Source organism: Manduca sexta, chromosome 10 (assembly GCF_014839805.1).
Source record: "Manduca sexta isolate Smith_Timp_Sample1 chromosome 10, JHU_Msex_v1.0, whole genome shotgun sequence".
NCBI lineage: Eukaryota > Metazoa > Arthropoda > Insecta > Lepidoptera > Sphingidae > Manduca > Manduca sexta.
In genome coordinates, this window is record NC_051124.1 from 820,997 (window position 1) to 893,085 (window position 72,089).

The window sequence follows — 72,089 nt, forward strand, 5'->3', positions numbered from 1 at the left end:
ACTGGCACGCTCGGCCCCACTCAACTTAATAAAAAGCTACCCACAATTTACAATAGATGGCACTATTTGCAAATTCAATTGTGCCCGTATTCAGACCACTGTGAAATATAATCAGAGAAGATTTATATTTAGTACTGAAATTAGAAAGGACGTTGTTACTCGAGTTTTAAAATTTTTATACTATTAATCATGTAGTCAATAGTTAAATAAGTTATTAATAATGAAGTTACTATAATATTACTTCGCACTTGAGTATGGAAGAATGTTATTTCGTAATAAAGATCTTACTGTATTTTCCCAAAATATAAATTTAGATAACTTTTAATCCAGAATTGACTGGATGATTTGCAGAGGCTTATAATTCAAAGTTTCGGATGAAATTTAATTTTAATATACCTACAACATATAATATATTAAAAATATCAAGACTTCTGCATGCATTGTAACAATTAATTGCATCATTACTGTTTAGATTGTCATCAGGCGACTTAGTCGTCTCGTTATACGATTGTAAAAAAAACAATAAACACCAACGAAGCTCGTTGGATAGTTGACTGAATTGGCAAAGGAATTGCAAATAGAAAAATTCTTGATCATTTCAAAACGGAGCAATATTGTACTCATTTTTTACAATTTGTTGTCGCAATCAAAATTTACAGAAGAATAGATCGGCAGTTGATATTTAACCTTTCTTCTGTATCACAATGAATTGTTCCATATTTTAATACAAACATTTTAAGAATCTACTGTATAACGAAAAACTTACGTCCAAATAATTAGCTGATGGTAGGATATATTTTATATCCTTGGGATAGCGATTCTCGTACACAAGGTGCTAAAACCCGCCATAGTGGCACACGTTAATGTGTCGCGTTCCGGGATCACCCTGTGTATACTCGGATCCAACAGGCCGGTATAATTGTGTCGACTGCCGAGGGTTATCTCTCGTTAGTCGACATTCTATTGGATCCCACTTACTTACCATCAGGTACAGTGGGGTAACTTTGTGCACATATAAAAAAAAATAAGTCGCACGCTTAGTCGTACAATCATTAAGATAGACTTGCATCATTATCCCAGCGCTTTTTACGATCCAACCTTTGACATAACATTAAGATGAAAGTGTATTCATTATTAGGGTTATTAGTTTTTTGGCGTGGTAAAAAAGATAACTTCAACAAATTTATAAAATTTTAATGATAAACTTCCTACAATAACCATACTGTAACAATGAATCGGTCCCTTACTGAACTTCAATATTAACTACAAATATACCGCTAATGAAAAACGGTCCCGGTAGAAACTTAAACAGACCAATTCTCATAACACTATTCGGTAATGACTACAAAATTTTGTTAAATCGCTCCCTCTCAACCAATAAGCAAATGCCTTACGTAAAGGTTAGTTCACATGTATTTTTAAAACGATAAATATATCGGATACTATGTGGCTGGTCTCGTGTGAGAGTTGTTCGGGTAAGTGCTACAGGTTTATCTGTTTCTATCAACAAACGGCAGCGTAAAAGCTCTTTATTCCACATTGTTAAGGATATAGCAGGCTTTGTAATGATTGCCTCGGCGGCGTAGTTGTTCTGCATGCGCGGTACGACAGCCCTCTTTAAGGTCCCGGGTTCGAATCCCGGGTCGGGGAAAACTTGATATTTAGGTTTTTTGCTTAGTATCACGGAGTCTGGATAAAAAGTACCTTATAACACTTAGGAGTAATGAAGCTTCTTATTATTGGCAAAAAATCAATACCGGTTTAATTGTTCCTGGGATTAGCGCGTTCAAACAAACAATCTCTTCAACTTGATAATGTTAGTATAAATGTCGGCATGATTGAGAAGCAATTTTTTTTTTAAGAAGGAGAAGTAAGTCGTGGCTGCGCAATATACGGGAGTGGACTGGAAAAAAACGGTTGAAGAACTGTTCCAGCTAGCCAAGGAAAGGTTCAAGGAACTGGCTACAAATCTTCAGTAATGGAGAGTCACCTGAAAAAGAATATCGAAAAAATACTGTTTCGCACTGTGAACAAGCCCTTACAGGAAGCGGTTAGAACACTCCCGAATTACGTACTTCGATAATGTTCCAAGTTCGGTCGTGACAGCTTATTTTACTTTTAATTTATGTTTTTTATCTTTCCTGCCTCCCGCAAGTCCCTTTAAGCGAGTTTAAAAATAACTGTAAAGTTTTATCTACGTTAACTGAGTGTTGGCTGTCTAAGGGTTTAAATGGGTTGTGAAGTTACTGGATGTATTTAGGACCAGAACTGGGTTTAGGTACCAGGCGTCTTTTTCATGTGGCGGTTTTAGTTATCAGGTAACTCTCTCAGGTAAATTCGGTGCCGTTTAAAATAAACTCTTTTGACAAGAGCTCAAGAACTAAAGTCCAATAATCTAAAGAGTAGACAATGTTTAGAACGATTACTCTAAAATAATATTTTAACATTCCTTATCAATAAATGATTTTAATCTGTTAATGAGTTCTTGGAATCCAAAAGTACCTACAATTCTTACAAGTATTAGAATTTCATTTACTCATTGACGTATATTTACATTATATATTTGTTTGTTTATTATAATTTATTGATTTATTATTTAATTCAAACAATGATTGTATACATTTCTTATAAGTAAAATGTAGCGAGGTAAATGTAATTATGTCATCAATCGTGAAATATCTACATTTACAAATTGATGATTTGATTTGAACATAATCCCTATTGAAATATAATTTTCCACACATAGGGATTACATTCCTATGTGGGCCAAATTTAAAATCTGTTCAGAAATATGTTGACTTCTTACTAATATATAATATACACAAACATGCGAATTAATTATATTAGTGGGATTATACACATTTTTGGTAAACATTATTTAATAATTTTCCGTACTAAATACAACACAAATTAATGACTCATTGCAAATTTGGCCGAGCGGGAAAATTGGCAGAACGTATGAGTTAGAGGCGAATTAAAGAGCTTTTAATTATAATTCGAGTAAAAAAGGAATTAAGCACTAGCAAGCTTTCACTGTACGCTTAGTGTACAGTAGGGTAATATCAACTAGACCATAAATCGCTTCGTTGGCATAGTGTCATGTATAGGGATTGACATACGTATGAAATTGGATTTGTAAGTCGGCAAAATTATCAACTATATAAAACTATTTAGATTTATACTGTAGTTTTTCCAATTCCAAAAGCGCGCGCCTAGTGTGTAAAAATTTGTGTTTTAAATAATGTGTAAAATTTATTACTTGATTATTTTTCGCAGTGCAAAACAAATACTTTTAAATGACTATTTTGTAATCGTGGAATATATACCAACGCACACACAATATGCACATGATTAAAATATAACCAAAGGCCACGTCCAATCATTAAATAGTGTATCTATACAAAGAATAGTCTCACTAATTTTGCCGTGGCAATCGAGAGGGCAGTAAGTCAAAGGTATCCAATTTTTTTATTACTGATTTAGAATGTACGTTAAACGAACTTTCTTCCTATCTAGGTTTCATACATCTATGTTTATTAGAAATACATTTTCGATTACCAGGGCAGAATTATGACAAAATAATTCACATGCACTCGACATACTGGTTGTTTAATAGTCTGTGTTGTGCATAGTAAGGACCTCAGATATAGGCGCTTGTTCTGACAAAGAGCGGTACGTTCCGAGTTGTTTAATTAGTCATGAAATTTCATTTGCTGCTAGATAAAATAGAATTCGTCGACGCGCCATGTTTCCTAAATTTAACTTGAACTTATAACGAAAGCCCCAGCACTGAAAATACGTATTGTGAGTTCATAAAGGATTTAAATTGGATTACTAAAAATGTTTAGGATTTTATAACAATATTTCTTTAGAGTCGATACTGATAAAGTATAGTAACTATTATTTCATACTACCAGTGCGTTTATCTGCCCCCAAACAGCAGCTTGCTAGGGTTTTAATTATGATTTCATATATAGACTAAAAGTCTCAAGACAAGAAGCGTAGTACAGAACTCTTTAATTCATACTTATGGGTAAATCATTAATTGCTTCTGTGACGAGAATGACGAGACGAGGTTGCCGTTCGCCTGATAGTGAGCGATACGACCGCCCATAAACAGTAGAAACACCATCCAACACCTTAAATGACAAAGTATCGTTCGGTGTTCCACTGCGCTCGCCATCCTGAGACATGAGATGTTAAGTCTTATTATGTCCAGTAGTTACACAGGCCACAATGTCCTTCAAACCGGATCACAACAGTGACTATATATTGCTGATTGGCGGCAGAAATAGAAATTGCGCTGGTATCTTCCCAGGCGGACCCACATATGAGAGACCTACCACCAATAATGCAAATGCATCACTAATGTACATGCAAAATAACGGCAAACATATCAAAATACTCCAAACAATTACCTTTAAAACATCACAACAAGCAATTAGTATCCAAAAAGGCATAAAACAATCACAATTGTCTAACACAACGCCCACTTTTGGCGCAATTGACGCGATAAATAAAAACGCTCTCGATTGGCGACCCTCGTCGTCTACGCCGGAAGTCGCGCCTGCCTGCCACGCAGTGAATCATGACGCAGTATTATCACTCGCAAGAACTTGGAAAATTTCATATATACCTTCTTATTTACTTTTAGTAATGATCTAAGAAATTGTACAGAACTAAGATGTTTTAATGTGGGCAAGTCATTGTATACCTCAAATATACCGTTTTAGTGTTACTATTATTAAGAAATAATTAACTGCCTGAGTGGCGTAGTTGTAATGCGTACGCGTTACTGGTATAATTAACGCACTGAGAGTTTGAATCCCGTGTCGACCCAAAAATAAATGTGACTGATTTTTTTCATCTTAAAAATTACTCATTTGGAATCAGGAAGTTGAGGGTATGATATTTCCGTGCCACGGATAACTTGTAAAGCCTTTGGTCCTACGTGTGAACTCCTTCCGGTCATGTCAGATTGCCGTCTCGGCGGACTATGGGAGTGAAGAAAAAGATAGTGCATCTGTGTATTTCGCACACACGTGTATGCTATATCTCCTGCGTACCTGGCTAATCTCCGTCGACATTTGGCGCCGTGACCATAATTCGGCTAGGAGGAATTCAATCATTATTAAGTATAGACAGTTATAGTTTAAAAAGCACTGGAATGAGGCGTATCTATTCATCTACAATACCGCGTTGCACAATATACCTATATAACATATCATCAAATAATTGAAACAACGATCTAACTTAAATAAGTGTGTCGACGTCACAAACTTCAATTTTTTTCTCTTATCCCAAGTCTTCCATTTGAACTACTATCTTACCCGGCCTGTGATACTCCCTCCCTGAGCGCTACACAGCTATGTAGAACCGCACTCTCGTATTCTGTCGAGTGCATTACCGTCTGAGCTATGCCGGGGAGTGCATTATGCACTAGTACCAATCCACACTGTCTTATCATCCTTATTGGTATTTCTATTGGCTTTATCATAACTGAATGTAGAACAACTCGGTTGATACAGATTTGAGTTTTGTATGACTCAGATGAGGGTCAGACGATCCTCTAACAGATCAATGTTATTTTAATTTGGATGGTAGAGGGTATCTTATTGCATAAGGAAGCAGATCAACATATCTGTCATTGAGATGTACAATCCATCGACGTTGTATTATTCAAATACATACATTGCAAAGAGATAGGCACTCTCCATATCACATCATGGGACGGAACATATTTGGCGAAAAGTTAGTTCCCTAGTGGAACCACTGGTTACCTCTTTGGGTTAAAAATGTGATATGTGCATATGCTACAAAGAGATAAAGAGTTGTTTAAAATTAATTTCTGAAACTTCTGAAACCATTCCTGTAATTTTTCACTTACTTATGATATACTTGATAACATTGTTTATGTTTTGTTCTAGCCAATTTTATTCCGGAAAAGATTTTCATTCAGGAGGTGCCGCGAGCAATAGCTAGTTCCTGGTAATTTTATATTGTGTCATCCGACGGTAAATATTTTGTTGAAAATCTCAGCTTGGAACAAGTCAGCGTTTTGTATTACGTCGTAAAAGTCGTAATTACGCGAGCCTGCGGAATTGCTTCTCGGAATATCAAGACGGAAGATTAAATATTAGGACCACGCTTTTACGATAATTTTATGTTTTAACCACTATCATTCTTAAAATTATTTTTTATACTAATTAGAAACTACGGAAGTCGTCGACGTAGCGGTTTAGTTAGCTGAAGTGACAGCGGGCGGGGCATATTCAATTAGCATTATCAATTAGAAATGCTTTCTAGAACCACGCGTGCTGGCTTGCGGAACCACAGATTGGTGATTGGATTCTCATGTCTTCCATCTCGGCGCGAACCTAAAGGTTCGGAAACTCATATCTGTGCCTCCATCAAGCTGTGGAATGGTTTGCCAGCATACGTGTCCCCCCTCCCCCCGCCCTTCCTATAACATGGCATGACTGAGCCGACCGTCCAGAGATGGTTGTATCTTTGGCTGGTCAGCACTTTCTATGAGCTTTACTTCGCTTAACATCAGGTGTGTGGAGGCCACTTTACCAAGCCCCATTAAAAGCCTCATTGGTCGATCAGACGTGTAAGTGCTATAAGAATTTGTCAGATATTGTGCTAGTCTTTCCTTTTATGTCCTTATGAGATGGAAATAACCGCGTCGAGTTGTGGTAGGTATTATACTGATCACTCTATAGGAACAAAGGCATGATCTTTTTTTTTAATATAAATTAATTTAATAGGACTAAAAAGAACATACCCTTATCTGGTAACCTATCTGCAAACTCTTACCTCGGTATTACAACTAGAATCTCGTTCGCTGCCAACATAAAGTAATTTTCTTTAGAAATTTATACTACAGTATACATAAAATTTAACATCCCCACACGAGAATTAAGTCTTGTTAGGAACTAAGTGCAGCTGTACAGTTTGTATCAATTTTACATACGTATGCTGGGACGGTAGACGGCAGAGACTGCGTCTTAAGTGTTAATATCCGGTATGGAATGGTCGAGGAGTGCGCTGGACTGGAAACGTGGAGTCGATGCGTCTGCGTTTGGCATTTCTTTAAGAAGTAGGTATAGATATTTTAATTTAAAAACTATTTTGAAGTCTGATAGAAATGTCTGGATTCTTTATGTCTGGCGGGAAGGAAATATTATACTTGGAGATTCTATTTTTATATACGAAATTTATTGGTGGCAGGTCTCACATATGTAAGAGTACGTCTGGGTTGGTGCATGGTAATGTCTATTTCTGCCGCTAAACAGTAGTGTGTAATCACTATTGTGTTCCGGTTTGAAGGAAATTGTAGCCAGTGTAACTACTGCACATGATAAGACTTAATATGTCTTGTCTCAGGATGGCGCAGTGGAATACCAAACAATACTTTCTAATTCAAGGTGTTGGATGGTGTTTCTTCTATTTATAGGCGGTCGTATCGCTTACCATCAGGCGAACGGTAAGCTCGTCTAGTCATTCAAAGCATGACTTATTTATTTTTATTTGTTGGCAATCTTACATACATACATACATACATACACAGTATCACGTCTCTATCCCATAGGGGTAGGCAGAGACTATGGATTGCCACTTTGCACGATTCTGGCATACTTCTCGCGCTTCCTCCACCTTCATTAATCTTTTCATGCATTCCCGCCAGTTCCAGGTACTTTTGACCTGGCCTTTACTGAAAATGTCAGATATCTGATATTTGAAGTTTCGGTGCGGTCGACCCCTACCGGCTTTTCCATCCACATTCGCCTTATAAACCCTCTTTGTCAGTTTCTTATCATCCAACCTCTCCAAATGCCCAAACCACTATAGCATACTCTTCGTTGGCGATCTTACGCCAAGATAATCCTAAATAATTTATTTTACTTCGCCAAATTTTCAGCGGCCTATCGAATCAGACTTGTTACTGATTTTCATATCTGCCTATATTAGTCAATGTTTTTAAAAGCATTCCCAACACAAGCACTAAATTCTATTCTGGAAAAAGGAAATAAAAAAACATTGAAACGATTCTATGTAAACAAACACACAATGCAGCAGTTTGTACGCTCTCAAACAATTTACAAAGCGTCCGATTCGAAACAAGCCAATTCGGGAATACCCATTTACCAGCATCAAAGGTTCTTTATAATGCCACTTATTTTTAAATTCGGCTTGCGCTCGGTTTTGGAGTACAAAGTGCAATGCTTACAGAATAGGACTGGACCATTTTACTAAAGGATTTTTTGAAAATACACCAAAGACGTGCATTCTCTGTGCAGAGATTTTAAAGCTAATATTTCTGTTTGGTGGATCGTGAAGTTGGTTACAAGTGGATGTATACGCGTCAGCATTACGACACTGTTAAGTTCCCTAGTTCGAATCCCGGGTGGGACAAATATATAGAGTTTTTCTACTCAGTAATCAGCCCCGAGTCTGGAATTTTTGTGCCCGACATGGTGATAGACTTGCACCTATCATCACGGGACGGAACACACACGACAAAGTGTAGGTACAGAGTTGCTCCTCTGCTTACCCCTTCAAGAATAAAAAGTGTGAGGTGTTTCTACTTATTATTTAAATTTTATTATAAAGCAAATAAGACCTAACGGTGAAGGAAAACATCGTGAGGAAACCTGCACACCTGAGAAGTTCTCTATAGGAATTTCGAAGGTGTGTGAAGTCTACCAATCCGCACTAGGCCAGCGTGGTGGACTAAGGCCTAATCCCTCTCAGTAGTAAAGGAGGCCCGTGCTCAGCAGTGGGCAAGTATATAATACAGGGCTGATATTATTATTATTATTATTAAATAAGACCTAATCTAGAAGATTTCACATTAAGTTTTTATTAAAATTATACTTTAAAATGTTTCTTGTAACATTTTTTTAAAGAACATAGTAACATACTTCGATTCAGATAACAGTAAGTACTACATGGCACACTAACTAGACATAATAACCACCAACATAAAACATCCGCCACGTAACATCATTACAGGCATCTTGATAAGGTTAACAAGAACAGGTCCAATTTAAAATTCGGCAACGCTCGTCTATCCAGAACATCTGATTTACATAAACGGAACGGAGCCCCCTCTTTATTAAACTTGAAATATTAAAATGAAAAGCAATAATCGGACGATGCGAGCGCTGTACGTGCTTCGCTTGTGAACTGTGTTATGTTTCTGTCCACCTCTTAATGTTATAGACGTGGCGATAAATTAAGATGGTGAACTAACTCTTACTAAACTCTGAGTACCGTGTATTTGTCTCTTCGTTAATTGCCTTGGTTTCTAGATTGCCTGAGAGAACCTGTGATTATTTAACATAGATATAAAACAAGAAGAAATTAATGGGTATAAGTAACATAATATCATTTGTGTCTTTATTGTTAAATTTGTGAAAACTCTCCAAAAGCGTCGACCTCTGTGGTCTTGCTGTACGATTGCTGAGGTTTCCGGTTCAAACCCCGGATCAGGCAAAATTATATTGTTTTTTAGTCAGTAAGAGCCCGGATTATGGATCACATCGAGGGACGAAATACAGATGACGAAATGGACACACCAGTTTAGCCCCTAACTACCCTTTCGGGGATCAAATGCGTGAATATGTGTCTCCAAAAGTTATAAAATGTACCTTAAAACTTTTAATACAAAGCCCTGGATGAATTAGATTGTTGCTTATCCTTACCCAAGACACTTTAATTAACAAAAGTGGATGCAGACGATAAACCTGTCACAGTAACTCGCTTCCTATTGTGGCTTTTCAGAACTGGTTGATGTAAATTCTGTTGGAGGTACCTCGTATCATGAATAAGGTACCTTACTCCTGTTATTGTACGAAAGCTTTGAAGATGTTTGTTAAAATTAAACGTAAACCCTGAACAATATTTACCACAAATACCATGGCTTGGATTACTATATTATTTTGTACAGAAAAGTATAGTGCGTCTTCATTTCGTTTAGTTTTTCACGCAGTTGGGGTTACGGGAAACACGTAGTTATAAATAAAGTTTAATAACTTTAGGTGGTGCCTTCCAATGGCTGTCAGTCAGGTCTAAACATTGTTAGCTCTACAAGAAATCTTGTCGAGTTACAGAGCTAAAGACTCGCGAACCCTTGTACAGTATCCGCTACTATTTGCACCCTTTGAATATCATACCTTATAAATATTTATATAGAATTTCGTTTATTTCGTCCATTACCGACAACTCCATTAGCTTGTTTTGTGAACGAAATTGCATTCACATCAATTATTTATTATGATGCGGAAGCTTGTTGCAATTTGGGTACCAGGCAATCATAGATTCTTAGAGCCTGTTGTTGATATATTACATTTCCAAGCTACAGTACAGCTCATTTTGCATTTCTCATTGCCAACAGGAGTGTAGTCTCAACTTGAAGGGTATTACTAGTTAATTTAATTATTTGTCTCAAGACTTAATGGTATATCCCGATAAACAAAGTGCAGTAAAATTAATTAAAATAATTTAGTCGAATCAATAAAATGTTCAACATTATTTTAGATCCAGAATTTTTTTACTCTACCAGTTCGGAAAGCAGTTTTCACCAAAGAAGAACGGGCAAGAAACTCTAGTGTTGCTCTTTTTAAAATCAATAAACTGGGTACAATATAAAATAAAAAAAATACATTCAGTTCTGTATTTAGTTTAAAGCAGTTCATATCGACGCTGGAAAGCAAACACGTAGTAACTGACATGTACGGTATTTTTTTTTTATTGCATCATTGGAATCAGAAAATTAAAACACGTCGAATGGTTTTTTTCAAGTAACTGTAAGATTAATAATAACAAAAATAGGATTTTTAAAATTTACCTATTTTTTCTTTTTTTTGTACCACAAAACGCTGTAAGTAACAAAAAAACTGTTAAATTTTTTTGTTATGTTACTTACGACAATTCATTTTCTATAAAAAAATTAAACCTATTATTTACATCATCAGTAATTCCATATCTTATGCTGGTTACTACATTTTTGCTGCTCGTAAATTTTGATTATTTGAGTTTACATCATTTAGTGGGCGATATGTTTTTAAATGGTAGTGTTTACTACGCTTTGTACGGTATTCAGTTTTTGGTCGAGACCTTTACAGTATTCACAAGGATCCTATTTAAAAAGTAAGTTAGGTTTACAGCACTACTAAAGATTGTAGGCTTAACACATTGCGGATTTACGTCTTATGATCGGCGCCACCGCAGACATTCCTTTGATTCTTACGCCACGTCTTATTGCGGGTTTTGAAGTGGAAGTGTACGGCGATTTGTAGTGAGAATTTTTATACTGAAAAATAGTAAGCGAGAAAACGAAATCGAGTATAGGCCAAGTAAGTACAATATTATTATCTTAGAACTTTTATTACTTGTGCAATTTTTGTTACGTAAGCATTATAATTTTTACCGAAATTATTTAGAATTAATTACACAATAATTATTCTTTCCAAAATCTTAGCTGATAATCTCGCTAAAATATACAAATTACTCTTTTAGATGGTGGCACAACGAATAAGGTGGTGAGAGACCTTACGAGATGGTTTTAATATGAAAAACCAACGAAAAATCTAAGATAAGTAAATAGTCTCGAAGGAAAGGGTATAATTATAGATCAAAATAGAAATTTAGTACATACAGCATGATGCTGTATTTTAACCACAAAAAGTCAGGTCTATTCAAAGTATCTCTCCTGACGGATTTGGTTCAATATAATCAAATGAAATTGAATATAATAGTCCTAATTGGACGACACTTGAATCATATGAAGTAGGAGTAACTAATTGAACGTAACTTTGGAGCTGAGGTTAGAAATGCTAACGAAAAAATAGTAGTAACCACTATTTTTTACTTAACGTACACTTATTTTTGGAATCTACGTTTAGAAATAACGCAGCAGGCAAATATTAAAAAGATATTTAAAGAATTAGAAAATATAGACGTTATGACAAAGAAAAGATTAAACGGAATCAAAGAAAAATTCCAATGTTTCTAGACACAAACGATGATATATTAAGACATGCCCCTGTCTCAGACTTTACTAAATCGGAAGATGAGAAGCTAAAAAGCTGTTAATCGACGATAAAAAAAATAAACTTTGAAGAATCTTAACTAGATTTTGTTGACGATAACTCTGAAAATATTCAAGTCTGTGATTGAATAGAAAATAATCAATCAACTTCTTCTTCAAGTGATCCTGAAGAAAACAGTTCAAATAAAGATAATTTAATGAATTTTATTGTGATAAGAATATAATTATTTGATTAATTAATAAAGTTCTGCAAAGTTTTTATGTGGAACATTAGCTTTTTCTTGTTTTAGATAAAAATAACAATAAGAGACTGAAAAAAAAAGAAAGGAGATTGACATATTAACAAAAAGGGTGAAACAGTCAAAAGTAGTGTGGTAACAACTGAGGTAACGCTTCAGAAGAACGACGTGTTAATATTTTTTTTCTTTTTTTGTGATTTGAACAGCTACCAAAGAAGAATAGATTGATTAGCTCAATGTGGTAATAGAAGGTCACTCAAATGACCAAGTAAAAATGCTACATCTAATAGAAGTCAAACAAATTTTAATAAATTTGAATTGAATTTTACATAAATGAAGGTGAAGATAGATGTAAAGCATGCCAAAAGTTTCCGATTGCCAAGTTAGAAATTACGCAAAGATTTATGCTTTATACTCTAGATACAATATGATCGACGGTATTGCAAGAGAAGATGGATGACTAAGGGCTGGAGGTTACAACAAACATCTGAGGATGTAATTCAAAAAGCAAAAATTTTGTACACGATCTACCCCTTTTGCCATTGAATTACTACCGCAGAAAATTTGCCAAAATAAATATATCAATTAAAAAAAAAGGTTGAAAAACTTATAATTCCAAAAAGATATGTACGCAAAAGAATATTTAGATTTCAAGACCAATGCAAAAGTTAAAGAGTGCTTTAATCTGATTCTAGGATAGAAAGTAATGAATATTTACCTGCATTAAATGGTTTTATGTGGTTTCTAAAGAGAAACTTAGTTTTTTTATATATACAAATGAGCAGTGTTAATTTTGTTAAGTAATATATTACAGTGTGTAGTTGTAAGTTTTTTTTTACCAATAAAAACTAACTGAGTTGTTTTGTCGATGGCAAGTGGTCGATCTGTGGCGCAATATTAAAAAAAAATCCAAAGCAGAACATTTTGCTAAAAAATACATTTTGGTTGTATTAAATAAACATTTCAAAAGTAGAAGTAACCTTTTTTTATTGTCTCTTACAGCAGTTTAATTAGCAAACCCACTTTAAAAGATTGACTTTTAAAACAATTGACTCTTTCAGGATACGGAAAATAATGCCATTTACTACATACTGATTGCAAAATATTTACAGATTTTATTTATTATAACGTTTTTCTAAGTTATGTTGCTTAAAGCAACGTTGGTTACTACATGTATGCTCTCCCTAAAAAGTGCGATTTGCATCGTTCCATACATTTACTCTCTTCATTTACTACGTTTCAATGGATTGAAAAAATATTTACAAATGTCGTAACCCGCAAAATATTTCTTTAAACAACCTTTCGGTTGATGGCGTTTAATACAACTTATTAAGCACAAAAATATAAATATAGTGTCCAAAAACGGCGACTCTAGGACTATAAAAACGCAAGTTATTAATTTTTTTTGAAAAAAATTTTAGTTTTTCTGCTCTGGTGAACAATTTTAGTTTTGCGGGTTACTACGTGTTTGCTTTCCAGCGTCGATATATTTACTTGCTAATTTTTATTTAAATCGCATACGAGTGGACAACTCCCCTAGGAATCATGAAATATTTTGGCAATCTAAAATATTTCTAATATACAGGGGTAATAGTAGCCTTTGTAATTGTAAATCCTATTCACAATTATTATACGTAACGTTTCAGGTAACAGCACTCAGAAATAAATAAAAAAAACGTGCACATTCGATCACAAATAAATACCTACACCGTCAAAGTTCACAAAATTGAACATCCCACCGATCCCGTAATGGGATTGCGGTGTCACCCACTCGTGACGTCACTGGACCGTCTCGGGAAGGCCGGGACAAACGGAATTAGAGCGGGGATACGATTGGGACAAAACGGGTTTAGCTGTTCAGGGACTCGCCGGTTTAGTTAATTGACCTGAACCGGGATACCGGCGCCGATGGGCTTTCTATATCTTAAATTAGTTGGGAAAAGGAAATGTTTTTTTTTTCCATTCACACAGCGAAATCTATACTAATACTTGCTTTTGCTCGCATGAAAGAGTTTTCCGGGATAAAAGTCCCGCTATATATATTCCCGGGATAGTAAGTAGTTATTACCTTCCCAGGGTTTTAAACTATCTGCATACGAAATTTCATAAAAATTAGTTTAGTAGATTTTGAGAAAACCGACACATACAGACAGACAAAGAAGGGGATTTTTTTATAATATGTATAAATTATGAAACGTTAGAATAAATTAAAATAAATGCGAATTTTTAAATTTCGAAATAAAATTATTTCTTTTATTTTCCGAAGTTTCGAAGACTACAGCTCTCAAGATCACGGGGCGGGCTAAGGTGTAGGTCGTCCGAAATCTCACCGTTATAATATCTACCTACCAGAGATAAAATAATCTCTGCTCAATCCAATTGTCATTTCTAACCATACTATTATATCATGAAACTAGCTTTTGCCTGCGGCTTCGCCCGCGTTACAAAGTTTTTCGGGCTAAAGTATTCCGTTATAAAAGTCACGCTATATATTTTACCGGGAGCCTATGTTCTCCCCATGGTCTCAAACTGTCTCCATACCAAATTTCATCTTAATATGTTGGGTAGTTTTTGAGTTTAACGCGTTCAGGCGGACAGATGCAGCGGGGGACTTTGTTTTATAATATATTTTTTAGAACTTTTTAAGAGGAACAATCCCATCATACATCATTGTTGCATAACTTTAACTGTTTACGCAGCGCACGCAACGGAAGCTCTCAAAACTAATAAATTTTCCCCGTTTTTGCAACATGTTTCATTACTGCTTCGCTCCTATTGGTCATAGCTTGATGATATATAGCCTATAGCATTTCAAAAACAAAGTGCTATCCAAAACAAAAAGAATTTTTCAGTTCGATCTGATAGTTCCTGAGATTAGCCATTACTACTCCGCTCCTATTGGTCATAGCGTGACGATATATAGCCCGTAGCACTCCACGAACAAAGAGTTATCCAACGCAAAAAGAATTTTTCAATTTGGACCGGTAGTTCCTGAGATTAGCCATTACTGCTCCGCTCCTATTGGGTATAGCGTGATGATATATAGCCTATAGCATTTCAAAAACAAAGTGCTATCCATAACAAAAAGAATTTTTCAGTTCGATCTGATAGTTCCTGAGATTAGCCATTACTGCTCCGCTCCTATTGGTCATAGCGTGACGATATATAGCCCGTAGCACTCCACGAACAAAGAGCTATCCAACGCAAAAAGAATTTTTCAATTTGGACCGGTAGTTCCTGAGATTAGCCATTACTGCTCCGCTCCTATTGGGTATAGCGTGATGATATATAGCCTATAGCACTCCACGAATAAAGGGCTATCCAACGCAAAAAGATTTTTTCAGTTTGGACTAGTTCCTGAAATTAGCGCGATCAAACAGACAAACAAACAAACCCTTCAGCTTTATATAATAGTATAGATTACTGTTAAATATTGTAATTGATGTCGGTATCGGCCTATATAACTGTGCCACTAACCAAGGTACTCACTACTGAGCTAGTGACAATGCACGCAACGCGTCGACGCTAACAAACCGAGCGATACAAACAGTCGCCGGTCAGCATTGCGACTGGTGCGGGCTAGTGGATAAGATGCGGCGATGAGCCGGTTTTTGTATTTGCGATTTTTACTTGTGTTGTGGTAAGTCTTGCGACTGTTCATTATTAATTACACTACTTAGACAATTTAATTATATTGTATGTAGTGTGAATACATAGATGCTAAATACACGTGGCCTCACCCGACTACTAACCCTTTCCTGTTAAAAAAATCGATAAAGCCCTGTAGCGCTTTATAGCGCCATCTGTACAATAACAACGCCATCTATAAATATGACTAAATTTTATTATTTTCATAGGGAAAAATTACTGAGATAAAAAGTAGACTATGTGTTAATCAAGGATATGGTCTATCCTCGTGCTAAATTTCATCCAAATCCGTTAAGTTGTTTATAAGTTTACTTCTAACAAACATCCAAACATTTTTACAAACTTACGCATTTATAATATTAGTAAGAAGTAAGATAAGATAACGATCCTCATTAATTATGCTATACCTAACTATAATACAATATGTGGTATGCTAAGCTATAATACCCTTCAAACCAATGAAAAAGTACTTGCATATTACAGCTTGGTTATAGAAATAGAAGGAAGGGTAACGTCTACCTAGATTGACACAAAAATATATTGTCCTTGTGTCGTATTCTCTTCTATATTAGCATATAGATTTTCAGTCCAACTTCATTCACACCTAAAATAACAATCACCACAGTCTTTACAACTTCTAAATTTACATTTTTGTTTTCAAACCGACAGTAACTACGCTTTTAATTTTTTATAGGGGCTTTACAAGGAAATATCTACCAGTATTCTTTTTCCTTCGACGGTTAACATAATTTCTTTGGACGTCCCAACATATTTCAGATATCGCGTAAAATACCCCAAATTCATTTACCGCTGCATCTCCCAACTAGCACCACGCGACCACAATCCGTCACCGCGTGCTCATTACTCGTCAGCGTTCTGTATACACAGATGGGTTTGTTAGGCCGACTCACGGCGACGCCTATCGAAACCGTCAATACACTCAGCAACGAACTATTGACGTCGCAAACATTTGGATTTTGGTAGAGGCTGATTGGAGGTAATGTGATCGTTTGATTCGGTTTTTTTGTGTAAAAGGTTAGTTTAGTTTGGATCTCGTGCTGAGATGATGTTAAGCGATAGATTTACAGTTATTTAGCAAGGTTAAGGAAGGTCCAAAGAATCCCCTCCGCTTTCCTTACTTCGATTCCACCTTATCAAAGGTCCAAAAATCACGCCCAATAGTCGGCTATAAAAAATAAATTAATAAAATGCTTTATTCATCACGTAGGTAAACATAGTTGCACTTATGATTAGTCAAGGTACATGGGAATATTTAATTATAATTTATAACTCAAATAAGATCGCTTATACAATATAGTCGGGCATAAACATTGCTAAAATTTTACTATCAGATAAATAGGTTACTTCTTTGAACAAAAATACTTCTAGAAATAAAAATTTCAGCTCTTAATTTTATACATCCATACAATAGTTTCAAAAAATATAAGGCCACATACTTGAAAATAACCAAACGAACACCAAACTGTAACAACACCCACTAAACAGCCATTTAGCATGCGTCCCGCCGACTTACATCGCGTATGTTTTCCAAAGCCGACGCGACTGGAATATTTGGATGCCGATTGATGGCCCGCTATGATTCTAGATGGATTTTTGGGTTACATCGACGTTGGCTCAGCAAAATTGCTATCGAGCCACGTACGGATTTTATGTTTATGTACCATTAAGGTCTTAATGTTGAAGCTTTTTATTTGATTGGCCAGGTGAGCGTCGAGGCATTATTTGAAGGGTAAATTGATACAATACCCCAATTTAAACTCGTATATAAAGCATTAAATAGAACTGGGCAATTGTTCTGGAACTAAAGTATGAATAAAATATGTAACATATTTGACAAAATAAGAAAACATTAGAGTATTTACCTTCAAAGGTAATGTATAGTTTGAACCTGTCACGTATAACAGTTTAAATAGTAAAGTAGTATTAAATAGTAAAATAGTAAAACGTTTCGGAGCAAAAAAATCTTTTTTCTTTGATGTTTTCTGTAAAGTTCTTTATTGTTGCAATTACAACACAATATTTTTATAGTACCAGTTCAGACACAGTTATAAAACATTAATAAATGCCTACATTAATGCTGATTCGAACATTATAGCAAAAAACATACTAGTACTATTTCCCACCTTAGAACTGACTTAGCACAAATCCAGAAAATGAGTCTCGACTTCAAAAATCACGAAACTAAACCAGTAAAGTATTTGTAAGTGAACCCTGAACGTTAATTACGCAACATTTGCTCATATTTCACCGACGGCGCTGGTTTATGTCGTAGTTAGGTAAATTGATGTAGTACCGGGAACTTGTAGCTTCACTCGCCCACACTCAGTAGATTCTTGTTAAACTTTTAGTAAACATTTTGTATAACGCTGCATCAGTTAAAAGGTTTGTTATAGTAGCGGAATGCTTGTGCTATAGTTTCTTGATTAAATGTAAGTTATATCATTATTTTATATAGCTGAGATAATGTGAAAATAAACTTGGTAATAAGTAATTCTGGGAAAGATAGCCAAGACACTGTTATGTATAAAAAAGGGTAATTAATATTTTTTATATTGGGATATAAACTATCCTTCGCTATTAAAATGTTATATACATAACTGCATAATCTACATTATGATATAATATCATAATGTAGATTATTGTATTATTATACAATCTATAATAGATTGGATAATAATATAATATATTAGTGGCGAAAAGTGAAATTTTCCGAAAGTGAACCCGACAAAACATGTAAGTACTTATGCGTAAGCGCGGTCTGCAAATCGTTCTAATGATAATTAGATTTTACACAAATTCTGCTTAAAAGAAAGCCGACAGGAATCTGATTATATGAACCCTTTTTTACTGTTATATATCCATAATATCGGAAGAATTTTCCATACAAAACCAAACATAAAGAAGAAATAAGTTACTCTACGTACATACGCAATGCGCATTTAAAAAACAATAGAACATGAAAAAGAGACAAATTTGACAATACCAAAAAAGCCCAGTATTTCTGATAACGTTTTCAAACCCATTCCCGTTAGTTACCCCAAACTAACAATCAGTCATCCAAAGCAATTGATAGAAACTCATAAAAAATCGTTTGTTGCGACGCGCGACTGATTGGAACGGCGCGTCAATTGTCGCGCGTCACACAATACTGCAGCTGTAATGTCGCTTTAAGCGCGCACGTCGCTCTGTTACCCCGTGTTATTGTTGACGTTTTAACAAACCGTTGTTCAGTGATTTTTTTTTTCGTTTGTAAAATGTCGGACTGAAAATTCAATCTAGGATGATATGGCCTATGGAAATGTTTAATTTAGTTTTGTTTTCCTGAATGGGGTAAATTTAAAATGAAATTCAGAATTTATTTTGTATTGCTGAATGGGGTAAATATGAAATAAAACTCAGAATTTGTTTTCCACATAATGGTACGTAGATAAAAGATATACATTAAAGATTGTAAATAATCTACGATTGCAATTTTTTATAATTTGTTTACGGTAAAAATAACTTCTGAATAAACTTGTGTACCTTATTAGTTTGCAAAGTTCCACCTCATCCAAAACTCTCCCCTATTAACAAAGCCAGTTGTTAAATAGACAGTAAGGAAATTTGACTAATAACAATTTACACTTACCCCAACAAAACTGTCTATGAAAGCTGAGAAAACAGTATTTCATTTAATCAATTCACGTCTGCCCCTTTTGCCCCAAGAATGTACTTAACAAGAAAGTTTACCAATAATCAAATAAGTACAAAACACTTCACCCACGGGGTGAGATGACGCGTCCCGATATTCCAAAACTCGGACTTTTGACAGGTGGTGAGGGAGAATTCGAAGCCCTTACCCCAACGGGTTCTTTAACATTGTGTTTTATGGCCTTTATGTTAAGGTGCACCATTATTGAAGGCAAAATGCTAAATTTGAAATTCAGTTTTGACAAGGATGGTTAAATGTTTGTGTTTGTTCATGGAATAATGTTTTTGAATTTACTTAGAAACACAAACGGATATTTAGTTTAGTTTAGGAGAAACGTATGAAACTGTTCATGTTTCTGAAATTATGATCTATAATTGAAACTGAGAAAGAGGTGCAGAAACATTATTTATAATAAAAAAAATCTTTCACCCTATAAAGTTATTCAATTCCATCTAAGTAGTTTCACAAAGTTATTAAAAAGTATTTCAAGACTGTTAGGTATTTCACCCTGACTTTTTGATGATAAATTTATATCTGTCGATGCCAGACTCCATCTCATTGTTTAATGCTTTCAGTTATCTTAATATTAAACTAATTATTCTCATTAATACCCGCATCTGGTCAACCCTTATCTCACTAATTACCTTAATTAATCTTCCACTGTCAATTTATAAATGGACCCAAAGTAATCAAGAAATATGGCAAAAACTAAGGGGAACGTCACCGACCTCTCCAAATGTCATCCGCTAATAACTGATGGGTCAGAAATGTCATTCAGCGTGTCTCATTACAGCGAAATGTCAAATGAAATTCGTCCATCCGCCAAGAATGTCGGCCATTTGTCGTTATGCCTAATTGCCGAGGCTACTGTTATTGTTTTTATAGGTTCCTTGTGGAAAATGCTTTGTAAACTAAGCCTTAGCTTAGAGTTCCGTACAAATGTGAAGTAGTAATGAGGTAAAATTGAATGTCACTTAAATTGTGAAAAATAATCATTTTTGTCACCCATTGTTGAACACCCTATAGATAATTGAAATTCTGCTGTAACCCAAAGCGTTTACGCTCGATCTGCCATCTAAGCGATTATTTTTAAAAAAACCATACAAATACCCATAGAATAACTTTATGTCACCATGATGAACAGTCTGTCCATTCGTTCGGAACAAATGCGATGGTTAATGCATGATGCTGTGGCTTCGACGTTTTACATCATAGAATTTCATATCGGACATTGTAATTTGTACTCTATGATGTATAAAATAGAGACTGAGGGTAAAGTAGAGCCTTTTTGGTATTTCAGACTGTGATAAACTCTTCTATGGTCTAGACTTGATGTCGCCTTGTGTTAAATTATTGTAAATATGCTGTCTCTTCTGTATATGCTTTCGATATTTTTGAACGCTCGGATGATATTTGCATATTAACAGTTATGGCGTATGACGTGAATATGAAGTAGTTATTTTATGATGATTTATGTGAAATGGATGTGACGTGATACAAGACAGACGTGAACCGTTTGTTTAAAATCTCCTTTGATATAGAAGTGTTTATCCAATAAATACCTCGACAGTGGCAGTATGGACAAATCAACCATGTAAAACAAGATAATTATTGCTCATCAGTCAGTCAATCATCTTATCATTCTAATGGCAACGTATACTTAATTTAACTAGGCACAATTGTATTACACAGCAACTGAGCTAAGTGTAACGCAGTCAAAATATTGTTGAGTTGTGATATGCATTGTTTCTTGTACTTCTTCTTATTATAGTGGCTCTCCAACTAGTGAAGATAGGCAGTCAGCTCAGCATATCTTCTATTGTCCTATATGAAATATTTCTACAGCGCTTGTAATCCCCGTCCATTCGCAGATGTTCCGTAACTACGATTTTTACCTTCGACCGTTTTTCTTTTTGCCCGTTACTTTTCCATCATTATGAGTTGAAGGAAATCGTACTTATATACTAGAGTACTGCCGTGCTAAGCGCAAAAGCGGTATGTCAGGGAAACCTTATTTCGAGATAATCGATGTTTTGTAAATATCGTTTTTTAAGTAAAACTGAGACAGAGAAAACTCTTTTTTTTTTAACGTTCTAAACAATATATCATTATTTAGGTAAGATCATTGGATGGGTATTTTTTTAAGCTATGCGATGCCATAAAAATTAAGATTTTGATTTTTTTTGAGATACCGCGTTTGAGCTTGGCACGGCAGAATAGATGAATTCAAAATTAGAATAAGACTAATACTCATAGTTTACTATACTCATAGAATATGTTTAGGTTGGGATTAGCATTCATGTCCGATGGGTGGAATGAACTCGCTCTATAACATTATAACACGGAAATAAGCTTGCCGAAAAGTGGGTGGTAGATTTACTCCCCTTTCTAGAAATCAGACGTGAGCTCATGCATAAAAACGAACGTTAATTTTGAAGCGTATTGTAATGTATTAAACAATTCTAACTAGTCGTGTTATGCTTTATTACGTTCCCGGAATACATCCTTCATTATGTACCTCTCTAGCATAAGAATAGTCTATAATGTTGTTATGTTAACTCTTGACATTGTTAATTGTCTATGCTATAAGTTAAATCAAAATCCAATAACTTTAGAACTTTCTTTTATCCTCCAATTCTCTAGATAACCAAATACAATCACAAATGTTATAATATTAAGAAGAAATAAGCTACTAGAATGTTACTGGGGTAAATGCTAATTTAATACCGATCAAAATACACAACTATTATTATCAAAGTAAAATTCATAAATCGTTCAAAGCAATTCCATTACAAACATTTAAAATTCAAAAACAAGAAGCGCCATAAAAGTTGATTAATACCAGTACACGAGTGGAGGCTCGCCGGCTCAAACTTGTCGATATTCCGCCAGTTTTCTTTCAACAAACGAAAGGGATGAAGGATTTAATTCAGTTAAGTGAGTGGCCCGACGGAGGCTTATAAATTACGTGAAACTTCGGTAATATCATCATTAGACAGAGAAGAAGTTACGGCGCCCTCTACGTTAATGCTTTTGAACGTAAGTTAAAAGGAAAAGAAAATTCATGTTTTTCTTTTGTGTAGCGGGCTAACATTTTGTTAGTAAGCTGTATGGCATTGTGAGTTATTTGGACGCTTAGTTTTCTTTAAATATGTTTCTACGTTCGTTTAGATATTACACTTAATGTTAGGTGTGCATAGGAGTCTGTTTGGATTAACTGTCAGTTTACATTTTTGATGCCAAATAGCGGCTATCATTTATATGTTCCAATTGATGTTATATATATTATACTTGTCAAAATAGCAAGTATTAGAGCCTATTATTTGTAAACACCTCTTATGGTAAAAAAATTAATGCAATATATAAAGTTGTCAATTATATTGATTTTTCTTCGGTTTATACATAGTCGTAGAGTAATATAAAACTTAATATCTTAGTGTTGGTCTTTAGTTACAATAAAGAAAATTATTAACATTTACACGAGATTATTGTTCCATCTTAATGTTTGCATAAAATAATCTAAATTATGTAAACCTATAGTTGACAATGGGATGTCTCAATTCTATGTTACCCCATCTAGGACTTTCATACCTACCCCAACACAAATTCCATCTCATCCCAAAATTATAAAATCACATATAAATAACAGATATAAACCATTTTATTTAGTTTTAATGCTCTTGGAATAAAACGTTGCTGTGTACAGAATCGGTGTCCCGGGGAGACGTGTCTCGTCTGAGTGGCGCCGCGCGATACAACTAGCTTCTAAGATATGGGCACTCTCTTCAAAGCATTTGTGTTAATATTTAAAGGTGGCTTTTGTTTCCTTTGCGAGCTGAGTATTATGCATCCCTATGGATATATAAGTTTGGGATGAATGGGGACGTATAAGTGATTTACTGGAGGAAGTAATAATTTTAGTTATGGCCTAGTGCTACCAAACTATGGTTTTTCGAAGTTTCTTAATTTTTTGTTATCGTTCACATTAACGATAAACAAAAACTTGTGACAACACCTTTTAATAAAAGTATTCTGGTTGATACTGACATTGAAATTTATTGTTGAAAAAATAGACTTACAGAGACTTCATTCTTCTTAAAATAAAATAATATAAAATTATAAGATCCATAATATTAGTATTTTTTTCCCAAACTCAGTATAGCCCATATATTAGACTATCATTGATAGAGCTAGCTTCATTATGAGTGTTAAGGAATAAAAATGGAAATCAGTGCTGCATGATACAGATTTGTGATTTTTTATAATTTGCGCCAATTTAGATGATTTTTATCGGCAAAAAATTGTAGCATCTCTTTTACAAACTAAATAGTATTACTGGGAAATAAACTAAAAATCTTTGTAACTATACCCAGAATTTAAAGTCACAAATACAGTAAAATACGTCTCGACAAAACAGCACTGCTTGAAATACTTAGCTAAATTCTCAAATCTTCAGCACGTTAATAAACTAAATGGAATTATAGGTTTAATAAGCCATGTGAATTATAAAACCTTAATATTTCAATAACTTCGATTAACTTAAAAAAACCAAAGACTCTTTTCTGAAGTCATGAAATATGGATTAGATAAAAGAATAAAGAATTTTCATAATTATTTTTATCAACCTACCCCTACCCACCCCTAGAGGATAACGAGCGTGAAGATTCGTATCTTCACAGCCGTAAGGGTGTGAGGGTCAATTGATTCGAATTCTCCAATGGACATGAAAAGAGGGCCCGCACTCATCTATTCAAATGGGGAGACTTTACAAATTAACGGGCAATCTAAAACAAACTTTAATATAATGTTATTAGATATCGCAATGGCACGCTTTGGATTTATTCGCATATATTTGCAATTTAATAAAAGGAATGTAAAGGAGATCACGACTGGAAAGTTTTAGGTTCAGTTTATTTGAATTAGAAACATGTAAATTTTGCAACTAAAAAATAAGTTTTTGATTACATGGGGTATTTTTGGTATAAAAAGACCTTTTTTACCCCAAGAATGGTAGAGATAGAATAACAATCAATTGTGAGAAACAAAATAAAACATGTTTATGTATTTATATCCGCAATTGTCCCTAAGTTATGGCCTTATGAAAAAAACTGTTTAGGAATCACAAGCAGACACTTTTTGATGAATTTGTATTTTACTAATATTAGGTATAAATGCGAAAGTTTGTGAAGAAATTTCCATTTTTATTAAAATTACGTGCCGACTGCCCAGATACCCTAGAACGAATATGGATGAATTTTGATACCCAGATAGATCATATTACAGATAGATTTAAAAGTTACATTTTATCCCGAAGACGTCTTAGGAAAAAGTAAACAGTGCGATTTACCCCCAGAAAGCCCTTTGGGCGAAGGCCCAGGCAATACCTAGTTAGTATATATTTGAAATCCTATTCTGCATGTATGACAGCGAATAAAAATAACCAAAACCGAGCGGATTAAACACAAATTGTTTCCACAATTGCAATTCCATCAAAAACGCGTCGCCGTTAACTTTTTCACACAAGGAATTTCCAATTAAAATGTACCAAAAACATCGACGTGCTACGCAAATTGATTTCATTAAGCGCTGAGACCACACCTCTGTTTAATGTACAGTGACGAATCATCAGCATAGGAAGGCCGTACTTTTGAATTGTTAAATATTTGTCAAAAATAAACTGACAGTATCATAATTGGGCTATGAATTATTAGGTTTCGGATTCAACTCGAATATAGGCCTACTAAAAACACATTTAGTATGGATGTTACATTGTCAAACTTAAAGGCATTCGCCATATTCCACCGGCCTTGCTTATTAGTTTTACGCTGGTTAATCACTGAATGCAAGTCAAATTTCCACAGAGTCGCGTTCAAATGACAATGGTAAATACAAATAAAATTTATTATCATCTCAAACTAAAACATATTGTCACATAACAAATCCAAAATATTTGTCAGGAAGGCCGCACCTGACGCCTTTAATTACCGAGCGTCAAACCATTCGCAGTAACGAGACCGCACATCGGTTTGACGGCAAAAAAGCAACAGCAATTCGTTCAGAACCACAGCTTCGGGTCAATCACATTCGTTTTATTATATAGAGACATTAATGAAACTCTACATTAACTGATAGATTACGTTCATGTAAAGTGGATTTTATCAGCGTTAAATGAAATTAAACATGAATAATAATTAGTTTATTGATAAGAGTTAAAGTTTCAATTTTTTATTCATGTTTTACAAGTTTGGTACTAAAAGTTTTCAGAAACACACAACTAAATGATAAGTTATAAATCACGTCACAAATGTCAAATATACGTCGCCCCCTGAGGTCGCGCCACAATCAAACATCGGTCAGTCGGCTCCAGCCCACCTAACCCCCGCTATATATAAACTCATTTTCTAAACCCCGGCCCTATTTAGTTTCAAAACCGCTTCCAACAAAATGTACAGCGCATTCTACGAACAGTGTTGAACATTGTTCCGGGCGACTGTAGTTTTATCGGTAGATAGTTTACAGGCAAGTTTTATTAGCGCTTCGATCGCGCGGGACCTCGGAACTGTTTAGTTGTAAATTAGAGATACGATCTGTACGTAGAATGTGCTAGATTATTTTTGATGGTATAAGTAAGTTTGGAAAAGGAATTTAGACACGAAATTGAAGAGATTTTTTTATCGTTGCACTACTTTTAGGCGGTCCCGCTGGGTTGATGGTTTTAAAAATACGCAAGAAGTGAAAGGAAGTGTGGTGCTATAAATTTACAGTGAACGGCTTGTGGTCTCAATTTATACCACTACCGGTTTCAAGACAGTTTGAAACCGTCAATCTTCGTAGAGTTAAGCTGACATCGGGATAATGTAGAGGCTAGTTAAAGCGACGTCGTGGTCAGTAATGTAGAGGTTAGTGTAGTATGGGAGTCAAAACTCTAGCGTACTAAATTAAATTCCAAGGATTGCACTTAGTATTATTTCCAAAGTTCTAGAGTACGTTAATATACAGCGGCGTACTTAGGTGGTAAAAGTAACAAATTAGTACACGTACTGAATTAACAAAGGCGCACGTAGCTTTTATATAGGAGGCATGGTGTGACAGCGTCCCTGCACAACTACGTACGTGCACTTACATAGCAGCGCAAGTATGTGTGACCCTACAATCTTACTAAATTTACACAATCTATCGTAGCCAGAGGTACTGCGGCTCTCTACTATAACTACGTCTGCTGCTATTCATTCATGTACAAAACATTCTATCATTGCCAGAGGTCGTATGTACGATACGCCTACTGCTATTTGGTCAGGTACAAAAATCCGGTACCTTCTCGCAGTAGAGCGGTACGTTCCACATTATCATACACAAAATAAATACGCCGAATCCGTCGCACGAGACCGGAGAATCAATCCACGTTCCAATCGGTATTTTTCCACGATATTTCGTGAACTTTTTTATTTACAGATCGCGTCAAGTTTGACGAAGGGCGTGAGTTTGGAAGTTCGAAATAGGCGATTTATGGTATACCGCTGTCGTAGTAGTTTCTGATTTTGATGCGGTGCGAATTACAATATTTGCATATATTTATTGAGTAAGTTTGGGACGGTTTAATGTATTTTAATGTACTTTTTATCGCTTCCATAATAGTAAATTTTTGTTAATACAAAAATTAAGACATAAGGATTAAAATTTTGTTTCTCAAGAGGCGATATCCCTTGCGCTCCCTTACACATCATTATATGGAAAATATGACTAAAACTATAACTAATATGACTATAACTAATTTCTTTACCTACCTCTGCTGATACAAAGGCGGGACATATTACAATTATTGACTATTTTCAGTATGAAATACATCCTAATTTCGTAATATGAACCAAGTTTTAGTTTTGCTTCCAGGAAATAGAAATTTTTCAAGTCGTAATAAATCAACTAAAGCTCCGAGTGAGTAACTCGTAGTTTATTTTAATAACCACAACGCAATAAAGCCTCGTCGTTTATTATATTGCGTAATGATGAAAAAGAAAGTTATTTATCTTAACGGAGCCTAATTTGTACGCTCGAAGCTCGCTAGATTCTTACTTTATAATAAAAGCTTGAATATATAAGATCCTCAAAATTGGGAAAGCCTTTGGTTAATTTTTCTGACTTACGTTTTTTGTAAGAAAATCTGATTACCTGTTCGCACTTGAGACACCAAATATTTTTTGCTTTTTTTTATCTTCATCGAGTAATACAGGCCGGCATAATTTTGGTGATCTTCAATGGGCGAACGTTTCTCTTTAGTAGACTTGGACAACACTATATGCACCCTGAAGTCCAGTGTAGTTGGTCATTCCAGGAAAAAAAAATATCATTCAAGGTGAGTCAAACCGAACGATAACCTTGTACATTTCGGATGTAAACAATTATTTTGTTCAAACTGTTTACTTACCGCGCTTTCGTTTATTTTAGGCTGTGGCCTGAATATTCAGTAAACAATTTAGAAGCGCTTATTTTGACGCACAATAGCGTCGGAAGCTAATATGGAATACATTTACTTTGAGCTCATTTTGTTTCAAAATAGATTTTGCTAAAATATGTTAAATCGTAACGTCTCTCTGCATACTTTTTATATGACTTTGGTGGCATGCAACATTTTCACGGAATAAAAATTTTAAGGCAAAGTAGAGAGCAATATCAATAATAAAATTGCTCTAGTTAAAATCTAACATAAGTCCAATTTATGTAAAGTTTTATGGAACTACAGTCTTATCAAACTGAGTGCACTAAGTTTTCACTAACTTTAATCTTTGTTTTATGACATCATTTTTATTACAATCGAAAACATTACTTCCTTGTCCAGCGGAATTAGATCCCAAAACCTAATGGTATGTGATCCTTACCTAATATTTATAAATATTAAAATGGGAGATATATTGGTTCACGAATTTATATATTTGTTTAGGATATGTCAATACGAATAAAAGGAAAAAAAATAGATATTTTGTGAACCGATCTATGTTACAAATAGTTGAACGCTTAAATCGTTTGAAACAGCCTACGTGAATATTTTACCGATTTTTAAAACGAATTCCATTTTAAAAATACAACAGTCCATTTTACTTTTATTGTATCAACAAAATATTTTATAACTAATTATTGCTGATAAATTCTAACGCATTTTTGAAATCTATTCCAACACGGGAAAATAAAATCTGTATTTTTTTTAATTATATTTCGTGGGATAGAAATTATTAACATCATTGCAACTCCTGCGTTTTTTTTTCTGTCTGACATTATCTTACTGCTCCTTCAATGCATGCATTGAAAATAAGTATATAATATTGTATTAGGTTTACGGTACCTGTAAGGATATTGTTCAAATGATCATGATAAATAAATAAAAATAAATAAATAAGTTCTTCATCAGTGGATGCATTAGTTGCATCTACATAAATACCTCGTCGGGGATAAAGTGTACTCATGTGTAGTTATCACACTATTTAACAGTATTTATATAAAGTAAGTGGAGTGAAGTAATTGGTATCACGTGTTCACGCCCGTTGAACCGAAATCAAATTTCGAACGAGAAACTATTTGTACTCAAGGCTCAAGTTTCCCGTGACTGCGAGAGCGTTCTCTAACATTTGCAGACGAATAACAGACGGACCGTTGTTCGAATCTATTGTGTAGATATGCAAGGTAACATTGTTGTGACTACAAATGTCGATATAAAGGTTAATTGGTCAATTAGGTTTTGTTAAAAGCGCAAGCCCATTTTTTGACCATCGTTTCAGCTTCTTTCTCTTAAACTATCGATACTCTGAATATGTAACATAAATCCACTAATACGAAGGGACATATGTTCGGGATAAAAGCCTGTAAAAATGACGCAGAGGAGAAATCTGAAAAGATTTAAAGCGCCGTGAAAATTACTGAAAAAGCTTTTACAGGTGGCAAAAGGCCAGGTGCGCTCGGCGGAATCTTGGCTCCCGAGCGTTTTTGCGGTTCAACGTAACATTTTTCGACTACTTCTATTACTGGTAAAGCCGCAAAGTAGCAAATATTGTTTACTTTTTGGCGGACAGCAGGAAATTATTTTTAAAGAAAACTACTCGACTTTTAAAATTGTATGGTGAATAAAATTCCGGCTTGGGAAAGCGGATGCAACAAACAATATTTTGACCAACTTTGAAAAGAACTTTTAGTTGAGTCTTATTTTAATTAATAAAGTCTTTTAATTTTTATTATATTCTTTATATTTCCTTTCAAAGTTATCCTCTTTCTATCAGCTTTACACAGAAGTCAGCTGATGACGCGTGATTGATAGAGGATACTTAGTTACCTGTGAATTCGATATCATTACATAAATTAATTTTGAAGAATATTGCAGATAGTATGATTACTAGTATGATAGATAGTATGATAGTCGTAACACTAGTTGTCTCAGGGTGAAGTTTGAAGGCACTGTTTTAGCGACCGCTATAACAGGTTTTTTGGTAACCGTAGTTAAGATACAAAACGACGGTTGGATAGGCTAATTGACTTCAACATTTTTTGCGACAATGAGCTTTGTACATATATGTAATAAGCACGCCTTTTTGTGTTTATTGAATTAAGTAAAAAAATTGCGACAAACATTACTTTTAAGGAAATTAGCCTTTTCCTCATCGACAATATACAATCCCAGTTCTTTAGTATTTGTACGACTTAAATTACAAGCAAAGACTCATTCACCCACATATCATCAAATTTACTTTCCAATACTTAATCAATTCATTTCTCTGTACATATTCCTTCAAACTTTGTTCATATATTCCTTCAGCTATCCCGTCGCTCTTCAGAGGCGCACGATAATCGCAAATCTCTCAACAATTTAGCCTCCGTCAGTGCGAGGTTGTCATGTTTCAATCCCGGTCCCGCGGCACGCCGACGACACGTCCCGTGGGATAGCGTCTCCGATATTATACGACCATCCCGATCAAATGTCAATTTCCCATACACTTTGAATTCCGAGTGGTCTTGTGACTTATAGCGCTGAATAATTGTTGGTTATTGGAAACGTTTTGTATACAGTTGAGCATTTCGAGACGATTATTCTAATTGAATATATTAAAAACTTCTATTGTGAGAATATGTGTGTATCGGAGTATAACTTCGTTTTTATTTACAGGGTCATTTTGACATTGCGTTTCTAAATTTAAACACATACTCGTCTTCACCTTTGCTGATATACTGCCGAAAATCATCCATTAATAATGAATATTTTCACCAAAAATCTTGGTTTTAGTTTTCTGATTTTTTGATCATTTTATAGTTTAATGCGGATATGGTGTTTGCGTGAATGTATTTCGGACTGAAAGCATGATTTTACCACTGCAACGAATTCCCTTACAGCAGTAGTAGTGGCATTAGGGCGCGTAAAATTAAAATAACTTTTATTAATATTTATTTTGTTCGAAACTTTCACTTCTTTATCTTATATCTACGGCTCAAATAACTTATTATAAAGTGTTATTACCTAGTAGACAAGCATGTGGTTTCATTTAGTAACGCATTGTCAAAATGACCCTGTGTATGCGGTCTACCAAACAATTAACATTTAAGTAGTGTAACGCACAATATAGAGCTATTTGCAAGCTACATCGTAGTAGATACACACGCTACGTCGTAGTAGATAATGTATGCTACGCCCTAGTAAACGAACTTAATGTGCTACAATGATACTGCATACGAAAACCATAAAATATGCTACGTCGTAGCGCATACACGCTACGTTATTGAACTAAACGCACGCGATATCGAACTATGTATGGGCTACGTCGTAGCACAGGGCGCCGTAATGAATAGTGTGACATAGAGGTACATAGGTTACCTTTATTTTGACGACTGTAAATAATTTATTAGGTCATTTATTTTGTGATGGCTACACTGCCGTGTTAAGCGCAAAATCGGTATGTGAGGGAAACCTTATTTTGAGATGGTCGATGTTTTGTAAATATAGTTTTATAGTTTTGTATGTAAAACTGACATAGAGAAATTCCTTTAAGGTTTTTTTTAACAAGTTCTAAATAAGATATCGTTATTTAGGTAAATTCATTGGATGGGTATTTCTTTAAGTTATCTGACGACACAAAAATCAAGATTTTGTTTTTTTTTTTTGAGATAATATCGCTTTTGAGCTTAGCACGGCAATATAATGATAATATCATTTATTTATAAATTGACTACGATAACTGTAATTTGATACGTGGCAGGTTCCAATTAGGTAAAGTAATTTGCTTTCATTGCAAATATTATTTTGATCAATATTTATAATCAGTAACCACATTTTAATGGCATCCTCAATATTATGCCACTATATGGTTCAGATAGGTTACTCTACAAATTAAACATGCTTCGTAGACATTTTTTAGTTTTGCTTCCAATTTACCTTCCTATTTACCTTAACATCCAATGACAAAATATTAAAAAAAATATCAATTGTGCTACTTTAACCTCAACATTTGCAACTTCAACACGACTACGCCTTAACATTCGTAGCCGCATCGTCCTCATAAATAACAATCCCGAAATCATCGACAACACGCACAGACGTTACAGGTACGACACGAATCGCTTTTCATACGTCCCATAAATTATTCAGACCCTTGAGTCCCCGCGGCGCGCCCTGTAATACATTTATAGTGGTTCTATTTAAATTTCCAGCCTTACATATAGTATTGTTACTGCCAATGAACGTATTGGGTTGAATATGTAATATGGCATGGAATTTGACTAAATTAAGGGATCTTTGGAACCATAGGTCTTAATCTTTGGTACCCTAGTATAATTTGTTGTAATATACTAGTTTATTATAGTAATACGGTGTACAAACAGGATTTCATTCGCCCATATGTAGGATCTCCACTACTTATAATGAAGTTTGTAAAAAAGTGCCAGATATCGATATATTTTTCGATTCTCTTAACAAATTTATAAACAAATGTACAAGTTCTTTTTAATGGCAAATTATAATATTTATTTTGTATTCCTCTGTTACTCGCGGTTAAGCTAAGTATGCAATCTTCTGAAGCAATGTTGTGTACATCATTAATTGGTGCATGTATTAGTTATTAAGCCTGTGTAAAGTGTATTTGAATGTTGAATATTATTATGTATTGTTGATGTTCCTATTGTAGTAAATAAAAAAATATGAAATACATTCTGATGGTATATAATTTGGTTATAAATATATTGTCAATACAAAGTGATACAACGATTACCTAAGAGTTGGTTGTTTATTTATTTAACTGGTGAACAAGATGCTCCTTACTCCTTAGTGTTTAGTTTGAAAACCTTCTGCGAGTAGACTCCTTATTTGCTATTAAAAGATAAGTAGTTTATTAGGGTAATTGTATGAGTTACATAGACTTCCACGGCATATTTCTTCAACTTTACTTTACGACTTTATACTACTAACTTTCACTACCGTTTCGGTCCATATAAAACTCATTTTCCAGTATAAATACAAGCTGAATTTGGGAGTTCCGCCAACCTTCTCATCAAACTTGATCAAAACAGGTTCAGTGATTGTCCTCAACAGTCTTTCAATGAATATGGATTATATGCATATCAAGAAAGTTGTCTGTTACAGTTCAAAACTTTGTACACCTTTTATCGAAATAACGTTCAGAAATATCAGTGAGATATCCCCGCAACCAAACTTTTCCGGCATATCAATATACGAAGCGGTTGGTCACAACTCTGTGTGTTTGAAATATTTCGTCACACACGCCCGTTGCATGTCCGAGCGATTACCATGCATTCTCAGGATAAGAAAAATATTTATAAAAATACTTTATTTAAATTTAATTTAATCTTAAAGCATTTACGTTTGTATGTGTTTGGGATAAAAAAACAATGTATCCAATATAATCACTATTCATTATGGGACTCAAAATCAAATCACTCCGAGCTCAAAATTATGCAATTCAAACTTTTAGGTGGAATTACCACAGCTTATAGGCATTCGTAATATCATCAATAACTTGAACTCCAGGACTTGTCATCGAACAAGAGTTTATCTCTAGTTTATCTCCTGACACTGCCCGGAAACTGCACGTTAAAGTGTATCTAAAAACTATAGCTAACAGAGAGCGTCATGGGCCGCGCGGTTCGCGCAAATTGAAAACGGACGGCAATTGACTGCTTTTCATTCCTGTTACATTTTTGTAGAGTTCCTTTGGTGGGATTTGAAACCTGGGATTATTATTAATGAATTTCGTGGGTACTATAATGACTTTAATTTAAAGTTAGCGAGTTATACGTACTTAAAGCCAACCTTTATCTCCCAAAGGAGAGCTAGAGGAGTCTAGTGCAGCGGATTTTACCCTACGATAAGTAGGTGAGATTATCACTATATCTGTATTTTCTTGTCCTGGGAATTAAACACAAACCTTGTTTTCTGTACCAAAAATTATAAGAACATATTTTGTTTTCAATATAGCAATGTGCTGTCAGACCCTGAAATGGAAATAACCGTCGCGCTTTACTGGTTCTTTAATGCCTCTGTCTACGAATTATTTCACGAAACCAAACTGAGAGTAACCCTCGGGAACCCTTAAAATCCTATTCCTAGTCAACTCGCAGTTTCATTAGTCGTGGGATTGTTTAACGGGCGCCATCATTTCGGTCGAACATAAGGAACCCTTGATTGAAATCTTTCCTATTTTCACCTCTGATGAATAGCCAAATGAAATTGGATTATGCTGGATTTATTTTAGCTGGTGAATGGATTTTTATATGGGGTATTTACCCGGTTCGTATGTGACTGGATAGTGTAGGTATTTTACACGAATTTGAGTGACATTGTGGTGCCAATCCCTGTTGAGCCGGACTATGTTGGGATTGCTTATATCGTAATACTTAAAGGAGAATGCCCATTTTTGTATGAAAGTTGGGCTACGCTTGCGTCTGTACAAAACCTTCACTAAATTATAGGGAATATATCCTAGTTTTTATAAAAATTTAAAACAATTGGATATTCGATGGGAGTTCGGAGTAATCAGATTTTTATAACGCGGTTATTTTGAGGTTAAGTATGGACTGCAATAATGTACGGTAGAAAGTACTTACGTGCCTAAGTAAGTTCAATATGGCAGTATTGTTATTGCAATAAGCAATTATTGGATGTTCTTTTCACCTAGCTTTAATTGCCCTCATAAGAAACTGATAGGTACTAACATATCTGATAAGACGAAACTTCAATAAAACTTCTAAGACAGTATGACGGAATATTAGTTTTTCCACGGAGGATATGTTACCTAACCTTTTATGTATAGATTTTTCTGAATAACGACTTATTCTATTACATGGATTACGTAATCTTTTTTTCCACCTACCATTATCTCACTCCAATCGTCAATACTTGTAGAATAGATTCAGCTTAGCTTTTATGACCGGCTGTATGCCTGACGCCAACCGTCTTTGGAGGATTCCGATCCCAGGCAACTCACTTCACAGCCTGATTAGGCTAATAGTTAATAATCATCGGGAAAGAACAATAAAACGAGAAATACGATATCCGATGTATATTTTTATATAGATGTATATTTTTAATAGAGGTATATATTCTTGGCATCCCAAAATAAAAAAAAGAATTTGATATAGCTGCAGCAGGTTTATATATACTCCTGAAGTGAGTGAATGACTTCTTGCAGCGTTGGCCAGGTCATGTCATGTTGTTGTCTGTGAACCTCTCTATTAGCTGATCTCCAGCAGGCAGCACAAACTCATTCCAGCCTTGAAACCTAAAATATAATGTAGAAGTTGAGTAAACATGTTTCCATTATTATTATTGTTAAACTGTTTTCTTGAACTTTGGCAAGATTTTTCCCACATTGTGGGTATGTTAATAATAATCTACATAACTTACAAACCGGACAGCTCGTCCAAGAAATATACTTATTGCTTTGGCACCGCAAAGGTGCAGTGAATACACCGCCGGGTTATGTCGTCTCGATAAGCTGTCCTGGGTCTACGCTCTAGATGACATTGCGTTGCTAACTAAAAGCCTTCCGTCTCAAAGTTCGAAACACACACTATACACGTTGTTTTTTAACAGAGGATTTCTCGACTCAACATTAAAATACATAAGAAAAACACTCCGATTTTGAGTAAGATAAAATATTAAAATATAATATGTAATGATTTAACATTCAAACAAATCAGAAGTGTCAAAATGTCACTAATTTCAGTTGCCAGTGTAATAATAATTTGTACCCATATTTTTATACTTAAAAAATAAAGTCCAGATATGTTTTAGCTGACTTTAGTATTTCTGTCAATACAAGTACAAGTCGCCATTTGTTTGTTTTTGGAACGATAAATATTTTCTCTTTTTTACCAGCTATTTGGAGTTTGGTCATAATTATTAAGTAAAATGTATTATTTTATAACAATATATTTGAGATGAATAAATATCTATACTATTATATAAAGCTGAAGAGTTTGTTTGTTTGTTTGTTTGTTTGAACGCGCTAATCTCAGGAACTACCGGTCCAAACCGAAAAATTCTTTTTACGTTGGATAGCCCTTTGTTCGTGGAGTGCTATAGGCTATATATCATCACGCTATATCCAATAGGAGCGGGGCAGTAATGGCTAATCTCAGGAATTACCGGTCCAAACTGAAAAATTCTTTTTGCGTTGGATAGCCCTTTGTTCGTGGAGTGCTATAGGCTATATATCATCACGCTATACCCAATAGGAGCGGGGCAGTAATGGCTAATCTCAGGAACTACCGATCCAAACTGAAAAATTCTTTTGCGTTGGATAGCCCTTTGTTCGTGGAGTGCTATAGGCTATATATCATCACGCTATACCCAATAGGAGCGGAGCAGTAATGGCTAATCTCAGGAACTACCGATTCGAACTGAAAACATATTTTTGTGTTGAATAGTCCTTTCTTTGTAGAGTGCTCAAAGTTATATATCATCACGCTATGACCAATAGGAGCGGAGCAGTAATGGCTAATCTCAGGAACTACCGGTTTGAACTGAAAAAATCTTTTTGTGTTGGATAGCCCTTTGTTCCTGGAGTGCTATAGGCTATATATCATCACGCTATGACCAATAGGAGCGGAGCAGTAATGAAACATGTTGCAAAAACGGGGAAAATTATGAGTTTTGAGAGCTTCCGTTGCCTGCGCTGCGTAAACGGTTAAAGTTATGCAATGATGTATGACGGGATTGTTTCACTTAAAAAGTTCTAAATAATATAACAAAGTCCCCCGCTGCATCTGTCTGTTACGTGTTAAACTCAAAAACTACCCAACGTATTAAGATGAAATTTGGTATGGAGACAGTTTGAGACCCTGGGAAGAACATAGGCTCCCGGGAAACTACTATTTTTATAACGGAAAACTTTAGCTTGAAAAACTTTATAACGCGGGCGGAGCCGCGAGCAAAAGCTAGTATTGTTATAAAATAATATACATATATATTACAGATTCAAGTACAAGCACATTTATCGTACTTATTTGCTTTTTTATTACATTTAAAATGGGAATTTGTTATAAATTGGTATCATTTCGCCATATCGGCAGTAAATTATCCGGGGTTTCATTTGCAACAATTAAACAACTTTTTTTCATATCTTTTAAACCCCATTCGCTTACGACTGAAATAAATACAAATGAAGTAATAATTAAAATGATTATTTTTCGTGGATATTTGGTTAAGACGCATGACTGACGCAAAGATAGCCTGGTTTTGGGCATTGTCCTTTTAATGATTGTCATTTTATTATTTATAATGTTTCATTATATTTGTTTCAGGTATGGACGGGTTTGATTAACAACTACCTTCACATAAGGTATTTGAAATATATTTTATGAAATCATGTTGCAGATAATAAAATATAAAATATGAATAATATTTTTTTCAGTCTTAAAATATTATAACTCTTTTATATTTTAATAAATAAAAAATAAATAAATTTACTTTAAATTACTTACAGGTCCGTAGAATGATTTAAAAAGTATGCGGCCGGATAACGAACGAAATTAATGGTCTAGGTTAGCAAACGTACTGATCTATCGTTTAGAAATGTTGGATGTAAAATCCCTTACAATAATTTTACACTTTTATTTTTATTAGTTTGGCACAGAAAAAGAAATATACCAATTACTTTTTTTATTGTTTTGAATGACGAGACGAGCTGACCGTTCGCCTGAATGGTAAGCGGTACGACCGCCCATAAACAATAAAAACACTATTCAACACCTTGAATTACAAAGTATTGTTTGGTATTCCACTGCGCTCGGCATCCTGTGACATGAGGTATTGAGTCTTATTGTAGCTAGTAGTTACACTGGCTACAATGTCCTTCAAACTGGAACACAACAGTGACTACACACTGCTGCTTGGCGGCACAAATAGACATTGCGGTTCTACCTACCCTGGCGAATTCTCACATATGAGAGACCTACCACCAGTGATTAGAGAATCATATACCAATTACATGACTCTCTAATTTACAATAGTAATCATAAAAATTTCAGCATGTTAAACTACAGTTTACATTAAACTCACTTTTAATTTAATTTAGTAGGTTCCTACCAAAATTTTATATCTATCCTTGTTTAATACACACTGAACTATAATGACGCATATTTTCAAATTAAAACCGTACGATACTGAAATATTTATCTATAAGTAAATCCATTGGTGCAAGTTTCCGCCGCGTGGAAAGTTTCTCAAGCCGCAGACCGGCCCATTCATTCGCCGACAGCACGTTACATGCGTCGCGGTTATATTCAACAACAACGTCTGTTTACATAAAGTCTAATATTATTATTTTAGTCACATACAAACATTTCTAGAAAAAGGGCATTGGATATCCTTTATACTCTTCTCAGAAGCGAGGTCCATGTCTTCATAGTGTCTGTACCGTCAGCCTATAAATGTATCCAATAAAGAGGAATTAAGAAACATATTGCCAAAAACAAGATGATATAGACTGAAGTATTGATCGGCATAATTTTTAAGCGTAAACGTAACTTAATGTCAATCATTCTACAGTGTCTTGAACACTGTCTAATGATTGACATTGTATCAATGCATTGTGTTTACTATATATTACAATTACGCCCTGATAATACGAGATACAAATTTTAAAATTGTGCGAGAAGACCAGTTAAAGTGTGATTGCGACGTCGCATCGCACAGATTTGATACGAATTTTAATAGTACAAAAAATTTTGATCCTGAGGATACAGAACACAAAATTATTATAATTAATTAGTCATAAAAAAATAGAAACCGTTTATTAGACAGATTTTTAATCAATATTATTAAAATGTAATTTTAGACATTTAACACAAAGTCATACAGCATATTACGGCCGCAACACACGAGGGGGCGTAATGAGGCCCGTCTGAGTGCAACAACGTCGTTTTACTGCACTGCAGTGTATACACTGCTCTAGTGTGCACTGTGCCCGCCAATTTCACACTGCCGACTTAATTCCTGTTATCACTTTATCAAGTTTGTGTATGAGTTTTTAGTTCTTTTATTCAATTATGCTTGCACACTGGCCTAGTAGTAGTCTATTCGATTTGTCTGATAAGGTTCATATTCAATTCCCACGTTTTATATATTATTAAAAGTTCCTAGGAAATTATACGTTGCAGATCAGACTAAATATTTGACCTGTCAAGGCTATGTCAGTTATTTGTTTAATGATAAATAAATTATTACGTTGAAGTTGATTGACTGCATCGGTGGCGTAGTTGCACGGCAGCGCTCTGAGGTCTTGGGTTCGAATCCCAGGTCGAGCAAATTGATATTTGTTTTTTTTTCTGCTCAGTAGAAGCCCGGAGTCTGGAATTTGTACCCGATATAGCGATAGGTTCGCCCTCTATCACATCATGGAACGGAACATACTTGGCGACAAATACCCGCCCTGGTTGCGTCTGCATACCCCTTCGGGGATAAATGCGTGATGTGTGTGTTTGTAAATTATTATATTTGATTTCAGTGCATTGCACACTGTTATTTATAATTCCAAGATCCCAAACTGTTGCCACTCTCTATGGGGGTTGGGATAGTTATCACCACGCGAACGGCTTACTCGTGGCTACATTTATTTGTTTTACAAAAAAAAAATATATTGTCTAAATGTTACAATGTGGGTGGTATACGCCCCATAGTTTATTTAAAGAAATGACATGTTCCAAAATGTTGGCTCTGAACCAACACGTATTTGAAAATGTTAGTCAATTACAGTGTTTCAGATTTGTAACATTTAAGGATAATTGAAATAAAATAATAAAACATTAATAGTGAAATATGAAATTTTCTGAAAGGGAGCTGACACAACATGTAGGTACTAATATGCATAAATGCGGTGTGCAAATCGTTCTAATGATAATAAGATACAGAAATTCTACAATGGGAAGCTGACAGGAATCGGGATGTATGGACCCTACGCCATTGTAATACCCAAAGCTCACATTTATCTAATCGCACTTATGTTTGAAGTTCTAACAATATAAATTTATAGAATACTCTAAACCGAATTTCAGCCACGGCGGCCAATTTCAACAGTGTGTAGCCAGATACGCAAGAGATATTATAGTGCACAAGTATATGCGCAATACACAGGTGCGTGCTATGTTTATTCATTCTCATAGTCCGGTGAGACGGCAATCCGCATGACCCGAGAGAAAACAGGCGCAGGACCAACGGTTTGCATGCTTTCCGACGGTATCACATCGCCAACTTCGAAATTCCGAGCTGCGACTGAGTAATGTCTAAGATGGAAAATCCCAGTCTTATCATTTTTGGCCTGACCCGGGACACGAATCCAGGATCTCAGCGCGAGATTTGTACGCATTACAACTACACCACTGAGGCAGTCAATTAGTATCTGGTTTACGCCAATATCTTTTTTCTCAGTATTTATTTATCCTTGACTATAGGCCACGCACGTTTAGTCGCCCTCTATATCCTGTGTACGGGTGTCTATTTTGCAGGAACAAAAAAATAGGTTCCCGATTGTAACTATGACGCCGTTAGCGTGCGGCTTATACAGCCTATTGACAAACTAGGACTGCTATAGCCGCCTCATAACTCGTTATGTACTAAGTTATCGAACCTATACGAAGACTATTAGAAAAATGAATTAAAAATATATATTTCGCCATCTACTGGTAAATGTTTAAATTGCAACCTTAAACAGCGCCATCTACACGAAATGACGGCAACTCATATACGCCTGTAAAACCAAGTAGTTCTCAAAACGACCGCTTGATGTCTCTTATATTTAATCCTAAGTAAAAACCGCTTTTCCTCTTTTTCGTTAAAGCGCCCTCTGGGATTTTCATAGTAAACCAAAGCGAATATCGCCATGCGTCGAGTCAGCGCCACCTAGTTGCAATTGCTTAAGTTTTGAAGTAAACTGCTTAAGCTACGAGTGTGTACAAAGTGTTTCATAATATTTTGGTAGATGGCGCAAATATTGTGTAAATTGTTTATAGTATTTCGTATAGAGGGCACTAGGTACTTCATTTTAATACTTCAGTTAAAAAAACGTTAATTATACAAACGTAATATATTATTACATAAATTAGTATATGGTACGATTGCAATTTCAATGTTTTGTGCTTTTAATTAGGTATTTACTATCATTATATTCATTAATAACAGATTTAATTCCTGTAATAAAACAAATAAACTCAAAATATATTTTTAAAATATAAAAATACTATGTCATATAATTATTTATAAAAACAGTTATTTTTGGTCACAGTTGATTCATAATTCTGGGTTTCTAGCGCCCATTAGTCAATTGACACTTAATACTTGGTATCTAATTGTCATTCAGCAAATAATTATTTCTAACGCACACTTTTTATAAGCTATTGATGAGCAAATCTGACGTGTAATCTACATGGTATTGGTAACTTACGTGTTGTGTCCATAGTGCTGAAGTTCGGACAATTATTTGTCTTCACAGTTTTGTTATTTACATATAAATGAAAATTCTGACTCCACATTTGTAACGTCTTAACTCTTCTACATACTCCATTTCTTAGATTTTGCTAATATAACACTATTGAACTATATTACATTATTAATTCATCGATAATAGATTTACTTTTTGCAATTCTATAGATGCGATCTCTACAATAGTATGATAATCTTCGGTTTCGCCTGCGTGAAAGAGTTTGTGGGAATAGAAGTGCCTGCTTATATATTTTCCCGGGGTTAAAAGTCACCTACGACCTTTCCAGGGCGTCAACCTATCTATCTCCATACCATCGTAAACCGTTCGGTTGTTTTTGAGTTTATCGCGTAAGGTAGACGAATGCGGCGGGAGCATTTTTTTATAATATATTAGCATATATCAATCGTTTAGTCTATAAAAGTTTTGTTTCCATTTTAAAGTATTCTATGGAAACCAAACCATCTTCGACTTTACACGACTCGACGACACTCCTAATATACTTAATTGATTATAAAAATAAATGTATATGTATAATACCAAATCTTTTAATTTAACATATCTGCAGCTCTAAAAAAAGTGTAGTACATTTTCACAGGAAAAAACATCCGAACTACACCGCGTAAACCAGGCAATTCATTTTGGTAACTCGTTCCCAAGTTGATGCGATGTTTATGTTTCCAATCAGAGTTGCGGATGTTTCAGTTTCAGCTCGCGGCGCTAATATTTAATCTGTACCATCATTTGGCTTAAACAAATGCGTTGTTATTTGAATAAAGTTGCTATTTGTCGTCAGCCGGTGTGATTACGTCACGTCAGATGCTACGTTACTCTTTGAACTCGAATGGGATGGTAGCTTTATATTTAAGTGTTAGACTATTTCATTTTTTTATAATACTTCCATGTCTGTATATTTTTTCCGATTTCAAAAAAAAAAAGAAGAAGTTGTCAATTCGACTGTACTTTTTTATGATTGTTGAACTTTTGGCTGGTTGAACCGATTTACATAATGCTTTTTGTTTTTATTTGTGCAGGAGGTTATCAATTCGACTGTACATTTTTATATTTGTTACCTCAGAACATTTGGCTGGGTGAACTGATTTATATGTTTTTTTTTTATACGTTCACAGCGAATTGAACTCGATAGTCCAGACAGAACAGTAACGAAGTGTCCAAATAACCCGATTCTTGTCAACTTCACTTTCGTAATTTATATAAAATCTAATCATCATTACAACGATGTGTAGACCGCATTTATGCATTTTATTATTATTTACAATCTACTAACTGTGTCGGGATCCCTTTCGCAAAATTGAACCTTTCGCCACTGAGATAGTGTTTACTCAGTTGACACAATTATGCTGGTCTGTTCATAACCGGTTATTTTATATTTGGCAACACTCAAGAAATAAAAAATGTTGAGTCGATTCTAACCATATCCGAAAAAGTTCTCAATAAAAGATTTCTTTTTATATACAAAAAACATTCCTCAATAACATCACAAATCCAACCAATAAACTCACAAGCGATATAACAGTTCCCGTGGTAGGGGTTTGAAGGTAATTTTCCCGACCATTTCTTCGCGAGGGATCTGCGATCCGGAGCTGTAGGTGACTGATGATGAGTTTTTAATGATTGTAGACAACGCTCGCGACGTAAGCGGCTTTTTACTGCGTAAAGTCACATCTTGGATCGTTGAGGTTGTTTTGTGATGGTTTCTGAGTTACGTAAGCGATGTAAAGAGAATTGAAATGTTTGTTACATTGTTTATAGGCTAAATAAACTCATGTGCTTTTCTGGCGAAATTATTGAACTAATAGAACCTTACTAATGACTTATAAGTCAATATTCGTACTATGTGATGTGTCCTATAGTAGTCTATCATCATATTGGACACAAATTATAATCAGAGACAAGTCAGAATCTATACATATTATAAAACAGAGTCCCCTTTTCTGTCTGTATGTTATGGATTTTCTCAAAATCTACTGAACGGATTTTTATCAAATTTGCTATAGAGATAGTTAAAGACCCTGGAAAATGATATAGCAGGGCTTTTATACCGGAAAAATCGCGGCTGGAGCCGCGAGCACAAGCTGGTGTTTCATAAAACTCTCACGCTAATGCTACCCGACCTGTGAATTGAACCTAAATACTATTAACAGCCCATTCAAAGTACCATCAAAATCCTCATCGATGTACCGAAATTCTTTGATTGTTATCAAACTTGTGTGTAAGTTAAAGCACTGGTTGTGCTCGTATTTTCATCCCCCACGAATTACCATAATCCCTGCAGGCACCCTCGGTAACTTCCGTAAGCTTCAAAGATTGTTCCTTTCCCGTTTGTTTATTAAAATTGATTAAAATTGCTTATTATTTGTGTTATTCGTTACATTTGTCATAGTATTTGTAATTAGTGTGATGTATTTGCGCTCTTTTTCATGCAGAAATGTTTTGATTGTAATGGTAGCGTTCAAGTAGAAAGGAAGTTTTTCACGATAATTTTTTTTAATAAACTCAGATTTAAAATTCGATTGGAGCTACTGTATAAAAATAATCAATTTCGGCGATATACATTCCGCCTAGGTAGAATTGTAACTTTATTGCATTTATGTTGGTTGGTATATAATTAATATTATTATTTGTTTTCTTTTTTTTTTACTTTTAGACTTTGAACTAGTCTGACTAATTTAATTATTGTATCTGGTTTGTAAAGGACACGCGATACAAGCTCTAAATTGTGTGCGCTGTGTTTATACTTAAATAAATAAAATAAAAATATATAGAAAAAAACGAACTGAAATAATTTTGCATTTTGAATTTTATATCTCAGAGTGGCAGGTGCAGCGCAATGCTTTATTATATCCCTATATAATCACAGACAATTGTACAGGCCTCTGTATAATAGATGCAGTCAGTTTAACACAGAAATGCGATATCAGCTAAGATGCTCTCAAATTTAGGTCAGCATCTTACGATAGTGGCTATTTAATGAACCCACATTAACGTCGGCTCAAATGATAATTATTAAGTCAAAATATGTGACAGATTTTGACAGGTGAGTTCGTTTACAACGCTGACTCAAGTAAGAACAAACTTTCATATGACAACTTAAGCTTGGTTATTAAATATTTCAATACATTAAATGACTACTTGAGATCCTACTTAAAGGTGAGATTGAGTTATAAAAACGCCTTTGTATTCGGATGTCGCTGATGTTTGAGTTCTTACCATTAGTGGTGGCTGGCTCTTATATTTAGTAAAACGTAATCATTTCTTAAGTTCATGCTGGTGGTAGGATATATTTTATATCCGCCCAGATAGCGACCGTACACAAGGTGTCATAGTGGCCCACGTAAGTGTGTCGCGTTCTGGGTTCAGCCTGTGTATATCCTGTTCCAACAGACCGTCGTAAGTGTGTCAACTGCTGAGGAATAATCATCCCTCGTTAGTTGACATTCTATTCGACCCTACTGCTCTTATTATCAGGTGCAGTGGAGTCACTTTGCCGTGCCCCGGATAAAAAAAAGAATTGAAATAAAGTTGCTTAGATAATTTTATGGGCAATTTTTTTTTATCGAGCCCGCCCCGTTCCCTTTAAGTCGTAGAAACGTCGGGGGTAAAAATTTACAAATTCGTCGCGAAAATTCGTCGATAGTTTTATTTCAATATTATGCATAGAATAAATATTTAAATATATGATACATAATAAATGTACGTTTAGTAGCTAGGAATACAAATAGTATAAATTATAAGTACCATTTATTTATTGTTCTAACATAAATATTATTTAAGTACTTACTAGTATTTTAAGGCAGTGGGATAGAAACTATTAATTAAAGAGCCGCGGGGCGCGGGATGCGATCGGGAACGATGCAGAATTAATTTTGGGGGACTTAATATAGTACAGTAACCCCTGTATCATTCACCTGCGTCTTTGGCGTGTTTAGAGAAGGGAATACATTGCATTAGTAATTTCGCAAGTTATATTAATTTTATTTTTTCCTAGTTTCGACTCGCGGTGTTTATTTAAGTCTTTTCTTGTTATTTTTTTTTATTATTTATTGTACACATGTACAAGAGTAAAAGGCATGGTATATCCATTTATAATTAATAGAGTACAATTGGCGGTTTTATCATTCGAGGCAATATCTTACAGACAACAATATAGCATGGACATTGAAAGGAAATAGAAAGGGTAGTCGTGGTGTACACTATACGGATTGTATTAATGTGACAAATACATACAAATATAAATATATAAGACTACATTACAATAAATATATTATAGGCATATAAAATATATACAATGTAACTAAATAATTATAGAGGTCCTATCATTTAATAACTGTGTATTTTTATTGAAAATAAGTCAAAAATACTTTTAATATAAAATCTCTCTAAGAAAATAATATGTCACTTATGTATTAAACTATCGAATGAGGGAACACATCAATACAAAAACTACCCTATTTATATAAGTTAGAACAAACATTTCGGGATTATATTCATAATTTATAACTTAAACCTTCTTATATAAAAAATCTATATTAAATATAGCAGACAGGATCAAAAATGTAGGAGAGTATATTTAAAAATAAAATAGGACTAAAAGGCGGTCATCGAAAATCGCAACATCTATGAAACTTCAAAAAGACAACTATGCCGTTATGGTAATACAAGTGAAGTGCATTGTAAACCATGGTAGTTCGGCATGCGTTTGCGTTCGGCCATGAGTGTAGGCCGTATCGTCGAAAAGGCCCGAAGGCATTCCAAAAATTCAGCAATAGTTAGCCTGAGTTTGAATTAGTATGCTAGGGTTGTTACTTGGCGATTCCCTTAAAGATTTCATTCACGTATCGTGTACTACCTATATTGTTACAAAATAATTTAATAATTTTACTTCTAGCCCGTCAAATACGATTCTCTGTGTATGTAATGAAAAAATCCCTTAAAAGCACAATTCAAGACACATTTGATCTCACATAATTTGTTTAAATTATACAGGCCTGTCTTATTAATAGTAATAAATCGATTGATTAGAGAACATGACCCATCTTAATGATTGTGTATTTGAGACTTTCCCGCCCCTTACACCCACCACTACAACTCCTGCAAGCCAGGATCAGCAGTAGCACGCATTTTATGACACCGAGCAGTGAAGCTCGGCGAGTCTCAGGGAAAACTAATATGTCATTATCCCGCAATGAAATTAATCAAATAGAAAGATAGGGAGGAGTTGGAAATATTAATCGTCCACTTCCCTCCAGAGCAATGCGGGTGACAAAATCATGATGTAAGGAGGCGATTTAACCTCAAGGATAGGGACATTTACAACTAGATAAGCTAGTTATAAAGCACCACGAATAAAATTAAATGAAAGGGTCCTATCACATGAGCTGTTAGATTTGATTACAATAGGCTTGGCAAAAACGCCGGAAAGCACGGAAATTCCGTCTAGTCTCAACAAGGTCCATGTAGTATACAACCCCAGATGTTATTTGCATACTATTTAACATGATGTTGCGCTCTTCATGCCAGAGACCACACTTCCAAAGTACGTGATGAGCAGATTGTTCAACCTCGTAACCAGGTGTAGAGCATGGGCACGCAGGAGAATCAACCAGCCTAAATGAGAACAGTTTACCCTTAAAATTACCATGGCCGGTAAGGAATTGCGATACACAGTAATCTATTTCTGAATGATTCTGTATTATTGAATTTTACGCCCATTTTTAAATTAATTGAGTGTACATATTTAAATTACCTATATCTCGTTATTTTATATTCGTTTATTTATACAGATTGGAATATGTGTATGTATTGTGAAATTAAAGGTTTTTTCCGGTACCGATAAAAGGAAAATTAGAAAGATGCGGACCGGGCCTCATCGACTTACTTTCCTATTTATTTTTTACATTTACGGCGGGATTATTCTCATTTTATATTATTTTGTCATTTTACTGTTTACTGTTTACGATATAAACTACTTACAAAAAATATCTTAATATTATGTAGCAAAGTACCAACCCTGCAAATATCCTCGCTTGCCAGCTGACTACACTGGCGTACACGTTTCGTACTCTATAACAATAAAACTTTATAATCCATTTTCAACCTTATCAGCACCCAATTAAATTCATTTTGCCTTCACACGTAGTTGTTAGAAGTTGGCCTACTATTGGCGGATAGATTTTAAACCATATCGCACTAGAAATAAAGTTCATTTTGCTTCAATAAAATTTGGATATGTGTTTGAAGATGCGATCGGTGTTTGACGGAGAGAATTCAGCGCATGTTGCAACTGCTAGGTGTAGTTAAACGTGATTGGGCGCTTAGAACATTGTTTAGGATAGTTTGGAGATGTTTTAAATTTCCATCAGGTAGGTCCCGCGTGGCCGCGTTTGGTTCTGATAGTTATAAAACATGAGAATTCTCGGAAGTAGTTATTGATCAAAGGAATGTTAGATACTGGTGCCACTGTAAAAGAATTTAAATACTAGTATTTGATTAGAATTATAATATACTTACTCTAACACGTATAAAACTTAGTATCTTGTAAAATGACTATATCTATTGTGTATATTGCTTTTTATTGACTTTTATATTGGTATGTTATTTTAGTTATTTATAGACTACCTCGGTGGCTAGTTGTATTGCGTGCGCGATGCGACCACTGCTTTGAAGTCTCGGGTACGAATTTCAGGTCAAAATAGTGTGTGTATATTGGGTTTGTCTGGTATTTTGCCCGATATGGCGATAGTCTTGCATAACACCTTCTGTCGCATCATGAAACGGAACACCCTTGGCGTGAAAATAGAACCCTGTTTGCACCTCTATCTACCCTTTCATGGAAAAAGGCGTCGTGTATGTGTTTATTTTGTTATTTTTTAATCTAAGACTTTTAACAATATAATATTAAATCAGATTTTAAAACAGCATTTTGATAATTTCTTAGATCTCCTTCGGTAGTTTTAGAGGTTTTTCACAAGTTAAAACTATGCGGGTCGAGAGTAATGTCATATAAACATTACCCTTGATCTTATGCAGATTAAATATATAGCCTATGTATAAAGTATAAAACTCAAAATAAATATAAAACTATTGTAAACTTTAAACCTTCACATATATTCAATTTGTTAACACACTTTTATTGAATTCCACGGAACTCAGAACACAAACCGAACAAAAACTAAACAACACAGTTCTAAACACAGCTTAGAGCCAACAACATTAAACAGTTAGGCGTCTGTATGAGAGTTTCAGAGCTCATTGGCCAGAGGCATCGTGGCCTGAAATGCAACTGTAATGCTATCAGGTCTGTAGTTTGAAAAACTTTCAAATTGGAAATGAAAGTTAGGTCCGCCGAGCTTTTTATATTTTATATTTTTAATTTATTTTAAAGGAATTAAATATGTAACAGATTAGGGGACGATTTAACCGGTTGCTGATAAATGCTATTCTTCACATAAACGTATAAGCCGACCGAATACAAAAGTCACACTCTAATCTATGCTTCCAAATAAATGGTAATAAAATTAGTACTATCTACATTAGCTGTTTAATAAAACTGTCAAATAAAATTTAATGGAAACTTGTGAAGCAGTCCCTAACTTTAAGTTAGGAGAAGATAATTTTGAAGCATTACATTTATGAATTTAAGAAATATATAGAGAAAGCTTTAACGAAGTCATAATATCCGGTGTTTACACTTTTCTTTTATGTTGTAACCTTATAAAAAATATACTTAAACCCTCATCACTAAAATACAAGCCTCAAGTCTTCTTACAAAACTATACGAGCCGTTTACCGCAATGTATTTTATGAAGGGATAAACTTTCAAAATTAAATTTCCTTTCAGTACTAAAGTCTGAATTCTTTGGAACATTCATTGCTCTACCATCTGCTAGAGCTAATATGGAGATATACTGTCAAGATGAAAATCAATATTTCAATAACACATCTATTGAACTCCGCACAAAGACGTAGACGTCTCTATGTAGAGTCACAAAAATATCGCGCATCCCGCGGTGGCTCTATTGGAATTCAGCAATCGAATTTATTTATACGTCGCGCATTGGTACGTTTAGAGGTTTCTTAGCAGAGGGGTGGACTTATTTCAGTTTTATGGAGGTTTAATTACACACATAGCGAAAAGTAGGCGCCCTAGTTGTGCCTCTGCATACCCCTTCGGCGATGAATGCGTGATGTTGTTTGTGTGTGTGTGTGTGTGTGTGTGTGTGTGTGTGTGTGTAATTACTATAAAATAGCTATTAGGTAATTAAAATATCGGTAAAAGTTATACTATTAAACTACATGTTAAGAAGAATATTTTATATTGCCATGTGTATTCAAATATCACATAGATATTCTAAATAAATAATTTCATAGATTTTATATAATTATTAACATCTTATTATACTAAAAAACCTTAATACAATTATAAAAATCAATTTAAATGCTACAATAATTACTGTTATCAAATAATATACGGTTATAAACTTAACCAATTAACTAATATATCCCAAAGCCTCCCAGAGTCCCCCGCTCACTCCGGCCCAGCACACCGAGGCGCAGAACGTCGCCACGGGCGTTCGTTTAAACTTTACGCGAACTATTCGTCGAGCTGTCGGGCTAAATGAAATTTTAATATTTCTTTATAAAGTAACGGAATGGTCGGAGTTTGTCGGATTTCCCTGAATACCACTCTGTAGCGAATGCAATATATAATCGACGTGATATGTTTCAATGAGAGGTTGTTAAGATTTATTCATAGGAAATGTTTTTAAATACTTAGTCTGGCCATAAATACTGTTACACTTAATTATAAAAAAATATTACATTTGAATTTCGAATCTGTCATTTTTATACGATTGTTCATTGTGTTTTCTCATTTTGGCGCCAATACATTGTAAAATATTTTGCGATATTAAAATGGTGTGGGGTGATAAAGAGAACCGAATCGCTGTGATAGCATTACACAAAGTAGGTATGGAGCCAAATGCAATTTTTAAAACTCTCCATACACTTGGTATTAGTAAAATGTTTGTGTACCGGGCTATTAATAGGTACAATGAGACCTCCTCTGTTTGTGACAGAAAAGATCTGGCCGTCCACGTAGTGTTCGTACGAAAAAGGTGGTCAAAGCAGTAAGGGAAAGAATTCGAAGAAATCCTGTCCGAAAGCAAAAGATTTTATCTCGGGAAATGAAGATAGCACCTAGAACCATGTCGCGTATTTTAAAAGATGACTTAGGACTTGCAGCCTATAAGAGACGCACTGGCCATTTCTTAACTGATAATTTAAAGAAGAATAGGGTGGTAAAATCGAAACAACTACTGAAGCGGTACGCAAAGGGAGGTCACAGAAAAATTTTGTTTACGGATGAGAAAATTTTTACAATTGAGCAACATTTTAACAAACAAAATGACCGTATTTATGCTCAAAGCTCTAAGGAAGCTTCCCAATTAGTCGACAGAGTGCAACGTGGACATTATCCGACTTCAGTGATGGTTTGGTGGGGTGTTAGCTATGAAGGAGTGACTGAGCCATATTTTTGTGAAAAGGTATCAAAACATCGGCACAAGTGTATCAAGATACCATTCTTGAGAAGGTAGTTAAGCCCCTTAACATCACCATGTTCAATAACCAAGTATGGTCCTTCCAGCAAGACTCGGCGCCGGGTCATAAAGCTCGGTCCACGCAGTCTTGGTTGGAATCGAACGTTTCGGACTTCATCAGAGCTGAAGACTGGCCGTCGTCTAGTCCCGATCTTAATCCGCTGGATTATGATTTGTGGTCAGTTTTAGAGAGTACAGCTTGCTCTAAACGCCATGATAATTTGGAGTCCCTAAAACAATCTATACGATTGGCAGTGAAGAATTTTCCCATGGAAAGAGTGCGTGCTTCTATTGATAACTGGCCTCATCGTTTAAAGGACTGTATTGCAGCCAATGGAGACCACTTCGAATAAGCTTTTTATATTTTTAATTGTTTTATATTTATGTATTAAACTGACACACTGTAAAAGTAATAAATGTTATTTGCAGTTAACAATTTTCTTTTTTCTTTATTACAATATTTATGGCAAGACTAGGTATATTACGGTAATGCTTTGGTAACTACTTTATTGCTTTTTTTATACATAAACGACAGATTGCCCCCACTGCATCTGATGGTAAGTGGATTTCGACTAATGAGAGATGATTATGTTTCGGCAGTCGACAGAATTATGGCAGCCTGTTGAAACCGGATATCTACAGGCTGATCCCGGAACGTGACACACTTACGTGAGCCACTATGGCGGGTTGTAACCCCTTGTGTACGGTAGTCGCTATTCAGGAGATTATAAAATATATCGTACCTACGACCAGCAATTTTTTTTTATTTTATTTATTAATTTAGAATCGAGTAAAATATGTAAAGTAAAAACTAAATGGTCAAAAACCAACGCAATGTTTCCGATGACGACGTCATGAACAGGGCAAAGTGGAAAAAAAAATGTAAAGTAGGCTGACCCCCACCATCATGCGGGAAGATTAGTCAGGATAAGAGACAGAGAAAAAATGTGAAGAAGGCTGACCATCATTTGGGAAAATTAGTCAAGAAAGAGACAGAGAGAGAAATCTAGTAAAATATCTAATTTTCTCGATAAATTCAACAATAGTCGTTTGAACTTTCACGAACTGTTATGTCATCTAGATAATGCGTTTTCCACTAGATTTTCCGAGTCACAAGGGAAATTGAGATTCAGCATCACTGACCATCTATTACAAAGAAACGAACAGTGACTTGAAATATCCTTAATTTCACATTTAGTTGAATTTGAATTAGAATATAGAAATATTATACATATACATTGATTTTATTGGAAAATAATTATATTATGCGTTGTATTTTTTATGATTTACAAAATGTCAGTCAAGTAATAAGACTGCATTTTTTTACACGACAAATAACAAATAAATAATTTAAAAAATCACGCCTTAACTACGCCTTAACTGCACTTTATTTATAACCTACGAATTTTTACTACCTAGGAACGTAGCTTCGTAGACCGTAGAAGCTACTACGAGTTGAGATACCGCTACGAGTTACGAAGCTGTAACTCAATGCTCGTAGCTTACACAGTAAACATCATCATAGTTTACGTCATAAGCTCAAAATATCGTCATTTCCTGTATGTCTGTTTAGTAATGGCCTGTGTATAAATTCATATCCACAACATTTAATTAATAGGACTGTCGGAAGACTGCGTTTCGAATTTCCGCCTGTACGTACTCCTACACACCTATTAGAAAGTATATTAAACTATATATGAATACGTGGCAATGCTGTCTGTCTGTTTTTTGTAACAAAAGCATGCTACGAGCAAGAAGTACCTAAAAGAAAGTGAGTCCATCATTTAAAACTACTGAGACGCAATTTTAGTAAATATATAAGTTTTTACTTACGATTATTTCTGATGCCATTAATAATTGGCTCATTATGTCTGTAGACAGAATTAGCTATAGTTTTACTTACTAAAATCAAAACAATCATAAACTCATAGAAAAATGTGGAGATAAAATATTGATTATTCAAAGATTTCGGTAAAGAACCACGACATAAATTCCCCTTGCCATAAATATAACACCGAGCTTTACTCGAAACCTATATTTAATTCAAAGCGAGTGACACCGCCCGTCACGGCTAGTATACATTTCAAATACATTAAGCAAGGCCCCTGGGGTCGGGAGAGGCGAGGTGGGGAGTTCGGAACTCATTTCCTGCAGGATACCATGTTCGGATGCGTCAGTACGTTGCAAGCTTTTTGTAAATATACGCGAAAATTTTGTGAAATTTTTAGTCGTACTTTCAATATACGGGAAGTATTGACGGAGCTTTAATTTAGACGCTTAATCTGAAAAAATAACGTGGCATTTTTGAGATGATACATTTATTCTTTTAGGTAAGAAAATTAAAGCTAAATTGCTTAGTTAATTTGCGACTCTAAATAATGAAAAGAGTAAGTTATTTGAAGATATCCTTGATAAACCCCGGATTTAAACTAAATGGATGTTTTATAAAATTTATATTTAGAATAAATATATTCTTAGCTTTATATTAACGCTAAGAATACTTAAATTCATCGCAAAATTATTAAAAATAATGCAAAGTATTGCATTAGATAATAAAACTCATAGAAGTACAATTTCGGGAAAAGTACTTAGCTCCAAAATAACAGTATTTGTACACGGCCTGGCGACGGAGATATACCTTAATATACCAACATGGACCATAGCTTTAGAGAGCACTTAATAATTATTTTGTCCGTCATAATTGCCTTCATTTATAAGTTAATTCGGGTTAACAGACCTACAAAAAACCCACTTAGAAATAACATTTTGCTGAAAATAATTTCGCAACTGAAGCGGATGAATAAATAACGAGTCGGACTTACTCGACCACTACGCGTTATTTTAAATGAGATTTTATAAATGGTAACGTTTTTACATGTTGTTGAGCTTTGCTTAGCGCTAGGGGATATTACGATGTGTATTTTTGAAATATGTTTTTAGCCATACTAATGGGTTTTGTGGGTTAAATATAATTATATTTTTTGCGCAGTTGCAAAGTTAAATGAATTTGAGTATGCTTTTTTAGATTATTTTTATGTTATTGTTAGACTTGCCGCATAAAATAAAAATGATGACTTCACAATTAGTCTGCAAATCCCTGAAACAATATATACACAAAAACACTCAAACTTTTTTAGAAATTCTCTGTTTAACAAACTTTGTTATCCTATCATTGACAAGTTACAAAAATGTCCATCAATAGAACAATTTTGTCCGGAATCCGCGCAAAACTGTCCAGTTTAAAACCGGTAAGTTAATTGATCGAGCCGAGTCGGTATCGTGGAGAGTACTCGGAACGACAAATTGGCTCTATCCACGAGAGCCAGTGGACAGGCGAGGTTTTATTTAATGGCAACAATGTTTTTTTCAGCTCTGCTATGAATGTTGAGAGGTTTTCAGTTTTCAGAAATGTAATTTAGGTGATTGATGGAAAATGAGTAGGGACCAATCAAAACAGACGTGTCGATTAAATAGTCGTGAACATACGACAAAGCTCCTTAAATTATAACATTATTATACTGTATATGATTTATTTAATATAATCAAATAGGAATTAAAAAAATAGGTGATAGTAAAAAAGGAAATGGAAAATATAATAAACTAAACTGCATTTTAGTCACTCCCAAATTTACTTTACAATTGATTTTGTGAAATAATTACACAAAAAATTATCCAGTTTTTTAAGAGAAATGGAATTTACTAAAATAGCTTATACTTTACTCTCATATCTTAAAATTTACCAAATTTCCTTAAATCCCAAATCTATTCAGATACCGCCATCACATGCCTGCAGGGTCGTAGATATATTTTAATTTAAGACCCTCCACAAATCTTATCGATTAATACTTTCAAAGAGTCAGCGGTCGGGATCGCCCGGGATTTTTAATAAATCCCGGTGTGGCGCTGTTATTAAATCAAGGAATCCCGGGAAAGCCCGGGACGCGGCTGGTCCGAGCGAAATTTAATCCTTTGCTGTGTAAGATAAGGCTTTGCAATTTTAATATGGGAAATGATGTCTCTACATTATTTTATGTTTTAAAGAATGTCTTCGCCATTCATGTGAGAAATGATTTTATATTACTACTTCGAAATGAAATGTAAAACGTATAAATACTTCTTGAATTTAACGTGCAATGTGCAATACTTATTGTTTTTCTGGTTACGATTTATAGTTTTAACGCTTTTTATGTTATACAATGAAACAGGTATACTAAATTATTTCAGAGATAGGCATTATATAGTATATCTTATTACAGTAGTAATTATTAAATTGTGTTGGTTACATGTTTATTAATGCACTACATGCGTAATTTTACTCTTTACTTATTTAATGTGTAATTGTTTGCTGTTCCTCTTGAATAAAATAATCAACCATGACGAATATTAGACGCAGTAAATAGGGTCATATTAATAAATCAACCTCACGTTTAAGTAAGATCTTAAGTAGACTTTTAATGGATTTAACTATTTAATAACCAACCTTAAGTTGTCATTTAAAAGCCTGTTCTCAGCTGAGGTGCTGTTCAAACAAAACTGAGCCGTTAATATCCATCATATGCTGTGACTGAACATATCATTTGAGATGTTGCTGATATCTGTTTATTAAATAGCGACGCACTTAAGATGCTGACTTTAATTTGACAGTATCTCAGCTAAAATCGCGGAACTAAAGAAAGAACAAAAACAGATTTATTATTGCATACAAACAGTATTATATAATAAAACAAGAACAAAAACATAAAACTAGAAAATAAATTATACTTAAACTGAGTTGCATCTAGTAATATTGCTCCTTTTGACATATAATTTGGAGTGTACATTTTAGAAACAATATATTTCTCTATAATATACCATATGCAAACGCCTTTATTCTCCATGTGAAAGGTAGGGATGCAAAGGAAGCAATCCAAATGACCCATAAATTATAATTTTAGTATCAAAAAACGCACGCTTATATTTCTAAATCATGTTTTACATACAGTTCATTCAAACACAAACGAATAAAACAAGACATCAATACCATTTCCGCTATCTTTACCTAATTTTCCCACCCTAGATACTAATAAAGCCTTATCTACCCCAACAATATCCTTCCTTAGACCATTGAACTAACATCAGGTGCAAGAAATACCGAATCGAATGAGGGTGATAAGGTATGGTGATGAATCGACATGGGGTAGCGGGGTAGCTCTACCTTTATCTTTTGTAAATTGATAGCATCTTCCCCTTTGACGGTTTCGATTGGAGTTTTACGTGTTTCCTTTAAATCCGGTGAATTCCGTCTCTACCGTTATGTAGTTTATAATTTCGGTCAGTGAAGAGTTGTTGATTTCTTTAGTCTACTTATTTATGGACTTGTAAAGCAATTTTACTATAATGTTACTAATATAAGGCACACTTAATACTTGTTTCTTTTGAAACTGTCGTATTGACAAACAAAAAAATACATTCAAATCTATATATTAATAAATAAAGCTGAAAAGTTTGTTCGCTTGACAGTTATCTGTGAAACTGCTAAACTGATTTTTAAATTTATTTCACTAATAGGAAGCTGCAGTAGCCCATACCTTACGAATAGCCTGAGTGCTATAGAACACTTTTTATCCCGGTAAAACATTTTCACACAAATGGAGCCGCAGGGAAAACCTAGTTTAGTTATATAGAGGATATTTGTAAACTCGGTACATTAACGAGTGCTCTTGAATATTTAATATTCGTGTATTAATCGTTTATAATCAAACCCACTGTTCCGTTTACTAGTTTTCTACCATAAACATACGCCACCGCAAACTTATACCATAACGTTAAATGTATGCAGACACAACTGACCTAAAAGAAATGTGTAGACCGTTCCGAAATGCAAGCAGGATTTTTCCAACGACAATTTCCGTACGTCGTAGAGTCGTTGTAGAGTGCATTGGATCCGTTCGCAGATCGATTACGTCTCTCGTATTGTGTGCCAGATTGTTGTGTTTCGCTCTAGATAACCGACGGAATTAGTGAGTTTAAAGGTTTAGGCAGGTTTTTGTGTTGGAGAGACATATTGGCGTATTGTTTAGCTCTACGTTTATTTTTCTAATTTATTGATGCTATTTTTCTAATTTAATTATATGAACCTCAGAATTGAAGTATTGTATATCAAAAATTTTTTTTAGAATGACATAGGACGTTTAAACTAGGGAACAATTGACATTACTAATATTACATAAACTGCTATTTGATATATTATAAGAGGCTTATTTTAATTCAGTTTACTTTGTTTTAAATTATTCTTCTATTAGAAGGAATACGCCTGTTCGTCCTAATGTGTTATGAAAGTTAGCCAAAAATAAAAACAGCCAATATTTTATTTATTTCAATATTCTCATCGCATTATCTTAACAACACCCTGAGCGTTTGAAACAAATACTTGAATATTTGACGAGAAATTAATTATGATTCCCAGCGAATTGTACAAATGTTTGTGTTGCGTCCAAGTTTCGCGTCTGTTTGTTTCGTCCGCTTTGTTTTGAGATCTTTGTTTATCGATATTTCAAATACTTCGGATATATACTTAGCTGTGGCATTACTTGCTGTTTGAAGCGAAGTTCATTTATTTATTTTTGGTCAATGAAAGCCCATATATCTTCTTAATGTCCTTATTTTGTTCCAATGTACCCGATAGTTATCTTTAAGGTCATTTAGTGCTAGCTTATTACATAAAAATTTATCGATGAACTAAATTATAATCTGATAGAATAGCAAAGACACATATAACTATCATATTGAATTCATTTGTGTTGCATTTTATCTTATAAATAATTTTTATTTGATGATGGAAAAATCAACCCTCAACTGAATCGGCGAAAGCAACATATTATGGAGGAGTTATTTGGCTCAGATTTCAGGTCTGGTTGTCTTGCGTTTTTCATACTTAAAACAACCTAAATCAATTTTTTACTTCTAGCGCTGAGTTGCAATATGGAAATACTTTCATCTTCCAGTTTTCAGCAGGAGGAGGCAATGTAATTATTGGGCATTGCGAGAATTTGCATCTGATATCTCAGAAAAAATAGTGCGTTGTGTAACATACAATGTGTTGTATTTTTTTATAGGTAATTTGAAGTTCAAGTTTTATTAATACATAATTAAACGTAGCACTTACTAGATAGGAAAATTGCTTGTCTCCTTAATTTACAAAAATATACCAAGATGAAAAGAAACTCTAATAAATAAGCTCGCCATCCAATCTAAGTAATTGACATTTTCACTGAAGACTTCAAATGAATGATACAAACACGATTATCGACCTTAAAAACGCGGCACCAACTAAAAATAAATCAACGGTACGTCGCCAGCCCATTAGGGAGATTACACACCGTCTCTTAACAGTGGAGGCATTTCCTTCAATGATATTTCTGAATACATTAATTTCTGAGATCGCAGATACCTCCCTCCTCGGCCCTCTATCGCAGGCGCGAATCTATTCTCCCGTTTTGAACAAAATAAGTTCGTTTTAGGAATCCTTGCGATGCTGGTTCGTTTGCAAATTTTGTCGTTTAATCCTTCATTTTGTGTATATTATAATTATTAATTCGATGTTTTGTAAATTACTCGGCGTATTATAGATTCGATATCTTATATTCGTAATTAAAAATTCACAATTGCCTAGGTTTTTTAGGTGTTCAGATTTCGGATTCTAAAAATCTAGTAAGGTAAGATGTTATTGGCTAATCAATTGCCCGTTGAGATATAATATTTCTTATCAGTCGACAATATAAATTAAATAAAAACAGCCTCTATTGCTATTCGACGTCGACCATTGCTAAAGTCTACATATATTTGAACTCTGTTTATGCACTATAGTAAATAGGTAAGCAAAAGGTCAGCCAGACAAAAACATTAAAATATTCATCTTGCACACAAAAGATGTTACATCTTACCTATTTGTACGAATAACTAGGAATTAAAAAATACTATAAATTCGCTACGGAACTCGTATGAATTTCACGTATCAACCAACCAAAACATAAAATTTTGAAATATGCATCATGCAGAAAAAAATGTTTCATCTCACCTAGAATTTTGAAAATAACTAAGAATTTTAAAAACACTATAAATTCGCTACAGACCCCGTATCAATTTCACGTATCAGTCAAGGCAAAAACTTTAAGTTTTCAAATATGCATCATACAGACAAAATTGTTACATCTCACCTAATTTTGAAAATAACTAAGGATTTAATAAGCACTATAAATAACTACGGAACCCGTATCAATTTCATGTCAATAGCACTTGGCCTATTTTTCCTTTTTCCCCGAACGTCTGAAAGGCGACGAGAATCTTCCTCCACGATGATTCAATTGGATCTGGGATGTGAACACCGGTGCAGCGGTGCAATTGTGACCTGAGATTACCTCACACCCTAAGCCCCTGACGCCCCCTGACGCCCCCGACGCCCCCTAACGCCCCCACGCCCCTATTTGTAGTCGCTCTAACAAGGTGTTTGATTGAAACTATCCGTGCAGTGTTGTCTTAGGTCGGCTCTGGTTATTGGACAGGCTGTTCTTATTCGGCGTCTTGACTTGGATTATCTAGATTGTGGCGAATTAGGATGTGTTGTGTTTCCATCTAGATTTATATAGACTTTATATATATTTGTGGAGTTACTAAACTATTTATGAAAAAGTACTAATAATAACCTACACTATGGTTTGCAAGGAATCTGAGTAGTATTACATAGAATCTTTTGTAAGATAGCCCGCATTAATATGTGATATCGAGTATTTTGTTAGACACATCTTTTTTTTTACTAAATAATCAAAGTGCACATGGATTATTTTAAATTAAAACGCCTAGAGATATGTCCAGTTATATTGTTGACAAGGTAACAAAATTACGCTTTATTAAAATTAAATAGTCATTCTAATTTAATTAGTGTAGAATATAGTCTGATATCCAATAGACTACGTGTGTAAAAGCTAGCTTGAATAACAATATGGACAAAAATGTGGGCAGTATCCCCAGAGAAACAGTCTGGAAATTGCAAATAAAACAATGTTATGGAGATGTAACAAGAATATGAATTTTATAATTTAAAACTTCATAGCTGCAAAACTATTTGCCAGCAATATTATATCTGGAAGTTAACAAACAATGTTGGGGCAAGTCGACGAAAACACGGAATTGTTTGCTTAACAAAACCTCGATATTACGAAACATTGTTTAACTCCAAACGTTTTGTAGTTTTCGGTATCTGAATATTTGAGTAAGTTGTAAAAATAACATTGCATTCCTCTCGAGGCTGCCAGTTAAGAAGACCTTTGAGATTTTTGGATTATGGGTATCAAGTTTTTTTTATTAAATAAATACTATATGTCTCAATAGATATTATAAAATAATAAATTTATTAGTATGTTAATTTATTATATTCTATTTCACAGGGCGTAATAACGACAATACAATCAGGGGCAACTTCAGTGAGTATAATCTTATATAGAAAATAACAAGATTAATGCTGTCATAAAAAGCAAGGCTTTAATTTCAACTTTAACTTAGCAATCAAAATGATTTTATTACTAATAAAAAAACCCTTTCAATATAAACAACCATACATTATTTTACAGCAAATATTTGTTAATCATTTATTCATAAATTATAATTATGAGAAAATTTATTTAAAACATACTATTATCGTATTAAACGGATTTCTCTACAAACGACACTCGACATGCACTGTGGCCGCATGCTATAAGAGGAAATTTGATTCCTCAACCGGGACAAATTCTGTACATAGCGGAGACGGTAATGAAATAATGTCCGTTATTGCTTTAGAGTTATTCTTTGTCAAGTCTCGTGATTCAGTTTGCTTGGTATGAATGCTATAATTCGTTTTGTCAAAGAAACTTGTTCTTTTCTCTTTGAAGGCTGAAAAAACAAATATAAACATATTTTACATATACATACTTGCGTAGGTTATAGGTACATGCGTACACGCTGCGCTGCGACGCAGCGTCAATTAACCAGTGTGCGAGTAACCGGATTTTAGTTCACACCGGTCTGAAGCACTACAGTAATGTAAGCAACAATAAAGGTTTTGCTGTATGGCCACTCTAATTTTCACGAAATATACTTGCAAATCATAGTGTTAGTTTGTGTGTTGAACCTACAAACTTTTGATTTATGTTCATTCATAGCTTACTAAGCCACAGAAGTTGTTGATATATGTAGCGACAGCGTCGCACATAGTATCACGTAGATGCTTGGATTAGTGTTAACTCACGTGCGTCACGTACGACATCAGTATATAAGCACCATTTGTACATAGAATAAATCAGACCAAATACCAGCTCGTGTCTCATTACACCTGGCCATAAAATAATGGCAAAATATACTTAAAAGACTTTGACCATTTTTTTGTATTTCATTAGTTGTAAAAAATGAACCTTATAATTAAACGTTTTAATAAGTAACCCATATTTAATACTATATAAATTCACTGTACTTGTGTGAAAAGAATATAGTAGTGAATAAGAAAACGTTAATTAAGAATCTTAGCGAATCGTAGGCATATTTTTTAAGTATTATAGTTTAACTAATATAGTTTGTAAATGCTCGTCATCCAATTACCTAAGAAATGAAAGGAAACTTACAGAGTAAGTTTTAATATAATTATCCTACATTTTTAAACTCATTGAGTTAAAAACATTGACTGAATGAAAACACGAAACTACATTAATTAAAGCAGATGAGCTACTGAATAACGTTTTTAATTAACAAAATGAAAAATGTTTTAATTATTTTAGCACCACTTCTCTATATTTCACTAATTTAAACTTTGAATTTCGAATTCCAACTACAAATTCAATCTTTAAATTCCGAATTCCTAATTCAAACTTGACTTTTCGAACATTTATTTGCGGCCACAAAATACGCGGGGACAAAACGGCAGATCAATCAGTGCGAGCCATAAATTAGCTAAAAGCATATAAATCAAGCAGCTCGACTAGTCATTACCGGCGACGGCGCTTTCTCCCCCCCCCCCCTCCCCCTGCCGTAGCCGCGTCCTCCCCGCGAGCCGCGCAATTATCTTCACGCGCCATTTGTCGCGTCGATTAACAATTTGCTAGCGGTACAACGGTACAGGCGGGTACACAATATACTGAATGAATGAGTAATTTGTGATTTTTGTTGGTGGTAGGATATATTTTATAATCTCTCTAATAGCGACCACCGTACACAAGGTGTTAAAACCCGCCATGCTGGCCCACGAAAGTGTGTCGCGTTTCGGAATCAGCCTGCGTATATCCGGTTCCAACAGGCCGGCACATTTCTGTCAACTGCTGAGGGGTAACCATCTCTCGTTACTCGACAGTCTAAAAACATAAAAGCTATTTTATTACTACAGAATATGGGGAATAGCAAGTCTCTCGCCTTAGTGTAAGCATCACGCTTAACTATGAATAGTAATAATGCCACAGAACTTTGAACTGCAAAGTAGGTATTGCATGACACGTTGACTCCGCACGTTGAATGATCTCATAATACGCTAGATTCTGTCATTTCTGGCATCAGTAGTCAATCCTTAGAATACACAAATATATTTATGAGCAATTGCTGCTCGTTCGGTCTTCTCTACCATAAAATCGATTAAATCCAAATCCCTTTTCTCCCACACTGTACAGTTCAGTATAAACTAACTCTACTGTTTCTGATTTTCGTCTAGCATAGTCCATTGTTGCGGACCCTTTGTGGGAACGCATTTAGGGAGATAGCGTAATATACGCCGCTCGCAATAAGGATAACTGCAAATATAACGCCGATTTTATTTCACGAATAGATATAGTCGGCTGATGTTAATGGATTAGCCTGAACGTAATGGCGTACTAATAGAGTATGATATTTTATTAATTATTTTTAATCAGGCATGTGATTTTGCATGGATCGTGTCTTGCTAACGGCCAGTACTTGCATAGACACAACCTCGTAGCCAAGATTTTACAGGAGCAAATTGATTTCTTATGTTTAGGTGGTGGTCAATTGAAAAGTCAAAATTACAATATTTCAGTTCCCCCGTGTCCATGAAGGTTGCAAAATCTTCGAAGGGTGAAAAATATAATATTAAAATTCGCAATAAAATCCGAAGAAATAGTTTTATTTCAGCACCAAATAGCTTATTACATGGACTGATGACTCTTGAAGCATATATTACCAATATGTACCACAACTATTTATAATAAACAATGCAACGTTGTACTTGATACTATTATCACAGATAGGACTATTGTCACCAATAAGCCTCATATAATACATACTCATGAGGTATGAAGGTATGTTCTTCACTATGTTTTGCTTTTGACATCGTCCGACGAAAATTTGTTCTGGAATTAAGGTGCAACATTATTACGGGCCATTAATAGCCTATATCGTAGTTATGCAGCATTTTATAGACAATCTGTGTGAAAAATTTCATCCAAATCCGTCTAGCATTTTTATTCAATAATTAGACATTATTAACCCAAAAAACAAACACATATTCACGAAAAATCGAATCCAGGACCACACGGACTCACAAAAATCCTACCACTAGACCCTTTGGGAATTCGCATTTAGAGAGACAGAATGATGTACGCGGCGTAGGCAATAAGGAAAACTGCAAATATAACGGCGATTTTATTTCTCGCACCATTAAAACTCACTCGTCCGACTACATTCGGCTATTTGGACGGAAAATAACGGAAATATTTTCATGGCTGTGTTTATTATTTTATACTAGACTAGGTGTAACACCCAGATTCACTTTCACTTTGTGATGTCTCATTGTGTACTTATTCGAGATATTTGCTGGTGGTGATATATTTCATATCCGCCCGGATAGTAACCACCGTACACAAGGAGTTAAAACCCGCTATAGTGGACCGCGTTAGTGTGTCGCGAACCGGCATCAGTCTGTGTGTATTCTATTCCAACAGGCCGGCATAATTGTGTCGATTGCCGAGGGGTAATCATCTCTCGTCAATAGACACTCTACTTGACCCCACTCCATTAACCGTGGAGTTACTTTGTTGTGCTTGTATAAAAACTAAATAAAACAGGTAAAAATATGTGAATAAGGTACAAATCAACAAAACTACGGTTCCATGATTTTATATTACCACTTAAAATTCCAATGTTAACAGTAACAGACTTATTTATAATTCAATACGAATAAATGAATGAAATCACAATTAATGATAGCCAATTAAAATATTTGTATCAATCAATAAATTAATTCAATTAACAAATTTTTTACCATTCTTCTTTATTCTGAATTTTTTAAACTCTCACCTCTTTATAACACAAACATTCATAAAACAATTTTGTTGGGTATTTAGAAGTTAGTTTATAATTATTTCTTATTGTTAATGCGGGTTGTACTAAATGTTGAATAAACCAGTCGACCACCACCGCTTGAGTTTGATTGACGTTACACTGGCGACGAGGCGGTAGCGAACTTACATTGACGCGTGTGAAATTGTGAATCAGTTACACATTTTATCTTGACTCGCAATAATGCCAATCGGTAAATTAGAACCATTCGACTTGAGTTCGAAGCAATGGCATCCGTATATTCGTCGCGTAAGACAGTACATTTTACTTAATGAAATAAAAGATGACCTCTGGGTGCCCTTGTTAATAACGGTCGTGGGGAAAGCCACGTATTCGTTAATGTGCGATTTGTGTTCGCCGGATCATCCCGAATCAAAAAAATTTGATGATATAGTGAAATTAGTGGCAGACCATTTGGAACCACAGAGGTCAGAAATAGCCGAACGCCACATATTTAGATTACGAAGGCAAAAAATCGGCGAGTCGTTAACTGAGTACTTACAAAATTTAAAGCACCTCGCGACCACATGCAATTTTGGTACTACACTCGAGGAAAACTTACGAGACCAGTTTGTTTCGGGACTAGTGAGTGAAGCGATGAGGTCGCGTATTTTCGCTGAGAAGTCAATTAAATACAATGATGCGGTGGAGTTGGCTCTGGCACTAGAGGCTGCAGAAAAACACGCGGAGGTGAGCGGCGCCACGGCAGTGGGCGCGGGGACCTCAGGTGTAGGCAGCGACGCGGTCGAAGGCCTGCATAAGACGAGCGCGCGGCGACACGGCAGCGGTACCGGCGGCGTAGGCGCCCGCGGCAGCGGGACCGGCGGCAGCGGTGCGCGGGGCCTGTACCGGCCCAGCGTTGGCGGCGGTGGGCGCGATGCGGCGCTGCGATGCTGGCGATGCGGCAAGGGACATCGGCCCGATAAGTGTCGGTTTGCTAAGTACAACTGTGATGAGTGCAATCAACGGGGTCATTTGAAAGTGATGTGTAGTGAAGTGCACGACGGAGGCCGGTCGTACGGTCACTATTATGTGAATGAACGTGAATCTACGGAGGATGAGGACTTTTATAATGTCCGTTTAGAGTCTAAGGGTAACAAACCGTATTTGTTATTTGTAAAAATTGATGGCCAACCTGTAGAATGTGAAATCGATACGGGAAGCAGAATTTCGGCGGTGAGTGAGATTTTTTATAAAAATAAATTTGCTCACAAAATATTACAACCCGATAATTTATCGCTACGTTGTTATTCGGGTTCCCGTATTGAATCACTCGGCCATATAAATGTAGAAGTAGAACTGGACAATTTAAAGATATCTAATTTGTCTCTGCATGTCATTAAGAACGGTGGACGACCACTACTGGGCAGGGAATGGATTCGCGCGTTAAATATTAGGCAAATAAATATTAATGCAATTAATGACGACGGATTTGTTGCTCGGTTGACTAATGAGTTCCCTGAGGTGTTCACAAATAAGTTGGGTACATGTAAGCGCAAACTTCATTTACAATTGACGGATGAGGAACCGGTGTACGTGCGTGCGAGGCCAGTGCCGCTGGCACTGCGAACACGCGTCGAGCGGGAATTGGAACGACTAGAAAAAGAGGGCACTATCTATCGAGTCGACCACTCGCCGTACGGAACTCCCATTGTACCGGTAGTAAAAGCAAACGGTGAGATTAGAATTTGCGGGGATTTTAAAATAACAATTAACCCTAAATTAAAACGCGATTTTTATCCACTCCCACGCATAGAGGAGCTATTCGCAAATTTAAGTGGGGGAGAGGAATTTTCAAAAATTGACCTATCCCGTGCATATGAACAGTGTTTATTAGGTGAAGAGTCACAGCCGTACACCGCTATAACGACGCATCTAGGGACCTTTGCATATCGGCGCACACCTTACGGCTTAAATTGTATTCCGGAGAAATTCCAAAAGCTAATGGAGGAAACTTTGCGTGGTGTGCCCGGTTGTGTTGTTTATTTAGATGATGTGTGTTGCACGGGCTCCTCAAGGTCAACACATTTAAGTAACTTACGGGCTGTCCTCAGTAGACTACGTGATATGGGGTTTACGATTAAACTAGATAAATGCACATTTTTAAAAAACAATGTTAAATACTTGGGATTTATAATTGATAAATTAGGCTTACACCCAGATCCAAATAAATTAAAAGCTATATCGAATGCCCCACGCCCAGAAAACGTAACGCAGTTAAAAAGTTTTCTTGGTTTATTAAATTATTATGGTAAATTTATTCCGAACTTAAGTATTATATTATATCCTTTACATGAATTGTTAAAAAAAGATATCAATTGGGCATGGAGTGTAGATTGTGAGACGGCTTTTTTAGAATGCAAACGCGTTTTAGTAAGCGAACGCCTACTGGCGCATTATTCGGAGGGGCGCCCTCTAGTATTATCAGTAGACAGCAGTGCTTATGGCCTCGGTGCAGTGTTGGCTCATCGTTTCCAAGACGGTACAGAAAGACCAGTAAGCTGCGTCTCGCGAACTTTAAATTCAGCTGAGAGGAATTACAGTCAGTTAGATAAAGAAGCTCTGGCGATATTTTTCGGTATTACGCGACATCACCAATATCTTTATGGAAGGCGATTTACTTTACGAACGGATCATCAGCCCTTAACCTATATTTTCGGTAAGAAAGTAGGTATCCCGCAAACAGCCGCGAGTCGATTACAGAGGTGGGCAGCGCGTTTGGCTGCATATGATTTCGTGGTTGAATTCGTACGTTCGCGAGATAACGGACCAGCTGACGCTCTGTCGCGCTTGCCGTTGCCCTCGGAGAAACGCCCATCGGATTCAGTAAGCTATCTTAATTTAGTACAAGAATGTCTACCGGTTAATTATAAGGATGTTAGCAGAGAAACTAAAAAAGATGTCTTATTAAGTAAAATAATAGGTTACGTCATGTTTGGGTGGCCGTCAGTAGCCAGATGCGACGAAGAAAGGCCTTATTTTACTCGTCGAAATGAAATAATTTTAGATTTAGGGTGTCTCATTTATAAATATAGAATTATAATACCCTCGTCGATATATAAAAATGTACTTAGTCTGATTCATGAAGGCCACCTGGGAATAGTTAAAATGAAAAATATAGCGCGTAATTACGTGTATTGGCCTACGCTAGACAATGATATAGAGAGTATCGTAAGGTCATGTGAGGCTTGTCGGGCCGTCCGAGACGCACCGCCGCGGGCACTTATACATCCCTGGGAGTTCCCTAATAAGCCGTGGCATCGTATTCACGCGGATTTTGCGGATTGTGCGGATAAAAAATTCCTTATCATAATTGACGCATATTCCAAATGGATTGAGGCTATAATGATGACACGTACTGATGCCACCACTACCATTAATGTTTTAAGATCTATTTTTGCTAGGTTTGGCTTACCGTTGCAACTGGTTACTGACAACGGTCCTCCTTTCTTTTCGCAGTTATTTAAAGAGTATTGCTTAAACCATTGTATAAGACATGTGACTTCGGCTCCGTACAGACCGCAAGGTAATGGCGCGGCTGAGAATGCCGTGAAAATGGTAAAAAAAGCTATTAAACGGGCATTAATCGAAGGCGAACCCGTGCCCAAGGCATTAAATCAGTTTTTACTCCAGTACCGTAATTGTGAACAGGCCACGACGGGTGTGTCACCGGCCGTAGCCCTATTAGGTCACCGTCTTCGTAGCAAACTGGACGCCTTACGTCCCGATATATCGCGAACGGTGGAAGACGCGCAACGTCGACAAATGGCCGCGGCGGGTGGCACACACCGCGAAATTCATGTTGGGGACACTGTACTCGCTCGAGATTACTCGGCCAAGGGCGAAAAGTGGTCCGAAGGGAAAATTGTAAATAAATCCGGGCCGGTTTCGTATAAAGTAAATATAGGGAACGGAGTTGAGTGGAAACGGCACCAAGATCAAATTATACCATTGAAAGCAAGCACGCGCCATTCTTTAACGCGCACGAGTCTAGTCCCTGCACCGGAGTCCACCGATAAAAATGATGCGATTGGAGCGAATAATAGGGATGCCGACAGCACATGTGAAGATGCTTCGGGTACAGAAGGGGAGAAGACGCAGCCAGACAAGGGCTCAGTGCCGCAGCTGGACTGCTTACCGACAGTACGGTCACCTGAGCCTGCACCCGGAGCCTCTGCACGCGCAATACGTGCTTATAATAGATCTAGGAAGAATGTAGAATAATTTTAGATTACGTAAGATTTTAAAAGGGGAAAGGTGTTGGGTATTTAGAAGTTAGTTTATAATTATTTCTTATTGTTAATGCGGGTTGTACTAAATGTTGAATAAACCAGTCGACCACCACCGATTGAGTTTGATTGACGTTACAAATTTAACTAATCACAAAAAAATAAACCCCAAACTATATTGGTGTCCTCCAAGCATCGTATTTCACGTAGAGACGAGTACACGGCTCGTAATCCGCGCGTCACGGCGCGTGCTGGCACGGGGCCCACCTGACTCCGTCACTGTCCACCGGCAGACGGATAAATCTGTCTAAACACCCCTTCACTAGGAGCTTAGTGCGTCCCTGTAGGGCTCTGCTTAGTGCCCGTAAATAGCGCATTAGGTTTTGAAGCTGGATTTATTTACGTATTTTCGATTTTGAAAAATGTGAGTTGAGAGCTGCAGTAGTTATATGAATCGTTGTTATCCCCAAAAGGGTAAGCAGAAATACATAATCAGATAATTTTGTTGTAAAATCTTTGTAATATAGCACTGTGCTATTAACTCTGAAGACTTAAGTCCTAATTTACATAAAGCTCACTAATCTTACATTATAATACCTATGGTAATGCTTGCTACAAACTCCACAAACCCAACTACAGTAGTAATTGCTTAACTTAGCAGCAAAACAGACAACAGAAATACAAAATACTTAAAAATAAAACTTTTTTGCGTGACCACGAAGGCTCCAGTCTTCGAAATGTCAGGAGAAAATATTTAAAAAAAGCGATAAACCCCGCGAAATAGTTTTATTTCAATGTCTTACATTCGCGTAAACATAAGAAATCATTATAAAAAGACCTATTTATGCATTGACATTTATATATACATATGACATTTAGTCGTTTTACCTCACTATATAGAGGTGGATGTCCGCAAGCTGTATCCATGAAGACAGCCGTCAGTATAATCTGACAGGGCGCAGCCAGACGCCGCGGCTGCCAATTTAGCGCTAGCTTTGCGATGACGGACGGCCAACAAGCCATGGGAGGTGGGCGAATCCGTCATTTTAGAATAGGTCTGTGTACGGTACTAGAATTTTATAAGAATTCTAATTTTCCGGTGGGTTAATAAAGTGTATTTATAAAGTATATTCTATTGGGCCAAGGTGACGGACAAGCCATGGGAGGTAGGCGAATCCGTTATTTTAGAATAGATATGTGTACGATACTAGAATTTTATAAGAATTTTAATTTTCTGGTAGATAAATGAGTTTATGTATAAAGTATATTCTATTGGGCATAGGTGATAAAGCAGCAGACCAGGCTCTGTGGCGTACCTTGGGAGAGGCCTTTGTCCATCAGTGGACTGCAACGGGCTGATGATGAAGGTGATTCTAGGGATATTTGATGGAAAATTGTAAACTATAAATTTATAAATATGGGGCCTTTCGTCGTGTGGTGGCTGTATGGTTATAAAATAAATGCGGTACGACCTTACTAGTCTAAAATATAATAGAACAAAACACGCATACTTAGCCACTAACGGCTCGTAGATATAATATGGCACGAAGTAATTTTTACAAGGAATAAATCAGCCCTTATCGACCTTATTTCAGTGAATTTAAAATTCCTCTAACCATACTATAACGGAAACACCAATTAATTACAACCTATGAAGTCTGTACCTTAGACTCTACGTAAAGCGGCGCGGTAAGCAAGCTGAATCTCACAAGGGCTCTATCCGTCCGCATGGTTTGGAAACTTGGTAACTACGAAAAACCCCACGCAACCTTTTAACGTTATGTAACGTATATAAAGCGTTGCTATTTTCTGAAAAGAAGCCATCTTTGTGAAAATATTATGACAAATATTGTAGAGTCAACTCGTTGTTGAGACTCTTGTGTCTAAAGTCTTTCGTAACTATACTATTTTTCTGATGTAATTTACTATCTTGTGACACCCTATTATTATGGACTCAATAGTATAAGAAGTTTTGAAAACACTAACGTCTTAAGTTTAATTCTCAAGTCGGACTACTAAAGATTTAGAAAGATCTATTCGTAATCACATAGCCTGACGGACGAAACTAACTTTTCTCACTATTCCTATTTTTGAAAATGTTGGAACCTTGTTATATTTTTTTATTATAACCGATAATCACTTATCACAAGAGGACGGCTGACTCATATGCTGCAAAAAACCTTCCGAACATAAGAAAAAAATGAGTCGTTATTGTACAAAAACTAGTTAATGTCTTTGTTGTGAGGCTGATAGCTCTTATGTCCAGACATTTTTTGTCGACTAAAGATGGCTGTCTCAAGTCTTTAGGGATTAAGTATCGGCTTCCGAAATATTTTAGGGAACATTCTCTACCATAGAATCGTTTTAGGCTCCCTTTTTTTAGTATAATATGTATGGATTGTGAAAAGTTTAGGATAGAGAAGATTTGTTGTGTAAGAATATTGTGCTTTATTGGTCTCATAGTAAAGTACTTAATCAGTGAAGTATTAAAGCCCCGGGTTCGACACTTAGATAGCAATATTTTTGTGATATTTTTTGTTCGAAACTTATATAATCTAAGTTTAATTCTGTTTTCAGTGCGTCGTTTGGCTTCTCACCTATCATTACTTCACGAATGGTAAATTTACGAAATACCATAATAATTTTAAATGTTTGCCCACTTAGTGAGATTAAAACACTGCGTAATTTTCATCCAAACACGGAAAATTCGAGAAATTAATAAATGTTGCCAACATTTTTCAAAACAAAAAGACATGAGGCGGTGGCGCAAAATGGTTGCAAAATCCACGTGACAATTTAAAATCTTTTCACAAATATCACTTGAGCGCCAAAATCCGAAAACTCACAACACGTGCGCAAAAAATAACTAAACAAGTAAAACCGACACCGAACAGTGCAGGCCCGGTGCGCCTACACCGCGGACACGGCAAAACGATAGCGCAGCAACCACGCGGGGAATGGGTTCTGTATTTATTTGATAAGATTATTAGTTTATTTAAGGGCGATTTTTTATCACGAGATATGAGTTATTCCTATTAAAATGTAAAGTAAATTAAAAATTACATTTGTTTGAATAGAATATGCCCGGAGTTTAGAATTAGTCTCCGATATGGCGATAAGGTCGCCTCCAATACATCATGAGACGGAACACACGAAAATTGGGTGCCCTCAGTAAATAATATCTATAATAGACAAGGTTTGCCCACAGTTGCCTAGTGCTTGGTGGTAAAAATAGACAATGCAGATTTACTCAGCCTGCATTATGACCATTCATAAC